At 36.5% G+C, this 62,674-nt stretch overlaps 5 protein-coding genes and 1 pseudogene across 5 annotated transcripts; 2 read left to right on the forward strand and 4 right to left on the reverse strand.

Annotated features, from left to right (window-relative positions):
- Nucleotides 1-827: 827 nt before the first annotated feature.
- Nucleotides 828-1,420, forward strand: LOC137747897 (uncharacterized). The gene is made up of 2 exons (XM_068488027.1): nt 828-833; nt 1,070-1,420. Exons 1-2 carry the CDS (start codon nt 828-830, stop codon nt 1,418-1,420), a joined length of 357 nt encoding a protein of 118 aa, XP_068344128.1.
- A 1,579-nt stretch (nt 1,421-2,999) lies between these two features.
- On the reverse strand, nt 3,000-5,342 carry LOC137748271 (receptor-like serine/threonine-protein kinase At2g45590). The gene has a single exon (XM_068488398.1). The coding sequence runs from the start codon at nt 5,115-5,117 to the stop codon at nt 3,105-3,107; it is 2,013 nt and encodes a 670-aa protein (XP_068344499.1). The 5' UTR covers nt 5,118-5,342; the 3' UTR covers nt 3,000-3,104.
- Nucleotides 5,343-9,880: 4,538 nt separating this feature from the next.
- LOC137747172 (calcium-dependent lipid-binding protein) lies at nt 9,881-16,537 on the reverse strand. Its single transcript, XM_068487215.1, has 12 exons — nt 16,190-16,537; nt 15,938-16,068; nt 14,746-14,847; nt 14,591-14,641; nt 14,383-14,503; nt 13,497-13,618; nt 13,226-13,324; nt 12,756-12,836; nt 12,578-12,663; nt 11,536-11,761; nt 10,828-10,992; nt 9,881-10,534 (listed from the first exon to the last, which is right to left on the reverse strand). The coding sequence occupies exons 2-12, from the start codon at nt 16,040-16,042 to the stop codon at nt 10,049-10,051; spliced, it is 1,644 nt and encodes a 547-aa protein (XP_068343316.1). The 5' UTR covers nt 16,043-16,068; nt 16,190-16,537; the 3' UTR covers nt 9,881-10,048.
- Nucleotides 16,538-31,177: 14,640 nt separating this feature from the next.
- On the reverse strand, nt 31,178-32,289 carry LOC137748455 (early nodulin-like protein 18). The gene is made up of 2 exons (XM_068488605.1): nt 31,893-32,289; nt 31,178-31,775 (listed from the first exon to the last, which is right to left on the reverse strand). The coding sequence occupies exons 1-2, from the start codon at nt 32,098-32,100 to the stop codon at nt 31,330-31,332; spliced, it is 654 nt and encodes a 217-aa protein (XP_068344706.1). The 5' UTR covers nt 32,101-32,289; the 3' UTR covers nt 31,178-31,329.
- Nucleotides 32,290-33,936: 1,647 nt separating this feature from the next.
- LOC137747899 (protein SLOW GREEN 1, chloroplastic-like) lies at nt 33,937-34,557 on the reverse strand. The gene has a single exon (XM_068488028.1). The coding sequence runs from the start codon at nt 34,555-34,557 to the stop codon at nt 33,937-33,939; it is 621 nt and encodes a 206-aa protein (XP_068344129.1).
- A 791-nt stretch (nt 34,558-35,348) lies between these two features.
- Nucleotides 35,349-42,758, forward strand: LOC137747900 (disease resistance protein RPM1-like; annotated as a pseudogene).
- Nucleotides 42,759-62,674: the final 19,916 nt, after the last annotated feature.

Below are 62,674 nucleotides of genomic sequence, written 5' to 3' on the forward strand. Positions count from 1 at the left end.
TATTGGACCAAGGAGATGAAACCCAAAGATGTCAACCACTAACCATATGTTTAAAGTTAAAAAGACCCAGACTGTAATTTTGCTCACCTCCCTAAATTAAAAGTGATGCTCACTCCATCATTGATTTCCGTTAAATTATTTTAAGGGAGATTTTATTTAAACTCATATAACTTATTTCTACACCCAACTTATTCTTGGCAACCATTTGATTTTTAACTAAACTATTAATGTCTCTTTAAAGCCAAATTTGATACCTAATATACCCCCATAAACCCAATTCAATATGTGGATTTATTTTTACATGGTTTTCCACAACACAAAAGCTAAATTTGATGAGTTTAGACCTAAGTTCTTTGCATGGTTTTCCACAACACAAAAGCTGATAATTCAATTGTTGAAAGGTGTCAACAAAGGGAATGAAAGGATCAAATGGATGGACAGAGAACCTTATGCATATTGGAAAGGGAACTCCTTTGTTGCTGATACAAGGAAAGACTTACTCAAAAATGCAATGTCTCAGAGACACAAGACTGGAATGCTAGCCTATTCATCCGGGTACCATTAAAGATAAAAACTAATTTCGTTTAAACAAATGGCATATGTTATCAACAACATTAACTTTTGATTGAAAACCCAATTAGCCAATAAATCTACAAACTAATTAGGTATAATTTCAGGATTGGATTCTTGAATCTCAACAAGGCTTCAAGCAATCAAATGTAGCAGACCAATGTAGACACATGTATTTCTTGTGGACATATAAATAAAATTCTCCTGTTTGGTAATTAAATTTCACTTTTAATCGTCATTCCATTTTATCATGATTTATGCAGGTACGAGATCTATATTAAGTTTGCTGTGGATTAGGGCAACAACCATAAACAAAAGGTGACTCCTCCTCCTAATTAACTTTCCATTTTGTTCGTAATTTATGGTATTGTCCTTTTTAAACTCCGAGCAAAGCTATTTGTGCCACATTTATACAGGTGTGGTCAACAATTTGATCCCCCTAGCATTACTCTGGAAGTTTATACTCTACGGTTTCTGTTACTTACGGATTTTGGAACAGGCACAAGCAATTGGAAAAGTAGCAAGCGACTTCATTCAGGAGGAGCTAAAGATGGACTATGCGTACGACTACATGTTTCATCTGTTAAATGAATATGCTAAACTCTTAAGATTTGAGCCACAAATACCCAAAGGCGCTACACATTTGTGCTCGGAGAGTATGGCTTGTCCTGCAGATGAGTCGCCCAAGAAGTCTATGACCGAATCATTGGTTAAGAGTCCATCAGCAACAGACCCTTGCACCATGCCTCCTCCCTATGAACCCCGAGCTCTTGCAAAGTTATACAGGAGGAATATTAATTCAATTACACAAGTGCAACAGTGGGAAGATAAATTTGATAACAGGGTTTAATTATAGTGTTTGGGTTTATTGATAAATTTGAGTTTTATTATTAATTTCATTTTGTACTTAATAGTAACTATGCAATATGATAAAATAGACAATTAACATTTAAAATTTTAAGTTGGGTGTAAAAAGAAGTTGAATGGGTTTAAATAAAAGTTCCCTTGGTTTAAATTTCGAAATTCATGCTTTAAATCAATTACACCAAACTAATCTAACGGCAACTAATGGGGCACAAAAGGGTAAAAAAATCCTAGAATTTTCACCAAAAACATTGGCAATTGACAACATATATATAAGCCAGGATCATTTTTTTCACTTTGTCTAAATTGGGTATGAAAGAAAGTTTTCACTTCTCAGTAGAATCTGAATTTACTCTCATTTTCCCTTTAGAAGTCACAGAGATGCCATAAAATTGGGTTCTATTCCTCACCGAAGCCGTCATGACAGAATGGAATAACATTCGATTCACAAGTGACAAAGACAATGCACTTAAAAGGTTTTGCTGATCTAAGTTCAAGCTCAAACAATGTTCGTATGTCATACGTATTCGAGTGGCACCGGTGACATTCTCGAGCGATTTACCATGGTAAATTAGGACAGAATGAAATTTAAAAAGTTCATTAGATCCAAAACTTAGAAACCACAAAATTAGTTTGATGTGTAGGAATTGAAGATTTCCAGCATCCTGTTCAGCTCAAAAAACAAACACTTGCTTCATTCCTATAAGCAATGCGTAGTAGTGATGGGGTGGCCAAAAAACACTTGCGTCATTTCTCAAAATGGTACAAAGCAAAGCCGACACACAAGTCTTCGAATGTTTTTTATCCCCACAGAAAATCCAATTCCCAGTGTTCGTCCTAAACCCTACCTGTACCGAGAAGTAAGCACACCCCCGGTACTCCACTATGGCATCCCAAAACGATGCCATGAGATTTAGCGTTCCCATAACATTGCCTTATTAGCCCGGGACGCCACAATGGTGTAACGGGTGTAACGGCAGCACAAGCAAGTCTCTCGTACATTCCACCTCCACAAAAAGCACTAGGCTTCTCATAGAACACTAAGAACAGTGAGAGAGAGAATTTAATTCTTCCAAACAGAATGTACCCCTGCCCTGCCTCAAACATACACATAAGCTCTCAAATAGGCCCTGCCCTGACCCAAACACGCACTCACCCACCCCAAGATTAAGTGGCACAGCTACAGTGGTTAACTGATGAGTTTGAAATGGGACCAAGATTTGGCACAAAATGCTCTGCTTCTTTTCAAAAGTAAGCAGACAACTCAAAAGAAGTCATGTTTCAAGGGCCCTATAAAGGTCCTAAAAGTCACAAAAAGCAAGCTCCTCATTCGAGTCCCAGGACGGGAGGAACTTTGCAGATTATCATGGCCTACAACTATTGCAAAAGTAAGAAAAGCAATGTTTCCATTTGCTTACTTTTTACTCTCAATCATGAAATTTCCTAGATGTCAACACCTTCAAGGAGCAAAACAATGAGTTGGGTTGCTTTCAGTGAAATTATGTGCAGGCAAAACTTAGTGACATCCAAACAACTGAGTAAAAAAAGGGCTGAGGTTATGAGAGTGATGCAACTTTTCTTTCCTTTTAAGCATGAATTTTTTACACAACAAGATAATTAGAAAGAGGGCCTACAAAAGTACACTCTACAGTTAACAAAATAGGATAAACTCACCGGGCCTTTTTCCGGGACTTGAACGGAAAATTGGAAGGCGGCGAAGGTGAAAATTCGAAGGGCAAATGCGGCGGCTCTGATTGGCCCAGAAGCATCCCCACAATCTCCCTCATGGTTGGCCGCTTGCCCGGTGTTCTCTGCAGACATAGCAATGCAATTGTGATGCATAGCAATGCCTCTTCCTTATCTAAAGAATGTATGGATTGGTCTACGAGATCCAAAAGCTTCCCATTTCGACCAAGCTGCCTAGCCCACGAAATCAGATTGGCCCTTTCGAATTCTGACATTGGGGAGGCCGTGACTTGCAGCGGCCTCCTACCAGAAATCAAGACCAAAACCAAGACTCCAAAGCTATAGACATCACATTTCTCGGAGAGCTGCCCACCACCGCCATATTCAGGGGCAACATAACAAACCGTGCCTCTCATGCTTGGTGTGCTACTAATACCACCACTTTTTGGTATATCACCACCGCAAGTACTGCCCCAATCTTGACTATTCCTCCTCCCACTTCTAACATCACCACCCATTCCATCCAACCACCAATCAATACTCCCTCTGCTGCTCTTGCTCTTGCTTTTCCTCTTCTTCTTCTCTTGCCCCAAATCCTCATCCTTTTGCCACCACAACTCTCCACCACCACTAGCCGCATCGAAAGCCCTCTTCTTCTTCTTCTTCTTCTTGGTGAGCTCGTCACAAAACTCCTCCTTCCACCACTCCCTCGGCTTCCGATTCTTCTCCTTCTTCTTCTTACCCCTCCCCTCATCCGATGACATCCACCAATCGAATCCCTTCTTCTTTGGCTCGGCATTGACACCACTTGTGCTCGGTGACGCAACCCATTCGCTCTTTGGCCTCTCCTTTTTTATTTCACTCCCAATCCATTCCATCACATAGTCCTTGACTCTCCCGGACTCAGACCCCAAGCCGCCTCCATTGTCCTGTTTCCACCACCAGTCCCTCCCTGAACTTCCTTTAACCCTCTTCCCCAAACCCAAATCCATCTCACTCTCAACACTCACCTTATCAAAACCCCCTTCCGGCGACGTCGCTGCAGCGTCGGAATCCCCAATCCTCACCAGAGAACACTCCGGCGACCGGCCCTCTTCAAGCCCGCCAGTCACAACACTCAAACTCACACTCTCCTCTTCCAAAATCGACCCATTATCATCCCCATCCCTCTTCTCCCTTCCCCTGCTCTCTTTCTCCTCCTCCTCTTGCCCTTCCTCCACCACCACAACTCCGCCGTGCTCCCCCTGCTCTTCCACCTCTGTTTTCAACCTCGCCAACCCAAAATCCCCAATCTTTGCATTGAAATCCGAGTCCAGCAGCACATTGCTGGGCTTGACATCGCCATGAATCACCGGCGGGTCACAAACATGGTGCAAATACTCGAGCCCACGAGCCACATCAAGCACAACACTGAACCTCTTCTTCCAAACCATAAGCTCCGGGCACTTCCGATCCAACAGCGCCTCCTGGAGGCTTCTATTAGGCATGAGCTCATACACCAGCAGCAGCTTCCGGCCGCGGCGGTCGGTGGAGAAGCCGAGAAGAGAGAGAATATGAGGATTGGTGAGGTTCAGAGCTATGGAGAGCTCATTGTGGAACTCCCGCTCGCCTTGGAGAGAGCCATTGGAGTCCATGAGCTTCACGGCGAGGGATTGGCCGGAGGGGAGTGAGGCTTTGTAGACCGAGCCGAATCCGCCATGGCCCAGCCGGTTCGACGCCGAGAACGAGCCGGTGGCTCGTCGGAGTAGAGTGTACGAGAACCGATGGTTGTTGTCCCTCTTCTTGCTGGGTGTGGCGGTGGGCGTGGTGGTGGCGCTGCTGTGGTGGTGATCGAAAGGGGTTGTGCGGTTGTAGGACAGCTTGCGGTAGAGGAAGACAAGGAAGACGACGAGGGAGACGAGAGTTAGCGTTAAGGATACGGTTATCAGTGGTACGAGGATACGGCGGTGGTGGTGGTGGTAGTTGGGTGGCGAAGATGGTGGAGGACGGGATGGCATGGTCGGTAAATAGGAGGGAAAAGAGGGGCGTTTATGATAGTTACAACATTTAGTTTTGTTTGAGAGAGTAATATGGAAATTGGACTTCCAACTATGGATATGGAATTATGTATTATCGGATAGTCCACTGAAAACGAAAGGCAAGGAAATTACCAACAATACGGCTGTGACCATATAAGCTGAAAATCCAGTGAGCTTAATCCTTATACACGTGTTTCTTCCCTATTCGCCCGTCATTTCTATTTCCAACTGCCCGAGGTAAAGATAGTGTCTGGTTGGGGACTATAATTTTACGCGCCACCTTTGGGCAGCCACGTGAGTGGGGGGTCCACTTGTAAGAGAACGGATCTAACGCACCAGGGGGGGCGCGTGTCCGGAAAGTGTGCTTTGCTCTTGAAGCTATTTTAATTTGGCATTTTCAGTCAAAACAATTTACGGGATTCCCATAACTTTGCATTTTCATCGTGAGATTTGAAATCAATAAAGTAGTACTTCAAATTATCCATTATCAATTATTTTTATTTTTTTATAAAGAATTATGTTAAATAAAGATAAAAAAAATATCTTCAACTTAATAAATAATATGCCAAAAAATGATAGCATTTTTGTCATTTTCTCCTTATTTAATGAAATTTTTTTACGATATAACTAAAAGTCTAAAATAATTTACAGTAAATAAATTCAGATATCAATGTTTTAATTTTTTATATGAAGTTTTATATTTTAGTTTTTAAGTATGGAATAAAATTCACTTCCCTCGTATTCTCATCTCCTTCCTTTCTCTCTTCTTACATATTGATTTTTCTCTTATTGCCTATATAAAAAAATTAATATAAAATATTAACGTGATTAAACCGTAACCGTTCAAATAGAAGAAAAAAAAATAAAGATAAATTAGAAGAGCCGATAATCCTCCTCATTTTAAGTATATCTGCTCTGCTGTTGCTATTTGTCTGTAGTCCAAAGGTACGCAGAGCGCGCATTTTACAAGAAGGAGACGTAAAAAGCGCAGGTGGTCCTGGATGGCTTTTCATAGCTTAGACTTTCTGTACAAAATAGTTCTGAGGGCTACAGCAGCTGCTACACAGCTATAAACAGAAGGTGCCTTTTCTTATAGAGATTTTTTTTTTTTTTTTAATGTATTTGTAATTGACGAGAATTAAAAAGTCAAAATATGGATTAATGCAAATATTGGTGTCAATGTTGGAAAACAAAGAAGTTGACTTAAATTTCAATGTGTGTTTTAAGTAATGTTTAAACACAAGTTACAAAATTGAAAATATATAATAAGAAAGTTGAGGAGTAGAAAGAGGTTTACTTGTATATTTTATCAATTCATTACGTCAAACAAAGAGTTATAAAATAGTTAAAATGTATCGTGACCGAAGAGTATTTGATACCCAACTATTATTATTAACATTTATTTTATCAAAAAGAGGTGCAATGTCTACATTCCAAAGCAATTAAGCTTTTTATTCTACTCTATGATAAACTCTTAGGCCCCACATGACCCAAGCACCATCATCATCCATAATTGTGTACAACTTACCCATTTGAGACTCGGTCTATTATTTTTGTTATATCTTGGATGTGATATTTTATTCTCCAACTCTTATACATAAGTGAATTTGAAGAAATTTTTTTTTTTTTTTTTAATTATGTATGGAGACGGATTGAAATAGTAAAGTTGATTGACTAAACAACATGTCTATTTATTAAATACAATTGATTCACTAAACAAGCTGGATATGATATCTTTGCATGAAGTTTTTTGACCTAGCCACCACGAAGAGTTTTGAATAGAAAATCTTAGGTCATCTTTAATGGAAAGAGCTAAGGGTTCAAAAGCTAAAAAATGACTTGATTTGTCCAAAAACTCATCTTCAATCGATAGTTGGGCTATAATTTTATAGAGCCCACTAGACCATTATTTGGCCAAATGGGCATTAGGCCATCTAAACCGAAGGGTCCGGAGGGCTGAAAATAACCCGAAAACCGTCTCCAACCGAGGGCTCGTGGGCCCCACGGAATTTGAAAGGGCCAAAGGGATGGCCACATACAACCAGCCAGCCAGCCTGGGGCTGGCTAGAAATTCAAAAAATCCTGTCGGATATAACCGACAGGAACGCTTAAACAAAATTTTGAATCCAACAGCTAGCTAACTAGCCATTGTATTCGAATTTTTTTTTTTGTTTTTTGGGCCAATTTTTTTTTTTAAATTCTTAAAAATTCTAATATTTTTTTTTCCTATAAATACCTAAACCATTCATTAAATTTAACTTCTAATTTTTTTGGTTTTTTGGGCCAATTACCATTGTAGTTTTTAAATATAAGTTGTATTTTTTAAATTTAAGTTGTTGTTGGATTTGAATTTAAGTTGTTGTAGTTTTTAAATTTAAATAATAAATTATGTTTGGCCCTAGGTTGGTTATGGTTTTTTGTGACAGGGCTAAAACGAGCCCTATGACCCTTTGGCCCTCAGTTGGAGACGGAGGCAAATATGGCAATGTACTGTTCATTAAAATATTAATATCTTAGAGGCCCAAATGGCTAAAACGAGCCATCTGGTCAGCCCTCGGTTGGGGGCCCATCTCGTAAATTGCAATAATTGATTAAATTCAATGGGAAGGTTGAAAACATCAAAGATAATTTAATCAAATTAACTAATAAATTTAATATATAAATTTAAAACTAATAAATTATTAGGGGGTTATGTTTAGCTTCTTCAGTTGGAGATGATATAAGTATAATCTAATATTATTTATTTAAAAATAATTTTTTACAATACTATAATTCTGAACGGAACTATATTTAATTATTTGTATAGAGATAGCTTTACTCGTCTTTAGTCAAGTATTATTTTATACAAAGGTTGGAAACATAGGTAAATATGGAGGGGTATTTAAGTAATTGGGTAGATAGAATTTGACTTTTGTAACATCGTAGAAGGAATCTGCCCCGGCGTCGTAGACTTTGGGGGGTTTACGCATTGCTTGCGACGAGTGAGCGTTACACTGGGATCATGTGAGTCCCACACTTTTCCATTTAATTTTTAAATTAACCATTATTTTATTTTTTTCTCAAAAAAAGTCGAACCCACGCTTGTCGGGGTGGTCTGAGTCTGTGACCCGTGAGAGAAAAGAGACAGCGATATTTCCCAGACACCCATCTCCGATCTGCTCCTTCCTGCAATGCTTGCTTGCGACGGATTTGGATTTTATCTTCATTATTTTATTTGCGGGGATTTTAAAGATCTTTTTGTCGTATTTATTATTGTACGGTTATAAATTATTTTATATAAAATTAAATATAAAGTTGTATTTAACGAAAATTGATCGCATGATGTATGATGAAAGAATAAAATATAAGAATTTCTAAAATTCTCACAAAGAGAATCCAACTCATCCGCTTGGGACGATGATCATGGTATAAATGATATTTCAAATAATTAAACAAAAAAATGGGGGGTCTTTGAGATTTTTGTTGCAGGGCAAATTGTGATATATAGTTATTTTACAGTTGAACGTGAATATATTCCTGCCTGCACCGTTTTTCAAGATATGTACAACGTGTCACGTGGCTGCATTTTGTGCGCCTTCTTCGTATTTTATTTGTCATCACTTGCAAATTTATTTAATGATATTTACAAGCCCAATCCTGTTCAATTAGATGTACAAAAGGTATGATTCCGGCACATTGTCACGATGTTATTTCGTGTTAATGTTTTAAATTATAATTTTATTAATACAAGACGTCACATGTCAACATAACAATACACTATAAATTGTTCTTACGGTGTAATCAAGTTATTATGGTAGTTTTGGAACTTAAAAGGTAGTTGGGTATAACACGTTGCCAAGTGTTAGTATTTTATGTAACTATGGTTGAAAAATTCACGGGTTTGGACCCTCTCCTGAGTTAATGGAGAGGATCCTCCTGATCAATCATCGTGAACCATTGAATTTTTATTCAACGGCTACAATCATTATAACTTTAAAAGAACCCCATGTTTATAGCCGTTGGATAAAAATCTAACAGTCCACGATGATTGATCAGGAAGATCATTTTCATTAGTTGGAGAGGATCCAAATCCAAAATTCACGAGGTCTACTCTGCGATTCACTTATTTTTCACTTATTGCAATTCATGGATCTGATCTGTACTGCCACTCAGTCTGCTGCCAATAGTGTGAAAGTCCCATGTGAATTCATGCAGTCACCTCGCATTTACTTATTTGCCCTTATCTGCCGCTGCCGCTGGTGGTGGTTAAAACTATAAATACAAGGGCTGCAGCCCTGTACCTATTTTCGTCCTTCCGGTCTACTCTGGGTATATCCGTATGTGACACCCACACACACACACTAGTCGTTTTTTCTCACTTAACACCGACATCATCGGCTCACCTTGCCTGACCTAAATTCACTCGTATATTTGCCATTACCGGCATACAGAGTGTATACATACGCCTTTACATCTCATTTGCTAACAAATCCCGCGCTCAATGTTTGGAGCCGTTGGGTTGCTAGATTTTAAACAGAATAATCCCCATTCATCAATCCAACGGCTCCAAACATCACTTTTCCCGTGCTCACAAGAGAATTTCAAAATCTGAAACTGATAAGTCTAGCAAAGTACCATGCAGACGAGACAACATAAAACCAATGTAGCAATTCATAAATTTGTACAAATACTTAAAAAAATTATTACGAATTCCAGCTACCGTAGAAGACGAGCAAGAACACAGGATGATACAGACGAAAGACGGGCGGGAATAAACCAATACCTATTGCCGTTATTATCCAATTATAACAAGGAAAAGAATGTAAGAAGAGACTGTTGAAAAGGAGCAAGCATGGCAAAGTATATCTCTATTCATTAAAACCTACCATTCACACAATATAGCAGCAACAAAGCAAGTGCAGGCAGGCACATTACCGCGGCTTTGCACCGCCATTTTCTTGGACACTATTCACTGGAGTTGTGGAGCCACTTCTTCTCCTGGAATGGCTGGATTGCCCAGTGATAGTCCTACCCATGAACTTCCCAGCTTTGCTCAGGCCACTGCCAACAGCCCCAAGCCCACTCCCAACCATTCCAACTCCGGAATTAACGCCACTTCCCACAAGCCCAGCTCCAGCTGTAACACCACTTCCCACAAGCCCGGCTCCAGCAGTGACACCACTTCCCACAAGCCCAGCTCCAGCAGTGACTCCACTTCCCACAAGCCCGGCTCCAGCGGTCACACCACTTCCCACCATTCCAACACCGGATCCAACCACTGAAGCTGCTCCATCAAGTGCATCCATTGTGCTGCCGATAACTCCTGCTTCTTTCAGTTTCTTTCTTTCTTCTAGGATCCTCTTCTCTTCTTCTAAAGCAATCAACTGCTCTTCCTTGTTAAATTCATGGTAAAAGACCTAAAGTATAACCCGACTTAGTTTAAAAAATTGGTAAGGGAAAAAATAGTAAAGATTCAGACCTCTAACAGCATCGTTAAAAAGAACATATAATCAGGCAAATTAAGTTAAGTATTTCAAGGCTTCCCAAAAGTATAAGTTTCACACAGTTGTCATAGGATAGAAAACGAGAAGTTGAATAAGACAAAATAATATACAAAAGGACCGTGTATATATATATGTATATATATATATAAGGCACATATTAAAACCGATAAAGTACGGAAACAATATTCGTGGCGTTGAACCCTTACCTTGATTGTAATGGTTCCTCTATCCTTCTTTTCCTTTATTTTTAGCATGTTAAGTGATGGCTGCAGTCTCAGTTCAATCTCTTTAGGAGTTTCTGCTTCCAGCTCAATCAAAGGTAATTTTGTTACTCCCAATCGCTTGTCTTGTCCAATGTCCTTATCAAAAACCTGTTTAAAGATTTGATTAATGTTAGTTTGCATTTAGATTTCCTCACTAAAAAAAACATAAATTTTAATGTTAGTTTGCATTTAGATTTCCTCACTATAAAAACATATTTTTAATTTTGAAGTTTGCTCATAAGGCACAACAGATCCATGATACCAACCGTCCTAAATAAAATGAGAAGTTCTGATTAGGAACCATGGCTTCAATAACTAACTTAAGTCCATGATACCGTCAACATATAGGGATGAAATGATTCAGAACTTTTATGTTTCAAGTACGCAAGTATTACATGTGTGGACTTAAGTCATAGTTCAAATCTAATTTAATATAGTGAAACTGCGACAAATTTCATACTTCCTAGTATCTATTGAGCATAGAGACATCTGCACGCAAGTTTCTTAACCAAACATCATCACTTACAAACATTTCAAAGACATTAAATAGACATGCAAGATTCCAAGTTAAGCATACATGTTTGGAAGAAAGCAAAGAAGCAAAAGCCAAGGCACAAGTGATAAAGAAAGGATGAGTGATTGGTAAATCACCTCAAGAATAAGTGATTGAGTCTCCTTGTCTTCTGCGATCAACTCGAAAGTTTGGTCCCAAACAGGATTCAGATTGTTATCAATAACCTTGGTCTTAACCTTGAACAGTGGACGAATGTAGACAACAACGTAAGGGTCCGATTTTCCAATCATTTCCATGTTCTTCAGATCATTTGCTTTCGCAACAGTCAAGGTGAGCTTTCCTTGAGGTTTAAGCTCCAGTTCACTGCATAACCCAAAAAAAGTGTTATAGATAACAACCCTTAAAACATAAAGGAATATATAAATCCCAACGTCCTAAAACAAGAATGGTCATCGAACCAGAGGGAAAGGAACAACGGTCAAACCATCAAACATGGTTAAACTTTGATGAAGTAATAGAATACAAATATGTATAATTCTATATATTATCATCTTTTAAACGTTAAATTTGATTATCAGATATAAGTATTATTACTTGATCTTTTATGCTTGTGTTTTTACATCAAGCGTAAATTCTTGGTACTAAATTTTGGTAGGCACTTCTCATCTTTTACTGCATACTGCTATGTGCTAAGGAACTTTATTAAAAGCACTTTTGGATAAGCATGTTTATTATAGGTTTAATCTACTTAAAAACTATTACTTTGTTTTTCACTGTTTCTGGATAAACTAAAAGGACAAATGCTTTAAAAAAAGAGAGACAAATGATAACTATAGAACAAATAAATCCTCGGTTCAAATCTATACAACCACAAATCAGAACCTTTTTAAAATGTAAGTGCATTTTAATTGGGTCAACCAATTGACCAACATATTGCTTTGATCACTGGTGCCAACTGTAAGAACAGTGTAATTCCTAGCACTCTTGTATCACTAAATTAACTACTGAACCAATCTCTCCTGTGCATTATATCTTGAAGTCAATAGGTGAAAAGGGAGAACAGATAACAAATGGACAATTCACCCATGAGTGTTGAACTGAATTTTATGAGTTTTCTGACACCAAGTCACACCACCAATTTCTAGCAGGGAAAGGAAGAAAATAACAATTCAAAATTACCTTGTATCAACAGGCACACCACCTATTGGAACAACAATCCTGTGTGGCCACTGGAGCATGTCTGTGACAATGGATTCCACGGTATCCTAACAAATGGTTTGCAAACAGTAAAATGAGTCTAGTAACTTACAAACAAATCAAGAAGATGATGACTTCACATCAAAATTACGAAACTTACATCAATCATATCTGAAATTCCAGGGAGTGCTGTTAAGCTTCCACCAACAGCCTTCAGAGTGTAATCAATTCTCGGCTTTGGCTGATCGGATGTAAACAAGAAGTAATCATTCAATAAACAATTTTGTACATACAAGTGTAGAAAAGTTTGTGATGTAATTCTACAACACCCCCATACTTCTACAAGATATGAGTCAGATGACAACTTGATGATAGACTACGCTCAGCAAATATAAATGATGCAAAACATGTACTCCAAACAAACTTAAAACTCCTAAAATCAAAACTTTGAGGCCATGTTAGATAATCACCAGGCTCCAAAAACTCCTACAATTAAGCTGTAAGGGAACGGACCAACAACTTATATCAAGCTAACGCCAACAAGGTTAACTAATAGTAATAACCACCCTGAGAAATGTATGGACTTCAAATCATCACCTATTTGCACGTAGTTAAACATTTAAAAAATACCTCTGCAAGTAGAGCAACAACAACCGCAGAAATACAAGGGATCTCTTCCGCAAGTTGGAAAATCACACGAACAACGGTAAAAACTTGAAGATCCTTCAACTGTAGCAATATATGCCACAAAAAAACCAGAATTAAGACTACATTGCAAGTTAAGATTTGATATGGAAAAGAAAATAGACCAACAAAAAATTCTTATAAAAGAAACAAACACTTATCAAAAACAAAGAAAAACTTTTCAAAAGTAGATCATCCAAATGGGTGATATATCAACCTGAATGGGGATGGAAGCAACAAGTGCAGCTTCAACACCTAATACGATGTTGGGATCGCCACCCCAACGAAAGTCAATGTCCATTGTAATTTGACCTTTTTTAAGACTTTGAACCCGAATACCTGCATAAATTGATTACAAGAAGGTTTGAAAGACATTTATAATTTCCAAATTAAAAAAAATAAAAAAATAAAAAGGTAAAGAAGCTTGCAAGTTATACGTAATCACCATGTAACAAGTTGACAACTAAATCAAATTCTTCACAATAAGAGATTAGGAACTAGTAACAAAATGCAAAGTTGAAATAAAGGCACTATTTAATAAAAAGGTTTGGGAAGTAGAAACGTCAAGCTCAACAGTTATCATTGGCAGCAACAACTGCAAGGGGACAAGACAGGCTACCGTCCCCACAACCAAAAGAGGATAAGTTCAAGTAAAACTTCCCACTCTTTGAAACCCTAACTCTCTAATGCCTCAGTACAGTCGTCAAATCCGAAAAACGTAGTCCACCGTGAAAACCATAGCAAAAAATAGAATGCAAGACATACCATAACAAAGCTACAGATTAAATCCACCATGAAAACCAGAGCACAGATATGATCTCAAAGTCATATATTCCAAATGATCCAGAAAACAACATCAATATCCTCCTTGAAAAAGCAATTATAAACCAAAGGCTATACTAATTAGAAAATTAAGTTGATATTGAAAAAAAAAAAAAACAAAACAAAACAAAAGAGAGAACCCTTTGACCTTAACGGGACTTCGACAGCCTGAGGCATATGGTAAAAATGCAATACCCATAAAGATTATTTTAACAGAATACCATCAAGTGGGATTAATATGCCAAAAAAAGAGGTGAGAGAGAACTGATCATAGATAATACCTTCGATTTTGGGTGCCACGGTACCAAGAGACAGTTTGCTGAACTTCAATGAAGTAATTCCTGGAGGTCGGTATTCTTCCAGTAGTGGTTCAACAGAATCTTTTATAATGATTTCTGCTGCCTGAATAAATAAATGCAACAACCACAAGGTTATTGCTTCAAATGCATTTCAGAATCATATGTACAACGAAAAAAAATAAAATCTTACATCTGCCACATACGGCCACAGTTTGCTCAATTGCTTATTCAACCATTTCACCTGAAGGGCAAACCAAGGTAATGCACTTAATTACAATTGACAGCGTATTAGCAAAACTGAGTACATTAATAAAAACAATAATATAATAAAAGTTCACAAAAAACCTGTTCAAATACAGGGAAAGATATCCATTCAGGAAAATTGTCCCCGCATATTTTCTTCAAGTCATCTCTGTTTAGCGATCCAAGGAGCTTTATGTCAACTGCCTGTGAAAGAATAGGTTATACTAAAGATTAAGACAAAAGATAATCCAATTCATACAAAATATATCAAGTATTATAACTCCCGGGGTGAAATAGAAACAATGAAGAACGATAGTGAGTGAATCCGAGTTTGTTACATTGCCACAAATGCTATGAATAAAAAAAAATATGAACGACCAAGTAAGCATAATCCAGCTAAGCATAACAAGATGACCCAAGACCTTTTCAAATATTCATGAAAATAGAAATTACAGTAAACTGACAATTGAGTTCCCATCAGATTATGCATCAGACAAAAAAAAAAAAATATATATATATATATATATATATATATATATATATCAACCGGTTTTGCGTGTGCATATATATAAGAAAATGTTATTTGTCTCCATATGCAACTGAGCTATATAAACTTCGCTCTGCCCCTTCATCAATCAGTAAAGAAAGATGAAGCCAAATGTTAAAGAAGCCACATTAAGTCAGCACACTTGCCTCCTCTTAAGGATGACAATCCAACTGAGTATGGTTCACTAGACACGTAATTAGTCAGTTGTCCACAAATCAGACTCCACCAGATTTATAATTTGTTTTCCTTCCGTTCCTTCACTAAAACTGCCTCCTATTACTCTGACAATATACTATTCATCACCAAAAGTCCTTCCATCTGCAGGTAAAGCCAAGTGAACATGCCTCCCAACTTTGTGTGATCGTCCTTAGATAAGGATAATCAACGTGTTGAAGCCTCAGAAAAGCAGTTTAACCTTGTCGGTTTCTCAATTGCCACCGAGCTTTCTCCATCTAATTCTCGTCATTTCAGTTTATGCTAGTCAGTTTCCTAATCTTATTTATTCTCCTAATTAGCAAAATCCTCTACGAAATTCTACCAAATTTCAACAAAGATTATAGTTCTTTCCCTATACGTATCTAACTCCCGAATTCCGACAATGTGAGAGCAAAAAATGTACAATGCAAATCCAACCGAAAATTCGAGACTGGCAACAAAAAGCATTTCAATTACCAAACAATTGAGCAACAACAAGAACAAACAGTAATAAACGTCAAAGAGAAATCAAAGGCAAAGCCGTAAGAGTACCTTAGCGACTCGTTTGGTGCTTCGATACCTCATCATATGACGCCATCCGGCCATCAATGCAATTCCGAACACCATCCCCATCAGAATCCCCGAAATCAGCCCCATTTCCCCGGAATCCAAACACAACCTCCCTGCAAACGATCAAAAGTCCAAAAATGAACCGACAAAATTCAAATGCGGAAGAATCGAAGCGCGCGCATGGGGGAGAGAGAGAGAGAGAGAGAGAGAGAGAGAGAGAGAGAGAAGCATTACCGGCGAAATCGAAGGTATGGGAAGGATCGAGAGAGCGAAGGAATTAGGGATCGGCGAGAGAGAGAGAGAGAGAGAGGATAAGACGACGTTGGTGGAAATACGAAACGAAGAAACCGAAGCTTTGAAATATAATCTTGTTGTTAATGTAATATTTAATTTGGATATTAATCTCTTTCTCCTCACTTGTCTAACAGTGTGGTGGGGTTCTTGCCTTAAATGTGCCTCTGGAGATATGCCTGTCTGAGGGTAGAGTGTTTTGGCTGTGGGTTTGCCTCCACAGGATCATGGCAACCACTAACCAGAGAGAGAGAGAGAGAGAGAGAGAGAGAAGACAGAAAATGAAAGCCAGGCGAGCATTCAATTCAAGCCTTTGTTGTTTGTAGGCCAATTGGAGAGCGGCCTTTTTTGCTTTTCAATTTTTATTGTTATCGCCTTATCGGTTACGTTTTTTAATTCAATTACGAATTTGTCACCTACGCTTTTAGTGATGCCATGATTCATGATTATTCAACGTTTCTAGGTTCATAGAGGTTATGAAATTTTTTATTGCTATAGTCAAATAGACAGACTCATCAGTTCGAAGTATCGAACACGAGACTTCCCATATTTTTGTTTATTGAAAAGCCACGTCATTATTACTAGGTCACTTGATGCAGTTATTTGACTTTGACCCTTTGATATTTATTTTCTAAGTTGGCTTGTTACAAAAAGTTGACACACTTGGCAAAGGGCACGATTCGATTCGGTTTGATTGGGTGGGTGGGTGTTTTTTGTTGGGACGGACTGACTTCAAATGGTCACAACTTTTGTTATTAAAGATATGTGACTGGGGTTCCAAAGTTGATAAGGTGTTTCGAAAATCAAATCGACATTGAAACAATTACTGAAATCGAAATTTATAGAAGCTAATTACTTCAATCATATTGGTGCATCAAGTCAATTACGATTGTTTTTTCTTCAAGTGAAATTAAGTTTTTTTTTTTTTTTGAACAAACGATATTATCCACACTAGCGGTAAAAGAGTGAGTTAAACTTCATAATGGGCTAACGAATAATGTGGTTCAAATTCGTCTTTAGCGATAATCGAACCTAAGACCTCTTCAAGTGAAACTAGGTTATTCTTGTTTTTTTTTTTTTTTTTTTTTGGAACAAACGATATTATTTACACTAAGTGGTGGGTGAGTGGGTGAGTGGGTTAAGCTTCACAATGAGCTAGTAAATAATGTGGTTTAAATTCATTTTTAGCAAGAATCGAACTTAAGATCTCTCACTTACAAGTGAAGATGAATACCACTAGACCGTAGTATTAAGTAGCAAACTAAACCGATAAATTTGTTTGGCTAGTTTCATACCCAGGCGGATCCTCTTTGTGAGGATCCTGAGGTTCCTACAATCACATCCGTTCATCGTACATCGTGCGATCAGAAATCATTATAATATTTTTTTATTTAAAATTGAATATAAACGATACCTGATAAAAACTGGTCGCACGATGTATGATGAACGGATATGATTGGAGAATCTCTGGAATCTCGCAAAGAGGATCTGATGAGGATCCTCATTCATTTCATACTGTCATGTATAAGTGATCATGCACTGGTCAAAGTATACTTGACTAGCGAGATGCCTTTCAAAAATTAGACACATGTTTTTTCCTCAACTTTTGTAACAAAAGTTAGAAACTAACACATTATCAAAATTTGCTGAGCAATCTGGTACGAAATAAATTTTTAGGAGCTATAGTGAAAAATCCTAAATATTTTAGAGGACATGTATAAAAATAACTCTCATTACGTAGCATTTGGTTTTTGAGATTTGGGCATTTTTTGTTTTTTATTACACGTTTTGTGTTGCTCTTACACCCTTATTTCTTTGGACATTCAATTTACTCTCACACATTCTTTTAATACCCAAAATAATTTACAATACTGTATAAGCCCCCTTTATAGTAATTATACGGGAATAAGATTATTGTTGTTCTTGGAATAATACAAAAATCAATTTTCTTTTTGTATTTTCTGGACAAACGCCTTGGCTGTTTGGGCCGATGCTAAATATTAATCTTCCCACAACCGTTTTCATATAACGGCCGTGACATTCTACTTTTACACCTTTCTTATTTTCTGTTTTTTTGTCTTCTTTTTGGACATCTTTTGGCTTTTTGTCATTTTGTACGTTTATATAATTAATTTTGTAAGTTTAAAAAATAATGCACACAGCTGAAATTAAAAAGTTAGAGCTTTGATATATTATATTTTTTAAAAATATTGTGAGCACGAAAAATAGTGTAAGAACATTTGATAAACTTTAATGTAAAAGTGATATAATTATATACAATATATAATGACAAAAATGAATATGGTATAAAGTTTTAATGTGTAACTATATAATTGTAATGTGTGAAATGCTGATCTAGTCCCTGAACACCTTAGTGAAAATTAAGTTCCTAAATTATTTTTTGGGAAAAATAAATTCCTAAATTCATTAAAAATTACTAATTTCATCCCTACTATTATATTAAAAGCTATTTTATCCAATTTTTCGTCAACTTAAATCACTTAACACACTTTTAAGTATAATACCGTCATTTTCTCGCCTAGAAACTCTTAACATTTCTTATAGGTTGCAAATCTAACGACTAATTTACCCTCCAAAGTTAATTCCATACATTATTTCTTTATGAAAAATTACCAATTTATGTGTATCACATGTAAGTAACGTGACTTAAATTGACACAAAATTGAATATAGTAGCTTTGAATATAATATTAGGGATGTAATTGGCAGATTTTTATAATTCAATGACTGATTTTTTTTGAAAAAAAAATAGGTAAGGGACCTAACTTTCACTCAGGTGATAATTCAAGGACTAAATTGGTAATTCACCCTAATTGTATATATTATATAAAGACAAAAATGGAGCTCTTGTATATTTGCTTTGTTGGTAGTGAGTTTTACCTTCTTTTTTTTACCAAAAAAGAAAGGAAAAAAAAAGGATACAGTAGTGAGAGTGTTGACGACCATGGTGGTGATGGTGGTGGTTGTGGTGTCAATGGTGGCCTTGTTGGTGATGGATGTAGTGGCAATAGTAGGGTTATGGTGGTGGTGCCAGGAAGGGGCTATGGCAGTTGAGATGCGAAGTAACATTGGTGGTAGAGGCGGCGACAACAATAATGATAAGGGTTATGGTGGTGATGGCGGTCGTGGCTATGGTGGTGACGGCAATTGTCGTGACGATTGTAGTGGTGCAATAATGGTAGTGGTACTGACAGTTACGGTGAAAAGTTGGTGTTTCTAGCGGCAAATGGGATAAAATGTGTGTTGAAGGATAAATAATGTCATTTTACAAACTAATGGGGGCTTTACAATGATTGAAAATTGATTAAAGGCTCTATTCGCTTTTTATAAAACCAATTTTTAAAAGCAACCTGCAAGTTACTTTTAAAAGTTGTTTTCTGGAGGTTATTGCTTTTAAAGGGTAGAACTTTTGAAGGAAAAAAAAAGCAATATCAAACGAGGATGATGAAATTTCTAATTGAGAAGAAAAATGAGTATGATACCACTCTATACTTCACGTGGGAGTATGGGACACAAAATTGCTTTAATTCTCAAGTCGCTGCTTAGTGTCATCTAAGCCCCGCCTAGGCGCTAGGCAGTTAATCACCACCACAATTAGTTTCTAAATGTTTCAAAAGTAAGAAATGACCCCTAAACCTATCTAGACGCTGCCTAAACCGCCTAGGCACCTGCCTAGGTCGCCAGTCTCATTTAGACAAAATATAGATAAATTCTGCTTTGGATTTTATTTGTAATTGACTTGTTGGATATTTGGGTGAACAATCATTATATTGTTGGTTCCCATGTTTTGAATATGTTATAGTACTTTTTAATTTAGTCATTCTACTTTGCAATTTATGTATCCCCAAATAATTATGTATATTTTCTAGGTATAGGTAGACATTTATTTATTATTATATAATAAACTTAATTAAAATAAAATAGAAAAGGCCAGGCCCTTGGCTGTCCCCCCACCCCGTGCGACTAGTTTGTACTACCACGTCATCCGTGATACTTCCTTTTGAAATTTGACATGTGGACTCATTTAACAGGATTTCTAATTTATTTTGAAAATTAAAATAAATTAAAGACTTTGAAAAATTAAAAAAACCCAGCGACCATCCCTCCGACGCCCTACGACGCAAGGGCGTGGCAGAGTTTCCAAGGTAGTAGTCAAGTGTCTTTACGTCTCCAGCATCACCATCATGTTCTACCCACCCAAGTGGTCACTCAGGTAGTTTGTACCGACGCGGGTACGAACATATCCTTCGCCGTTTGGATTATGCAGCACAACACTTCGACACCAGAGTACAGACACACCCTTCATCGTTTAGGTTAGGACCTTGAAACCCTCGAATCACATGCTAAAACATAAACAATTCTTCGAAATTTCAAAATGTGCTGCTGCTGCAAAAAAAACAACATAAAAGTAGCAAATAAATGAGGATCAATTAGGAGGGATTTTGTTAGGATCAGACAGAGTTAAAGCCGAATCGTTTATACATAAATAAGATCAGATTGGCAGAGAAAGAGGATCTGATTGGGTTTTTTTATTTTTTTTTATTTATCAAGTATTTTATTTATTTTTAATTCCTAAAATAAATTATAAATTTAGTTGTGTTAAATGGGTCCACATTTCTAATTTTAAAAGAAAGTATCACGAATGATGTGGTATTAAAGTACTGCCTAATTATTTCTCCACTTTTTAGGAACTTTTTTGAGTAAGATGATTAGTTAAAATTAGGATGTTGTGAAAGTTAAATGACTTAGGCTTCATTTGATGTTATAGATTGAGTACGATTTGGTCGTTTTACTAACTCTTAATTGACATGCTCGACCTTAATATCCTCTAAACACTAGGGTAGGTACGTGCTGGTCGACACCCGAAGGTGACGAAGCCATACTAAGATGCATGAGAAGTAACGAACATAAATGCAACTTATAAATTTAAATACAATGATTATACAATTGTGGAACGTGCTTAGAGCATACAACTAAACCAAGGCACAAGAAAGGAACACTATAAAATTGAATGAACAAAGGAATGGGTCCTACACTGAGAGGACTCAAAGATGCTGATGTGGGAGTGCCTTGACGTCGGGATTGTACGCCTCGATTTGAAGTCCTGAGGGGGTGCAAAACAAAACATGAGTGGACCAAGTTGATATATAAGTAGTACTAAAACAGTTATTCAACAACGTACTAACCCCCAAAGTTTATGAAAACTCAATAGCATAATATGTAATAAGTTTTCCGAAAACCTTAGCATGCCATAAAACCTTCAATAAAACATATATCATATATAGTGTGCTAAGTAGTGGTATTAGTATCGCCCGAAGGCATATAGAACTCTTCATTCGCTTGAAGGCATATAAAACACTTGATTCGCCCGTTGGCTTCTACAACACCCAACCAAAGCCATATATAAATATCAATCAACCGTAGGCTCCTACAACACCTAACCGAAGCCATATATAAGTACCAATCACGCGTAGGCATATAGTGACCACTAGATAAGCACAAAAATCAGTGAATATAATATTTCCAAAATACATATGCATAAATATCATTAGAGCTCAAAAGCTTAAACATCATATCATAAAATATATTCGTAGTATATAGTCATCAATCATATATACTACGAAGAACGTAAAATTGATAAAGCATGAATATCATAAAGCGTAAATCCAATTTACTCATAAATGTTTCATAAAATGTAACCATTAAATCATGCTTTTCATGTTTGCATTTCTAATAGTAAAATATGCATTTTAGAAGCCGTGCAAACTAGTGAAGATAGAAATAGCATAATAAATGCACCTAAGCACATAAAGGGTCCAAATAATAAAAATCTACCATAAGAATTGAATTTCAGGAAACGGACGTCATAAACAGATTCAGGATGTCAAAAAACATGAAAGGGGACCTCGAGTACCTCTACGCGCCGTCGTACTCGCCACGACGGGGCGGCGGCCTAGACGGTCGAGCGCCGCATCACGTGCCAATTTAGGTCTTCGGAAATTTGGTTGAAAAAGTCATCAGTGCTGCCGTGGGCGGCGGCGGAGCAAAATACCTTCAGTGGAGGTGCGTGTGCTCCATGCGCCGACCAAGATATGCATTCATGCCTGCGCATGTACCATCCACGCGCCGGCCAGGGTTTTGGGATCCAACTAGGTTTTGGCCGGTAACCACTTAGATTTGGGTCGAGGGTTTTGGGCTTAATTCTAGGCTACAAGGTTCGTCCTAGGGTCTTAGGGTCTTGGGATCCTGGGTTAGGTTATAAAGGTGGGCTTGGGTTGCATTGGTTGAGGGCCTGACTTTAGGTTCTAGGTTTATTATGTTGGGCTAGCTAATTAGGCCGGGTTCCATCGCCCAATGAGTTGGGCCAGCTCAGGTTTTTTGGATCTGGTTTGACCCATTTTCAGACCAGTTTTCACGAAGACGGAAGCCGGAGCTTCCCAAGCTCCGATTAACCTCGATTCTCAACCCTAACATACGATTTACCCACCAAAATGAAGACAACCAAGTGTAGATTAGGATCATACCTTTGGTTTCCCTAGTAATGGCCAGAGTTGGCTGGAAATCAGCTCGAAGGCCGTCGAACTTCGTCGTGAGCAGAGAGAGCGTGCGAGAGATGTTTGAGGGTTAGTTCCAGTTTAGGTCTCGGGGAGAGAGGCAGGACGAACAGGTGTGATGGTGGTGTGGCTCGCCAATGAGGTGGGCGATGATGGTGGTGCAATGGTGCACCAAGAGAGGTAAGAGCTAAGAGAGAAAGCTTGAGGGAGTCGTGATAAAGAAAGAAAGTAAGGGAGAGAATGAGAGAGAGAGATGAAATGTTTGGGTCCGGGGAACAAAACCAAAGGTGGGCCCCACTTGGGCACACCAAACAAAACCCAAAAGAAAAAATTTAAAATATCTATCAACCCCACTGAAATTACCAAACTACCTCTTCTTTCCAAAATCTGTAAGTAAAAATCAAGATGGGTTGTTACAATCTAGCCCCGTTAAGAAAATATTGTCCCGAAATTTGAAATAACTTGCTATACTCGAAAATAGAAAGAAGAATATATATATAAAGAAGAAATCAAGTCAGAGTGGTTACACAAAAGGGAAAATGCCACACCGTCGCGATCGGGTTGCAATGATTCTTCTTTCATGCCTCCAGGCTTACACCTTATTCCCCCATAAGTGTGAAAGTAAAAATATACTTTATAAAAATATAAAGTCGAAAATATATAGTAACGTAAGGTCAAAACTCAAAAGTATGTACATATAATACGATAACGTCAAAATAGATATGTAATAACAAAGAAGTCGAAAAATTGTACTGAAATTAGCATTGTAAGTGGAAAATACTCAACCAACATTTGTAACATCAAAAATACAAATATATAAGGTAAGTTAAAATACTTCCGCTGAAAATCAAGACCGAAAGTGAAAGTAGGTCTCGTCAAAGCATTCATAACGTCAAGTATATCGAGAAAAGATGTGTGTTTTTGGGTCAAGCCCCAACGATAACCAAATAGTAACATCCAGCGCAGATGGGTCTACCTGCCCACTTGCTTAACGAACCCAACGAATAAGCTATTGATATTACGGTCAGCTGCCCTCAATATCGACCACACATTTGTTGTCTCGATAAACAAACCTCTCAAGGGTGTAAAACAAAAGATTGAAAACTCACAACCAACGTCACGAAAAGTAGGGATATGAGCATGAGTGCGACGATGTTCCAAACACCAAAAATTTTGTTCCCAACATTCAATCTATGAAGATTTCTACAAGGAAAATGTGTCACAAGATTTTCAAGCAAGACGGTAACCGTTGGCTCAAGGTCAAAGATAGGGTTGTTCACAATGTGCGGTTCCAACCGTCAAGATAAACACGCGTCACTTGATCCTGCTGCATCAGCGTGCAGCCAAACATTTAATAATACATCACCGCATAAATTGAAAAGTGTAAGAACTACGATCAAAGAAGACAATACTTTGCTGTCAGAAACTTCATTCACCGTTAGCATCGCAACAAAATTGACTGGTTTCTTAGCTAGAAAGGAAATAGGGCTAAGCTTAAAGAATAGTTAAGAACTGCTGAAAGAAAGTGATAAGACTAGGATATTCGTATTTCACAACACCTTGTGAGGATTTTCAATTTCCAATGGTTGCAACCCCTTTTGGAAATTGCTGAGAATAATGTTTGCTACCAAAGAGTTTCCCAAGAAAGGTATAAAATATAAACGACGTCAACGCTTGAAGGATTTGGTGTGAAGCTGACAGTTGATGGTTAGGGAACTTGACTTTGTTATTGGAGCAAGCAAAAAGGTTATCGACATAACAATCGTCGAGAATTGCTCTAAGAATCCACACGAATTTCCTCAACAGGAACGAGTCTAAGAACATTGATTCGATCCCACTAACTACCACTTACTAAACTTTGTAACAACTAACGTTTACTCGCTTTTTCCAACACACATTTTGAATGTTTCGAGTAATTACCACAAAGATATGACTCTGCCTGCCACTCATAGGGAACGCATGTCGTAAAGTAACATCACCGTTTCAGATCTCTGAATTCAAACCACTAAGATTTTTCCGTTTCCCAACACTCCTATGTAAATTTGACTCTGCCCGCAATTCCTAGAGAACGCATGTCGCAGAGTAACATCACCATAACGAATCTTCAGTTGGTCTTAACCAGACTTTCCTTTATTAGAGATTTCTAATTCATGTCACTTCAAAGTAAAAATCGACTCTGCCCACAATTCCTAGGGAACGCATGTCGCAGAGTATTGGTCCGATGTTGAAAGTCGTCTAATAATCCATTTCGTCACCGATGAGGCACAATCCCAACACGAATTTCTTATTTTTCAATAGGATGTGACTATTCATGCAGAATGAGGGTTGCACCACTATGCCGAATGACAACAAATCCGGAAATCGTGACATCCAAATGATGTCATAATCGACACACCACTACAATAACAGAAGATCCTAAGTATGCTCTGAACAAACCACGCTCTAATACCAAATTGACATGTCCAACCCTGATATCCTCCAAACACCAGGGTAGGCACGTGCTGGCTGACACCCAAAGGTGACGAAGCCATACTAAGATGCATAAGAAGTAACGAACATAAATAAAACTTATAAATTTAAGTACAATGATTATGCATTTGTGGAACATGCTCAAGCATGCAACTAAACCAAGACACTAGACAGGAACAATATAAAATTGAATAAACAAAGGAATGGGTCCTACACCAAAAGGACTCAAAGATGCCAATGTGGGAGTGCCTTGACGTTAAGATTGTACGCCTCAATTCTAAGTCCTGATGGGGGCGCAAAACAAAACATGAGTGGACCAAATTGATAAATAAGTAATACTAAAACAGTTATTCAACAACGTACTAACCCCTAAAGTTTTTGAAAACATAATAGCATAATATGTAATAGGTTTTCCGAAAACCCTAGCATGCCATAAAACCTTCAATAAAACATATATCATATATAGTGTGCTAAGTAGTGGTATCATTATCACCCGAAGGCATATAGAACACTTCATTCACCCGTAGGCTCCTCCATCACCGAACCGAAGCCATATATAAATATCAATCACCCGTAGGCTCCTACAACACCCGACCGAAGCCATATATAAGTATCAATCACTCGTAGGCATAGTGAGCACTAGATAAGCACAAAAATTAGTGAATATAATCTTTCCAAATTACATATGCATAGATATCATCAGAGCTTAATAGCTCAAACATCATATCATAAAACATATTCGTAGTATATAGTCATCAATCATATATACTATGAAGAACGTAAAATCGATAAAGCATGAATATCATAAAATGTAAATCCAATTTACTCATAAACGTTTTATAAAATGTAACCACTAAATCATGTTTTTCAGGTATGCATTTCTAATAGTAAAATATGCATTTTATAAAGGGTCCACTCACATATGCTTCACCGTCGAAGAGCCGTGCAAACTAGCGAAGATGAAAACGCCACAATAAATGCACCTAAGCACATAAATGGTCTAAATAATAAAACTCTACCATAACGATTGAATTTTGGGAAACGGACGTCATAAGCTGATTCAGGACGTTGAAAAAAAAAGGGAACCTTGGGTACCCCCACATGCCGCCGCACGAGCCGATTTGGGTCGCCGGAAAAGTCGATTGCGCCGTCGTGGGCGGCTGCTAAACATAATACCTCTGATGGAGCTGTATGTGCTCCACGCGCCGGCCAAGAGATGCGCTCACATGCACCCACGCGCAGGCCTATATGCCACCTACACCCTGGGCAGGGGGTTTGGGATTCGATTGGGTTTGGGCTGGTTCCTACTTGGATTTGGGCCGAGGGTTTTAGGCTTAATTCTGGGCTACAAGGTAAGGCCTGGGGTCTTGGGTCAGGTTATAAAGGTGGGCCTAGGTTGCGTGACCCAAAGGCTTGACTTTGGGTTGTAGGTTTATTGGGTTGAGCTGGCCAATTGGGTTAGGTTCCAAGGCCTAACGAGTTGGCCTGGCTCAGGTTTTGTGGATCAAGTTTGACCCGTTTTCAGACCAGTTCTCATGGAGACGAAAGCCAGAGCTTCCCAAGCTCCGGTCATCCTCGATTCTTAACCCTAACATACGATCTACCCACCAAAATGAAGAAAACCAAGTGTAGATTAGGATTATACCTTTGGTTCTAGTAGTGGTCGGAGTTGGCTGAAAATCGGCTCGAAGGTCGTCGGACCTTATCGTGAGCAAAGAAAACGTGCAAGAGACGTCCGAGGGTTAAGTCCAATTCAGGTCTCGATAAGAGAAGTATGACGAATTGGTGTGATGGTGGTGTGGCTCGCCGGTGATATGGGTGATGATGGTGGTGCAACGGTGAACCAAGAAGGGTGAAAGCTAAGAGAGAGCTCGGGGGAGTTGAGAGAAAAAGAGAAAGTGATGGAAAGAAGGAGAGAGAGAGAGAGAGAGAGATGAAGTGTTTGGGCCGAGGGAACAAAACCAAGGGTGGGCCCCACTTAGTCACACCAAACAAGACCCAAAAACAACAATTAATATCTATCAACCCCACCAAAAATTACCAAACTACCCATTCATTCCAAAATTCGTAAATAAAAATCGGGACGGGTTGTCACATTGCTAGTTATTATTTCAGGAAAAGATAAGTCGTGCTTTGTTATAATTTTGGGAAATACCCAAAAGTATGACAATTTCTTAATCTTGGGACAGAAATATGACATTTCGAATATGCACATCATGCACACGCCATGCATAACAATCATATATAAATATGATTTTTCCTACACTTTGAAATGACCAATTGTTCTCTCATGTAAATTGGTTATCCAGAAATTTCAGACCTTATTTCTTATTTTGTAGAGAGAGAAAATCTCTTTCACCCAATTTTAGTTCGAAGAACTCTAACCCACCCATCTTCTTCATCCAAGAGGTCTCTCTCTAACCCACCTATCTTCTTCATCCAAGCTCTCTTTCTCTCTTTCTCTCTTTCTCTCTCTCTATCTCTATCTCTTTCCACCCAAGTAATCGATTTCACAACACGTAAATCCACAATTTTGAGCTTACAAAATTCGTTCGAGTTCGATTTGAAGCCTCCAGTCAACAACAAGTACTTTGAATTCGAGCAAAAGCCCCAAATTCTAAAGCAAACAAATCCAAAACCACCACCTCGACCTTGGATCCAGTTCATGAGCTCGGACCAGACGGCTGCGAAGTTAACTACAATTCAGAAAGTGATTTCAAACGAAGAGAAGAAGAAACACCGCCGGGGAGTTTGACAAAGGTCGTTGGATTTAAGAAGGGTGATGAAATCGGTGACGTCGAGTTGGTTTCTTAATTTTGATTTTTACCTTTTCATTTGTAAGTTTTGTGAACTAGGTTTGCTTACTTTTGCTTTTTGATTGATGGATTTTTGGAGTTGAAGTGATTGGTTTGGTGTTTCTTGGAGGAGACCCAAATCCTTCAATTTTGATTTTTTATTTGTTATCATTTCTTCGATTTATATGTGGGTTTTCATTTCTTCTATCTTCTCCCTCCCTTTGCTTCTCTCTCGATCCACATTTACAAGCACTAAAATAGGGTTTGGCTTTGGCTACAATAAATGAAAAAAACGTATTAAAGGTCAGTTGCCTTTTGGAAAAGAGATAAATTTGAGTGAAAATGAGAAATCAGAGTGGAAAGAAGGAAGAGAGAAGGATACGAATGAAATTGTTTTGTGTACTTGTTCGCTCCCTTTGTATTAAGCACGCTTATACACTGCATGTACAAGACATGTACACGACATGCACATGTTATGCTCACAGATCGGAGCTTAACCCAAAAACCCATAGCTCACAGCTCTCTTTTCGAAATTAGAAAAATGATGCAATCAGATAAATGACCATAATCAAAGATTCATTAGTTTGAATTTGGTATCAAATTTGATTGTGTTCAAATATTTCAAGGATTTGAAAATTGTTGTCTGAATGGGCACAAAAGAACCCAACTAAATCAAAGGAAATTGTTTCACGAACTCGTTCACTTTTTTTCATATTTGCAGGGCCTGCCTCTGAATCAAAGGAAAAAGTAGTAAACTACGTTAATGTGAGGAGTATCAAATGTGTAAATATGCACCATATACAGTATATGCACACCACATGCACATGATATGCACATAACGAGAGAAACTTTAATGGCAACATATTGGTATAATGGATGCAATTAAAATATAATTATTATGTATTTAAGGTTACAGTGACAATTTGAAAAGGCTTGTTACGTATATCAACCACCACTTAACCGTGCACATGGAAAACATGATACTCGTTGTCGTTATTTCATGGACACGCATGACCCTTAATGTCCTCTAAGCCTTTTCTTAATTTTGTTTTTCGCTAAGGCCAACTAGGTTGTGGTCATACTCACTAAATTCTAGGGCACAACATACGTGCATCATAACTATTGAACATTCTCGCTTCTCATATTAAGATGTAGCCACACAAACCATATGCACACAACATGCACATTACATAAAAATTTCATAAATTTCTTCAATTGAACACTTGAACCATAAATTGTTTTATCCTAGTTTTGTAGCACATCAAAACTTAAAATTTATTCCACAAACCATACACCTTAACATGAAACATAAATCCTAATTTAACTTCTAAGTATTAATTCATCTTACAAACAACTCATTTATTCCATAAATCATTGATGAAGGAACTTGGGACTAAACACCCTACCTTACTATGCCTGCTGAAACTTCAGTCATCAAAAAAAAAAAAATGGAACTTTCTGGCCAAAACAGAAATTATGGTACTCTTCTCACCTCTCTCTCTCGCATCCCTTTATCAGTTGGGCCAACTTTTGTTGGCATTTTAAAAGTGATTATTTCTACAACACAACCATGTCAAACTAAGCCTAAACATGTTGTGGCCATATTTTCTAGTTTCCATAGAAATTGCTTGGAGGAGTTGTTGAATTACTACAACTTGACATTCTGACTTTTTTTTTTTTTTTTTTTTTTTTTTAGATCAAGGGTAACATACATTACCAATAACAAACTTTACAACACAAAGGACCAAAATTTACAACAAAAAGGCCCAAAAAGAAACACAAACAAACAATAGTGGCCCAACCAAAAGTTGAGACCGAAACAAAAGAAAACTCAAACAAGCCAGTTCTGTTGCATCCTCCGCCATAACTACCGCTGCAACCACCAAAACAGCAGTTGTGCATGTCGATCCACACAAAATTCTTGCCCCTCATTAAGCCTCGCATAATCGATACCAGCATCCAATCCTAGGCTTCGTCATTGATTTCAAGGACCATCTTGATCGTGTGGGTCAATTTTAAAGACCATTTGTGATAAAAAAAATAATAATAAAAAAATAAAAAAAAACTCGTGGGACCCATTTATGTACCACATCAGCACATAACAAAATTTGTGACAAAATGTGACCAAAAGACAACAGTGATTTGAGACACCTATTTTCAAAGACTATATTGATTGATTTTTAATTTCAGAGACCATTTTAATGGGGGGTCAATTTCAGATATCATTTGTGATAAATTCCCTTATATATATGCCCTTCTAACTTTGTAGGATTGCTTAGGCCATCTTCAATGGAGATGGCTAAGGGTCCAAAAAAAAAAAAAAGGCCTGATTTGTCAAAAAACTCATCTCCAACTGATGACTAGGCTATACTTCTATGGAGCACACTAGACTATTATTTGGCCGAAGAGGCATTAGGCTAGCCAAATGTAGCTATTCTCTTAGCCACTTTTATGGGGCCCAGCTTCTTAATTGCAAATTTAAACTTAACGGTTTGATTTGAAAGCATCTAACGGAAGTTTAATTAAATTAACCAATAAATTTAAAATATAAAGTTAAAACTAATAAATTATCGAGGGTTTATGTTTAGCTGAGGTTGGGGATGATCTATGAATATGGCATAATACTGTTCATTTAAAAAAAAAATTTTGTAGGGCTTCAGGGCTATGTTTTGCCCTTTTGGTTAGATATGATCTTAAGAGCACTTCCAATGTAGAAAGGCCTTCTGGGCAATAGGCAACTCAATCCTCTTAAACAAACAATAACTGCCTGTAATAAACAATAACTGTCCAAGTGAATCTCTATCCCTAAACTGAATAAGCAAGGCAATTCGTATTACTGCTTGAGAATTCGCAGTACGCACCCTTTTTTTGTGAGGGATCATAAAATTGCTTGAGAATTGGTTAAATTACTACATGCCCTCTTTGTAAGACGGTTGAAATAATGTCATGTATTTTACATAAGCGACACAAATTATTATTATTATTATTATTATTTTTGTCAAAAAGCGATACAAATTATTTACACAATGCAATTTGTAATTCTCATCATTTTCTAATTTGTATTTATCCAATATTGCTACAATGCAATTTCAATTCTATAAATTCCATGAATTGACGATATTTGTTCTAAATATTAGAAATTCTCCATCTAAACACCGCGTAAAATTTATTTTCAGAAAACAGAATCTCCTCACAAAACTACCCATACAACAGCAATCAAAATACCGATCTTATCCTCGCCCCTCTCACAGCCTAACAAGAAGCAGCAAAGCAAGAAACCCAAATAACCCCTCGCGCACGTTAGCACCGTTTCTCAATGCCCCATTCCCCTTCGGCGGAGTTTCCGCGACAGTACCAGGCGGCGTCTGAGCCGACTCGGAACCAGGCGGCGGGGCAGTGTACGGCGGAGGTGGAGGCTGACTGAGAACCGGCGGCAATCCGAGCCCTTGATTCACTTGGATGTCGAATGCCATGCCACGCTGGCACTGTACGCCGTCTCCGGCGCCGGAGAAGTAGTACGTGAGACCCTTAAGGGTCAACGGCACGGCTATAACCTGCGAATCTCCGAACGCGTTGCTTCCGCCGCCGTACTCGAACGTGTCGTCGTCCAACGCGTCGTCCATTGAGCAGCTACGGTATGTCGTTTGGTTGTAGGTTTCGATCACCGTCTGGTTTGTGCTAGTATTGAAGACTACAATAAATAAATAAATAAAAATTAACAAAAATAATTTTAAAAATACAAAATGTGATAGGCTAAATTAGCACTAGTTATGTCTAACTGTGATTAGAGGTTAATTAATTAGCTTACTGAGGTAGTCTCCGAGGTTGAAGGTCTGAGTGGCGGCCCAAGAGGAGTAATTCGTGAAGGAGGAGTTGCTGGTGGAGTTGAAGAACCAGCCGGTGGCTCCACCCACGGTGTGATTGACGTATTTGGTTGCCGTAGGTGTGGCGGCGGCGGCAGCGGTGGCAGTGATGGCGATGAGAAGCAGAATGGCCGTCGGATTAGCGGATCTCATGGCTCTGGTTGGGCACTCCGATCTGAATGAGAACTTTCAAGCTGGAGCAGCTGAGGTGAGGATTTGAACTACTTTGTAATTTTGCTGGTGTTTATGGTATAAAATAAAATTAAAAAAATTTGAAAAATGGGGTTTGAAAAGTGGGGTTCGTGCAATTAAAAAAATGGAAAAATGAGAGTTACTCGTTAGGCGGTCACATGCAAAGTGTGGTGTATGGAAGCAGAGTGGAGGGGTTAGAGGGTGTGGGCCATGTGAGGTGTGGGGTCCCTAGATGCCTACTCTTTTTGTCCTAGTTCTATGAATTTTGTGGGGAGAATTGGTCGTCTCATTGGCCAATTCTTTGAGGTCGGCACGACTGGAAGGATTTATACGGCACGGATTTATTGTTATAGTAGCGTTTTGTGTGAATAAAATGAAGATATGTGAAAGTTTTTGTTCGTATGTCTTTAATTTATTGACATGAGGTGCTACTGTGGCGATAAACCTGTGTCATGTAAGTTGTTTTCCAGTACGAGGGAAGGAAATCAAACTAAGACTTCTTTAACCCGTACTTGAATGACTGTGTGTGTCTGATCTGCGTAACATTAGCAGCATTCATCATTAGCACGTGAGGGTTTTAATTCACATGAGATTTTCTATGCATTACGTCCTTGAACAATAAGGTTTTAAATTTTAATCACAAACCTTAATCACTCCATTAATGGCTGATTGGCTGATGTCTAACAATTGTATTTGTTGGTCTACAATCCATGTGTAAAAAGGTTGAGATTTCCTGCAAAGATTGGCTGCATATTTTCTAACTTCTAATTGATCATAATACTTAGTGAGAAGGAGAAAACTTAGCATCGAGTTCTCCAAGTCACCGTTTGAAGAATTTTGTGTGATCTTTCCATGAATTTTTTACAGGCTTTGCATTTCGCAGGGAGCACAAAACGTTGCTGAGTCTGGCATGCAAACACGCCAAGCTCCCTATGGTCTTGTTCTTACCAGGTCGGATCTCACTGTACTTTGAAATTGCAAATTAGAAAAGAATACTTCTTGGCAGCAGCATAGGATACATAATATTGAACAATTCTTTGTTTTCCAATGAATTCTTTGAGCAATTGGAAAATGTATTTGAACAAAATGGATTTCTGGAGCAAACTGAGCTTTGACCAGGTTCCAGATTTCCTCAGAAGGCTTGCGAGTTGCGACTAGTACAAGATTGAACATCTGAAATTTAGCACGCTGCTCGCTTGGTAACCCTTTCGTTTTTAGTTTTTATTTTTGCTAAAGTTACAAGGAAAGTAAAGACTAAACAACGAAATGGCCTCCAAAACAAGTCCTAAAAGGTTGGTAGGTCTTACTCGTCAACAAGTCATGAATTAATTAATAATTACTGAAAATGAAGCAGGTCAGGTCTGTGCAATTTGATGGATGGATTACACAATATAATATAGAGCTTGCTTAGTCAATGAAATTTGCAAGCTGGTGGAAGCCAGAAAAGTCAACTTTGTCTTCTGAGTTGAGCCTTGAGATTGCTGGTATGATGTAGGGCCTGTTTGGGATTGAGGTGCTTAAAAAAAAAGCTACTATGAAAAAAAGCTATGAAAATTTTTGGTGTTTGGTAAACTTTGAAAAGCAGCTTTGTTTCAAAGTTGAGGGTGAAAAAAAGCCCAAAACCAAGAGATGACAAGAAGCTGCAATTTGCAGCTTCCAAAAGCAGCTTATTTTCACCCACACACGGGTGAACAGTGTCCACGTTTAATGAAATATACCATAACCCAAAACTGCCCTCGGCTTTCCCTTCACCGACGCTCTCGCCTTTCCCTTCTCCAGAACTCTCTCGCACGCTCTTCACCTCAGAGCTCTCTTACATAACCCGAACCTCAGGCTCTCTCTCGTTCTCTCGTTCTCTCGTTCCATCATGAACTTCCACTCGGTATTGGACGGCTGTGCCTCGACCAAGCGCTGCAGGATCTTGAGCGCCTCGTTGTCCTCGCCGTTTTCGAGCTTCTGCTGCAGAAGCGATTTCAGGGCACCGATGGCTTCCGAATTCGAACCCAGGAAGTCGGACAATGGCGATGAGGATTGGTTGTTCTCGTTATCTGTGACCTGAGTCGGCCCTTCTTCGGTCAATGTCGGCGGAGGTTCGGCTATGGCGAGCAAAGTCGATGATTTGGTGGTGAACACGGCGGCGGTGACTCCGATGAGAATGGCGGTTTTGGCGTAATGTTTAAGAGTTTGAAGAATCGGGCTTGGGTTGTTGTGGGTGTTACCTGGGAGGAGGGGTCGGTGGTGGTGGGCGGCGGAGGAGGCTGTGACTTTGAGGGCAGGGACATTGTGGGAATTGTGGGAATGGGGAGGGTCAAAACGGAGAAGGGAAGGTTGGGTTGGTTTACTGGGAATGAGTTTGTATTGGAAGAGAGATGAGGATGGAGAGAAGGAGGAGGAAGCGAGAGTGGAGGAGGAGTTCATGGTTGAGCCGGCGGGTGCGGAGTGGTGGAGATGACAAGGTTTGGGAGGTTTTGTTTGGGGTTTCTGTGGTAGGTGGGGGAGGAGTCAGAATGCGACTTTTACTCTTAGTGACGGTTGGTGTGGTTAATCTTGGATGTGTTACTTTTTAATTATTTTTGAATAACGTGTTGAAATTTTTTTTTTTTATAGTTCAAAATTTAGGTCTCGTTCTTTTTTTGTTTGATTATAAATTACACCGTCGATTTTACAACAATATCTTCTATTTATTTAATTGTATGATTATCTGCCAAATTGATGATGGCGGACTCATTTCGGGGTTGCATGGAAGCCACATTTAGCACTGACTGAGACTACTTTCAAGTACATTAACAATATTGTACTAATGAATCCTAGCTATTCACTCTAAAATATTTCTATTAAAGTAGTTTGTCATACTAATTAATATTTAAGATAAAGTTTATAAATATTTTTCTTCTAAAAATAAAATATATTTAGTAATTCACTTTTATTTGTTAAGAAAATTAAATTAATATCACATCTAGTAATATACCATTTTTGGTCATTTCACACAGTCACAGCTGTTTTACAAAAAAAGTTTACCAAACACTATGATACTGTTTTTTGTTTCCAAAAGCACTTTTACAAAAAAGTTTACCAAACACTTTGCTGGCTTTATTTCACAGCCGCTTATTCTCACAGCACAGCCGCTTATTCTCACAGAAGCTTTTTTTCAAAGCACAGTAATACCAAACCAGCCCGTAATACTGCTGGCCAAAAAAGCAGAGGACAGAATGGCAGAAGCAATTGTATGCTTTGTGATTGATAAGTTAATCTCACTCCTACTCACCACAGAAGCCAAACTTGCAAGAGACTCGCGCTCTGAAGTAGGCTTCATCAGAGATGAGCTCGAGAGCATCCGATCATTCCTTAAGGATGCAGATGCTAAGGCAGCAACAAAAGATGACGAGATGGCCAATGACAGTATCAAAACTTGGGTCAAACAAGTACGGGAAGCAGCTTATTGCATAGAAGATATTGTTGATGAATACTTGCTTTGCGTCACGCGGCATGATCAAGACCATGGATTCTTTTATTTTATCCCCACGGTGATTTGGTTTCTGAAGAAAATGAGAACGAAAGATGACATTGTCTCAAAAATTGATGGGATGAAAACATTGGTTGGTGAAATCAAGGCTAGAAGTGAAAGATATGGATTTAGTTCTGTTGACTTTGGAGAAAAGACTCTTCCATGGCACGACCCTAGAGTGGCTTCCCTTTTCATTGAGGAAGCTGAAGTTGTGGGGGTTGAATCGGCCAGAGATGAGCTAATTGGTCGGTTGGTAAATGAAGCGTCGAGGTGCGAAGTAATCTCGGTGGTTGGCATGGGAGGACTCGGGAAGACCACTCTTGCCAAGAAAGTTTATGACAATCAGAAGGTGGTGGCACATTACGATTGTCACGCTTGGATCACAGTGTCTCAGTCTTACAAGGTGGAGGATCTTTTGAGGAGGATGATAATGCAATTCTACAAGGCGAGGAAGGAGTTTACCCCCCATGGGATTGACACAATGGATGAGGAGGCTCTAATTCGCAAATTGAGAGAATATTTGGAGCAAAAGAGGTATGTGGTTGTTTTCGATGATGTATGGAAAGTAGACTTTTGGGGGGCTATAGAACATGCTTTACCAGATAATAAAGGTGGAAGAATAATGATCACTAGTAGGAATAAAGATGTTGCTGATTTTTGCAAAAGGTCTTGTTTTGTTCATGTCCATCCCTAGAAACTTCTGCCTCCAAACAAGGCATGGGAATTGTTTTGCAAAAAGGCGTTTCAGTTCGAATTGGAGGGAAATTGTCCTCCGGATTTGGAGGAGTTGTCTCTTAATATTGTTAAGAAATGTAAAGGACTACCTTTGGAAATTGTTTCCATAGATGGTCTGCTGTCGACCTGAGTTAAAGGTTTGTATGAATCGCAGAGATTATATAATAGCCTCAGTTCCGAATTGGAAAGCAATCCCCATCTTAAAAGCCTCACAAGAATCCTATACCTCAGCTATCATCATCTACCGTATTACCTCAAATCTTGTGTCTTATACTTTGGCATCTTTCCTGAGGACTATTCGGTTAGTTGCATGAGATTGATTCGGTTGTGGACTGCTGAAGGGTTTGTAAAATCGAGGAAGGGAAAGACATTGGAAGAGGTTGGAGAGGAATACTTGACAGAGCTAATTCATAGAAACCTGGTTCAAGTGTCGAAAGTTTACATTGATGGAAAAGCTAGAAGCTGTCGTGTTCATGATCTTTTGCCCATGTTTATTTTTGCCAATTGAATTGAATGAATCAAAGGAAAATCAAAGAAATAAAAATGAACTTAAGTGCAGTGAACGAGAGAAATAATGGTGTGTGAAAATCATTTCCTTAATAATGATAGTGCAACAATACTCAAAGTCTATTTACGAGTATATCTTTGGGAAATTTATATTAAATATGAGTTAAAAGTTAAAAATTTAGCTAGTGAGTTGGACATGCCTGAAAGAGGTGAAATGTATATATTTGAGCAAAATGAATTTAAGGTTTCCCATTTCCTCGGAATGGTTGTGATTCGTTAGTCCAAGATTGGACATGGACATTTGATACTTACCAAGCTAAAAACATGAGTTGTATGTTTTAAAAAACATGAAAATGTTGCAGGCGACGTCGATAAACACAATGTCAATAAACTCCAACTGTATTTGTATTTTCATATTATCATGTTGTCACCCAAGTATTATTTAATCTATAGTATATGCATGTATTCAAGTTATTTCCGAACTGTTTTCCATCTAAGAGTCCCATTTGCATTCGAATCTGGTTAAATTAATAAACATGTTTTCATTAGGAACAAACTGTGTTCGAGGAAATGGTTAAAAGGGCCCTAAACTCCCTCCTTCTTGAACTTCAAGATTATGAACTAAAAGTCTTTGTTCACAAGGCAAGAAAAAGAACTTAATGTAGACTTAACCCATCTATGACAATCCTTTGATAACAAGAAGTTTAAGTAACTTGGGGCGCAAGTAATCGACTTAAATCACATCTATTCAACCTCTGTACTGAGATAACAGTGGCACACCAAGATCCTTGTTAATTTTGATTGTGAGTCTCAAGGCCTATAGCTAAGGCCCCACAAATGCACATTTCAAGCTAACTACAAACTATCATTGTAGCACACCAAACAACAAGAGCCAGCTCGACAACCAACCAAAGTGCCACACCCCTGGGAAGCTGTGCAAGGAGAATCTTGCCCGAACAGAAATTCTACTAGATCATAGTACCAAGTGAGATGATCAATTGTATGTTTTTAAAACATAAAAAATGTTGCAGCCATCGTCGACAAACATGATGCCAATAAACTCCAACTGTATATGTATTTTCATATTATCATGTACGACGTTGTCCCCCAAGTATTGTTTGATCTGTAGTATTTGTATTATGTGTGTACAGATATATGCTTGTGCAACAGCCAGCCCTACATATACAAGTGATCGTTCATTTCTTCGACCAAACAGACAAGAATTCGAAATAGCTTAACATGGCACGAGTTGCTTATCTTCTCGTGGTTGCGCTTCTCGTTCTTCCTAGCACGGTTTTCGCGACACAGTATGTCGTCGGAGATGACCAAGGCTGGAATTCTGGAGTTGATTACTACGCTTGGGTTGAAGGAAAAACATTCCATGTTGGAGATTCATTAGGTGATCACTTAGCACTCTCACATTGCTTCCTCTATATTTTGATGAAAATCTCACTTTTTCCTCTTGAACTTGCAACTGCATGACTTCGTCCCCCGTGCTTTTATTTTGTTTCTTAAGTTACTCTATTCTGTTCAACTGGTCAGAAAAATTGTTAATTTCGTTGTTGTGGAACAACGACAAGAAAATGCCAAGTATCGAGTAGTACGTTAGTTTCCTAACCAATGCATTTATTCATTGAAAGTTGCTTTTTTGTTTTGTAGTTTTCAATTACAATGCAGGTGAGCACAATGTGATTGTAGTTGGTTCTAATGGGTACGATCAATGTCTTGCATCTCCAAACAGCGGTGCCTATTACAGTGGTAACGACGTACTAACGTTTGTCGCTGCCGGGGACTTCTACTTCATCTGTGAATATCACTGCGATTACAGCGACCAGAAGGTTAAGGTCACCGTAAACTAGACTGATTTCACTCATGCCTGCCTTCATTTTCTTCACCAGCTTCAGCTTAATAAAGAGATCACATGTAGTTTATTTTTCTTCAGTAAAACATGTATTAAGGAAGAGACATAATTCCTCTTTTTGTGACTGCGTTTATCATAGTTTTCCGTTGCAAAAGAATATGTAGTTGGAGATGGAGAATATGACTTTCTATGCTGGTGATATATTACGTGATCATTACTTATAAGGTATGACTTATTTGTTCGTCTTCAAAGTTTTGTTGATTCTTTTTTAATCTTTCAATTTTTTTTTTTAATAGTTATGACACACGCTGATGATTTTGACAATGAGAAAAGATTTTCACACACGCTTTTCTATCATCATAGGGATGACAGTTTAACCGTTAAAGTCGATAACTAAGGATAACCATCCAAACAAAACAGATTTGGGTGTGAAAATTCTAGTATATTTTGGATAATGTGGAAAAACCTTGAATATTATTCTGTTCTCATTTTGGATATGATTATAAAAGTTCCCGTATCCATCCCCAAATTTGACCGAGTAATATAAATAATGCATAATATATTATATACATATATGTGTATTTATTATTCACCGAACCCATTGTGAGTTGCATTTTGTGAGAAAGTAAAGTTTTGAATCAAAATCAATGAAAATTCAATGGTGCTTATGGGAGATATAAAAAAATTAGCCAACATCATCAATGTTTTAAATTCAATGTTTAATTTTTTATCTCCACAAGATCCGTTCATTGAATAATTTTATACATCAAACATTTAATACCGAAATTAATATCTACTAAGTTATAATGCGTCAACTAAAGAAATATATTTTTTGTATTGACGAAGATGGATATAACCGTTAATCGACGAGAATCTGTTATCCAATGGTTAATTTGAGGTATGAATATGGTTAATTTATGTGGTTATGTGGATGAATATAGCGTTTCGGTCCCCAAACAAAATCGTTGCCACTTAATTGTTAAATTTCATCTCTTGATTCTTCCGTTGAATTATTCAATCTAAATGCCAAAAATAGAGAAGAGCTTGTAGTAGAAAAAAAATGAAGGGTGGAAGTCATTTCCGTTGAGTCCTTGACCTTTTGTGCCTGTTACACGCTGCATTGACACAAAAATTTTCTTCCAAGCTCTTGTTTGGTAACCTTGTTGTTCTTAGTTTTGAGTTTTCATTTTTTTTTGTTATAGATAGAGAGAAAATATGTGAGTTTTCATTTTTTTTTTTTTTGTTTTTTTTGTTTTTTTGTTTTTTGTTTTTGTTGGTTATAGATAGATAGAAAATATGTGAGAGTATAAGAAGGGTATAAGAAGAAAGTGGAGATAAAAGAAAACTCATGGAACAAAAATAACTCAAAATTGCTATAAGTTTTCATTTGGGAAGTAATTCCTCTCTTTTTTTTTTTTTTTTGGCGTTCTACACTTACCTACTTAATTATGCCTACTGTTTTTTTTTAATTTTATTTGTTCAATCCAATGGTTAATAAAATGGGCGTTTTGAAATAGGCGTCTCATTTTTTAATTTCGTTGATTAAACATCTATTCCTTTTAAGAATTTGATTAAATATTTTTTTTCAACTTTATTAGAAGTACGTTTGATTATATTGGTACATTTGGTTATATATAATATTGGTATATTTAATTTTGTGGTACATTTGAATTTCTGGTACATTTAGAATCTAAACTTACCAAAGGTCGGTCCGTATATTTTCAAATATACCATAAGTTTTAAATACATTTTTTTAGATAACAATACATATTAATGAATTAATGAAGTTTTCTTATGAAAATATTCATGACTTTTTTTAATGAAGGAAGAGACTAATTAAATATAATAACAGAAATAAAAAAATTAATCTTTTTGAGTAATATTGAGGAATTAGTTATATTAATATTTTTAATAAAGCCATGAATTTAAAATTTCCTAGATTGTAGGAAATTAGTTGTTAACTAGGTTAAGTGGATATATATTAAATAAATAAATAAAAAGGCTGAGTTGGCAATTGATCAAAGCATCTTAATCAATTTTTGTAAAGCAACATATGTTTAATCGAAACAAGTTAGAAAAAATGTAAAGGCTTCTTATTACTCCTTAATAAAAATGGAGTGCTAGAGCTATAAAAGAGAGTGCATAATTCACTCATCTTTTCATTTTATGTATCATCCTTTCCCCGCTCCTCTCATCACTCTTCATTCTCCATGCTTGATATATTTCCGATGATTTTTGTGCCTATTTTAGCTTCTTACACATTAAACTTTATTTTTAAGCATCAAATTAAATAAATCAAACGAAAACAACAAATATGATTAACATAAGTGTGTGAAAGGCTAAAAAGCGCATGTTATTATCATTTCTCGTTACCCTCCTTATCTAACAATACATACTCATTACCCCTCTCAAAAAGGGTGCCCATGATAGTGGAAATGACAAAATAACCTTGAAGATTCCTAATAACAAGCTCAAAGTCCCTATCTTGTCAGAAGATTTGAAAATTCTATATGGACAGAAAAAAGTCTTTTCAGAAAGCTTAGGTCAGATTTTGGGCTTTGTTGGGATTCTATTGAAAGACTTGGGCTAGGTTAGAAGTCCAAAATGATATTCATCTTTGGTCAATTTACCAAACTCGAAGTTCCAATATTGTCTCTTAGTCATGGAGAAAATTTATTTTCTCCCTGGACTCGTTTAGTTATGAATGGAATTACGGACAAAAATATGTCATCCCCACATTAGTAATATCTGATAATATATATATGGGAGATTCAAAATGACTATTTTGTTGATGTCACATTGTGATGCGACAGATTTGTAACTCACATTATTAAAGTTTAAATTTCCGTTGTATATGATGTGATTAAAGTTATAAGTCTATCCGTTGTCATATGTATGAATCTTCCAACACAATATCACTTGAATAAATAAAAATACAAGTAAAACTACCGATACTACTTGTGATAACATTTCACATGTTCTTAGTGTTACAGTGTAACAAGGTGGAGGATTTTTTGAGGATGATGATAATGCAAAAGAGGTATGTGGATGTTTTGGACGATGTATGGAAAGTAGACGTTTTTTTTTTTTTGGGGGGGGGGGGGGGGGGGGGCGGGGGGCGGGCGGGGGCTATAGAACATGCTTTACCAGAAAATAAAGGTGGAAGAATAATGATCACTAGTAGGATTAAAGATGTTGCTGATTTTTGCAAAGGTCTTGTTTTGTTCATGTTCATTGCTTGCAACTTCTGCCTCCAAACAAGGGATGGATCGGTTGTGGACTATTCGATTAGTTGCATAAGATTCATTCGGTTGTGGATCGCTGAAGGATTGTAAAATCGAAGAAGGGCAAGACATTAATGGAAGAGGAGGTTGGAGAAGAATAATTGGCTGACCTAATGATGGAAAAGCTAGAAGCTGTCGTGTTCATGATCTTTTGCATGAAGTCCTCCGAAGAAAGAGTTCCGGTTCGAGCTTCTATCCCGTGTTATCAGAAGATGAGTCAACTTTTGAACCTGTAACTCAACGTCTCTCGATAGACAGCAGTCCCTCTGAAGCCTTGAGAAGCATTACACAGTCTCATATCCGTTTCGTATTTACTTTCAACCAAGCAGAATGGCCCAAGTCTTTTCTCAACACATGGAGTGGAAACTCAAAACTTGTGAAAGTGTTGGATTTCACAGATGCTCCAATCAGTCATCTTCCGAAATACATGGGGTATTTGTATCTCTTGAAGTACTTAAGCCTAAGGAATACGAAAGTGAAGTTGCTTCCGGAGTTCATTGGCAATCTGCAAAACTTAGAAAACCTGGGATCTGAAACAGTATCTGGTGTATGAAATACCAGCCGAGATTAAAAGGCTCGTTAAGTTGAGACATCTTTTTGGGATACTGCTATGACTGCAACATAGAGTTTAGCCTTAAATCTGAACAAGGAGTGAAGATAGATGATGGTATTGGATGCGTTCAAGCTTTGCAGAAAGTTAAGGCAAATCATGGAGGGATCAACCTAATCAAAGCGCTTGGCAAGCTAAGGCAGCTGAGTAAGGCCTAAAAGCTTCAAAAATGAAGATGGAAGGGCCATATGCGATTCGATAGAAAAGATGAGCCGCCTCGAATCTCTAGAATTAAGTACAATAAGTGAAGATGAAGTCCTGGATCTGCAATCCATTTCAAGTCCACCAGAATTTATTCGAATTCTCTACCTGAAGGGCGTCTAGAGAAGTTGTCAAGTTGAATTCCAAAGTTTCAACACCTAGTCAAGCTAAATATTTTGTGGTCAAGGTTGAGAGACTCCCCACTAAAAGCCCTTCAAAACCTACCTAATGTGTTCGAGCTTGGACTCTCGTACAAGGCATATGGCGGCGTGGAGCTGCATTTCGAGTGAGGCTTTACGAAACTGGAGGTGCTACAACTCAGGGACTTGGAGGGGCTAAATTCATTGGTTATAGACAATGGGGCTATGCCTCTTCTCAGAGAGCTACAAATAGGACCTTCCCCACGACCGAAGAAGATGCCCTCTAGCATCCACCATCTCCCAAATCTAACAACTCTTCGCTTTGTGAATTGAAAATTTATAGTACAATTTACTGCTTAAAGAGCATCTCATGTGGGGTAGGGAGGCTTGCCAAAACTTGGTTATATGACATAAAAATTAGTTACAGTTTACTGCTTTAATAAATGATTTTCACACACACACTATTTTTCTCCCCCAACACACCCATGTTTATTTTTGCCAATTGAATTGAATGAATCAAGGGAAAATCAAAGAAATAAAAATGAACTTAAGTGCAGTGAACGAGAGAAATAATGGTGTGTGAAAATCATTTCCTTAATAATGATAGTGCAACAATACTCAAAGTCTATTTACGAGTATGTCTTTGGGAAATTTATATTAAATATGAGTTAAAAGTTAAAAATTTAGCTAGTGAGTTGGACATGCCTGAAGGAGGTGGAATGTATATATTTGGGCAAAATGAATTTAAGGTTTCCCATTTCCTCGGAACGGTTGTGATTCGTTAGTCCAAGATTGGACATGGACATCTGATACTTACCAAGCTAAAAACATGAGTTGTATGTTTTAAAAAACATGAAAATGTTGCAGGCGACGTCGATAAATACAATGTCAATAAACTCCAACTGTATATGTATTTTCATATTATCATGTTGTCACCCAAGTATTATTAATCTATAGTATATGCATCATGTGTGTACAGACATACGCTTGTGCCAAGTAGCCACAGCCAGCCCTATATATACAAGTGATCGTTCAGTTCTTCGACCGGACAGACACGAATTCGAAATAGCTTGACATGGCACGAGTCACTTATCTTCTCGTGATCGCGCTTCTCATTCTTCCTAGCGTGGTGTTCGCGACATAGTATGTCGTCGGAGATGACGAAGGCTGGAATTCAGGAGTTGATTACTATGCTTGGGTTGAGGGAAAAACATTCTATGTTGGAGATTCATTAGGTGATCTTAGCACTTTCACATTGCTTCTCTATACTTTGATGAAAATCTCACTTTTTCCTCTAAACTTGTAATGCATGAATTTGCCGCCCGTACTTTTACTTTGTTTCTTAAGTTACTCTATTTCATTAAATTGGTCAGAAAAATCGTTAACTTCATAGTTGTGGAACAATGAAAAGAAAATGCCTAGTATCGAATAATACGTTAGTCTCCTAACCGTTGCATTTATTCGTTGAATGTTGATTTTTTGTTTTCCAGCTTTCAATTACAATGCAGGTGCCCACAATGTGGTTGTAGTTGATGCTAACGGGTATGATCAATGTCTTGCGTCTCCAAACAACGGTGCCTATAACAGCGGCCACGACGTACTGACGTTTAACGTTGCCGGGGACTACTATTTCATATGTGAATGGCACTGCAATCACACCGACCAGAAGCTTAAGGTCACCGTAAACTAGATTGATTCACTCATATATGCCGGCATCTTCTTCACCAGCTTTAGCTTATTAACGGAGACCCCTTGTACTTTGTTCTTCTCCTCCTTTTTTATTTTTTCAATAAACTTAAAGATGTTGGTAAATTGATGTATAACATGACCACCCAATGCCCTGACCAAAAGAACAGAAGGATTACCGACGAGCGAGAAAAACTTAAATAATGATTGGTAATAATTATTTATAGATCACCCAATGCCCTGACCAAAAGAACAGAAGGTTGTATAGATGACGTAATAAACTCAAACTGCGGGATTCATAATGGATTTGAATCCAAACGTATAGATCAAAATGTGTGGCAAAGGTATTTATACATCTTTACTTAAATAATTATTGGTAATATTGCGATGGTGTGACCAAACCACTAGCAAACCTATGAAGCCTCACTATCGTTATATTTCAGATGGTGCTATCTACATATTTCTTTTTTATCTCTCACACATTCCTGTTAATTTTTATCATTTGATCTTTTTCAATTCATTTGATTCGACTGCTGAAAATTGAGAAAGGTGTGTAGAAAAGGTAAAAATATGTGAGTGAATAGCACTGCTCTATAATTAAGATGATAATCATGATTAAACCTGACAATATAGTCAAGTGATTTCTTCCAAGGAGCAAACATATATTATGGCAAGAGACATCATTGCTCTTTTTGTGACTGCGTTTATCATTGTTTTCCATGGCAATATATTGGGTGATATTTTAGGTGATCATTACTTATAACTTATGTGTTGGTCTTCAAATTTTTGTGGATTTTTTTTTCTTTCAATTTTTTTGAATGTTATACCGCTGGTTTTATTTTGATGATTTTGACGGTGGAAAAAGACTTTCACACATGTTTTTCCACCTTGTGCACATAATTGTTAACTTTTATCGTTTGATTCTTTATTGAATTATTCAATTCAATTCCAAATGCCAAAAATAAAGAAATTTTTTTCATGAAGAAAATGAAGTGTGAAAATCATTTTTTGTTCTAGATGGAGAGAAAACAAGCGAGAGTATAAGGAGAGATGAAAGAAAACTCATGGAACAATTAACTCAAAATTGCTATTAGTTTTCATTTGGAAAGTAATTTTCGCACTTTTTTGGGCATTCTACACTTATTTGCTTAATTATGCTTATTGATTATTTTTTTATTTGTTCAATCCAATGGTTTAGCCAACCCCACTTAGCCCTGGTTTGGGATTGAGGTGATTTAAAAAAAAAAGTGGATATGAAAAAAAGTTGGGGGGGTTTTGGTGTTTGGTAAACTCTCAAAATCAACTTTATTTCAAAGTTTGGGATGTAAATAAGCCCAAAACCTAAAGCTGCAAATAGTAGCTTCCAAAAACCAGATTATTTTCAAAACACGGGTGAACAATAAGATCTTTAATGAATTTTTCAATAACCCCAAAATTGCCCTGCTTTCCTTTCACTTTCAGCACACCTCTCACATTCCGCTCTCACAAAACCCGAACCAGAAAACTTCCAATCCCAGTGATCTCTCTCATTCTCCAGAAAACTTCCAAAAGTCCCTAGGGTCATCAAAATGAGGATCATGTTCAAATTTCAAAATGACGATCACATTCAGAAACCCACTAAAAAAAGGAAAAGTATTGGGAATATGAATCTCACCGTTCTACCATCAATGGTGTGCGTATCCTGAAGAACCCTATCGAGAACAGTAAGATCTACAAAAACCACAAACCCAAAACCCCTGGGGTGGTCGGAGATCTTATCCCTCATGACCACCATCTGCAAAACATTGTCGTAGTTGCTGAAGTACTCTTTAAGCTTATCTTTTGAGGTCTCCCATGAAATCCCACCGATAAAAAGCTTCCCCTGATCGGAATCCATGTGCGTTTTCATTACCTCTCCTTCTCACTGCGTGTGAGAGTGAAAGCTTCGATCTTTATTAAATTTTGGAAGTAGGTTTTTGGATTTTGGGGGTTTGGGATTTGGGAGAAGAATGAAGGAAGGGTTTATGGCCGACTAGAAAGAGAATAGAGACAGATTAGGGGGTCGAGTGCGTATGTATGCTTCGAGATTGGGGGGAAGTTTGGGATTTGGGGAATGGAAGTATGTGTTTGGACGGGTGAGATTTGCTGGATTGGTTGGTCGGGAATCACTTTGATGTTTTGTACGGCTTGGATTTGATGTAAGTCGAAATCCACTAGAGGGTTAGCTCTCTGTCAGGTGAGGTGCATAGAGATGACATATGGTCTCCTTCTTTACCTTGTTGAGCTAAAAATGTCCCCAAAAATGTCCCAGCAATAACTACATACGGAGGTATTATGAACGTGATCGTCATTTTGATGTCCTTAGGAACTTTTGTGAAGAGAGCGATAATAGTGATGATGATGATGAAGAATATCAAAATTATCAAGTTGAAGGATCACATGAGATAAAAGCATTAAGAAATAGAATAGTGGCAAGTTTGATGAATGCATTTAATTAGACTACTTTCAAGTACATTAACAATATTGTACTAATGAATTCTAGCTATTCAGTCTAAAATATTTCAATTGAAGTAGTTTGTTATACTAATTAATATTTAAGATAAAGTTTATAAATATTTTTCTTTTACAAATAAAGTATATTTAGTAATTCACCTTTATTGGTTAAGAAAATTAAATTAATGGCACATCTAGTATTATACCCTTTTTGGTCATTTCACACAATCACAGTTGTTTTACATAAAAGTTTACCAAACACTATAATACTGTTTTTTTTTTTTTTTCAAAAGCATTTTAACAAAAAAGTTTACCATACACTCTGCTGCTTATTCTCACAGCACAGCAAAAACAGTTTTTTTTCAAAGCACAGCAATACCAAACCAACCCTTAATGGGAAAAGGATTTGTTATTGTTGTTCAATCCAATGGTTAATAAAAAAGGAGTGCTAGAGGTGACAAGGAGAGTGAAAAATTGACTCATCTTTTCATTTTGAAAAGTGCTATTCACACACCCATTTTTACTTCCTACACATTCTTGTTAATTTTTGCCGTTGATTTTTTTTTCAATTCATTTGATCCGATAGCCAAAAATTGAGAAGGGTGTATGAAAAGTAAAAATGGGTGTGTAGATAGCACTACCCCTCATTTTATATATCATCCTTCCCCCTACTCCTCTCATCAACCTTCATTCTTCTTTGATATATTTCTCTATGGAGTTGATTTTACACTTATTTTAGCTTTTTACACACCACACTTTAATTTAGCCATCAACTTAAATAAATGAAACGAAAACAACAAATATGATTAAATATGAGTATTTGAGAGGCTAAAAAAGACATGTGATTATCATTTCTCATTACCCCCTCTATATCTAACAAAACGTACTAATTAAACTAAAAATTAAAAACAAATAGGTTACAAACGAGTTTTAAATTTTTTGTTTTCACAGGTATGAATCTTTACTAAGTGAGTATACTGTGTTTTTTCTTTGCTGATTAGTTCATTACTTTGATTTATTAAAGACTTAGTTGTGGGAGCATGTATAATTACTCCTTCATTTTGTTGTGTTTCCTAGTGTTCAATTACCACAATGTTATAGTAATGAACTAGAAAAATGACTCGCCCACTACTGCCTGTTCTGATTTCATAATGCATTTTCAATTAGAGTAATCTAGAAAATGTACATCTTAGTTCAACCAATTCCAAAAAAAAAAAAAAAAAAAAAAAAACAAACACAGGCAAACATAGATAATTCAACATAATTTGAAAACCAAAGAAACCGACGACCAAGGTTAATTGATATAGCAGAATTGGTATTTTAGCTTGCATTTAGATTAAATTTACTTTACATCAACAACCCATACATAATCAAAAGGGCATATTTTGAAGTTTGAGGCAACAAAAGATGTAACCATAAAATATCTTGTTTTTACATAATGAAGGCAAGTAGCATGCAGTTCACAAATATTTTTTATGTGCATGCAATGTGACAAAATTCATGTCCTGCAAGCTATGTTAGTGTCATAGCGATCGCAAAAAGATTATAAAAACACATTCTTAAAGTGTCTACAATATGTAAATTTGGAAGTGGAATGCCAAAAAACTATACACATTATATTTGCACCAAGCCATCATTAAATCCTTGAGAGATCATTTCTTCTGAGAATCAATAACGGGTAGAGGCACATATCTCCAACACTAAAATAGAAATAGGAGACCATATCTCACTAATGGGTAGAGGCACATATAGTATTTAAGCAACTGGCTAAACAATAACGGGTTGAAGTCGCGTAATATAAAAGAAAAATTAACCTTTGAGTTTTTGCAAGTTCTAATTTAGTGAAAAATGCCCTTTTCACACCTTTGTTTGAGGAAAATGATTGGATTTCTTCAGTGCATGGTTCCAAAGGTATAAAAGAAACGGGATTGCATCAACAACAACTTGCTTCCCAACATTCACAGCATGCGTGCATGGTTTAGCCGAGCCAATAGTTGTGCTAGGTGGTGGCTCGTTCTCAAGTAATCCATAAACTACAAAGACTGTCTTGCCAAATTCCTTGTTTTAATTTTCAAATCAAAGTTGGAATGTTTTTGTGGTGCCAACCAATCTTTTAAGGTGTAGCAGCAACACAAAAGAATCATCATGCCCTTCTTCTATGACGAGATAGTGGCAAGATACGGCCAAATTGTTTTTAATATGTCTTCCTATCATCATAAGGTTGAACTAGTTTGTGTTGTCTTCCACAATAAAATTGATCTTGAATCTAAGTAATAGATGATAAAATTGTTAAAATTATAGATGTAGTATGAAGAAATATAAACAATGTAAAAAATTTGGATGCAAGTGTTACCATGGTTCATGCAATTTTTTTAGCAACCCGTGTTCAAAGCTTTCAAAGGTTGCAAATGTCTTCTTCACAAACTTGTGGCAAGATGGTCACAATTTGTATCATCACCCCTAGCTTAGATCGTAACTAACAATGGTCACCTAGCACATGAATTCTAAGCAAAAGAGATGAAGCACCAAAAAAAGCACAAGAGACGAATTAATCACAATAAAACTCTAAGCAAAACAGATGAAGCACAAAAAAAAGCTGAACAAAATTGGTGACTACTTGTTTTTGTAACCAAAATGCAAAAATAAAAAACAAATCAAACATATTAGGTTTAGAACAAAATTCAAAAGAGAAAACATTCTCTAAAAATGATAAACCACTTAAAGACATCAATATCATCGGAAATCAAGTAGAGACGATGATATGCATTTACCATGTTTTTGTGTTTAGCCAAAAGAGAAAAACTAAGAGTGGTTGCAAAATACAATTCGCAAAAGAAGAAACTTTTTTTTTTAACTGCACAAGGATAGTGCATTAACCTTATTTAGTGCAGGATTGAGGAGTAACTCTTCAATAGTCTTCAACTCAGAATTAGCAGTAATAGGGGGTTTTGCATACATTTCAGCTGAGCTGGGTAGCATCTCAACATGCAATTTTAGGTATTGAAACCCGGTTCTTACATTTTTGCAGCAAGAAGATAGTTCGTAAAATAATAAACGATAAAGAAGAGTTGTTGATTTAACTTTATTTATACTATGTAAGTTGTGGGATGTCGGGGTTGAAAAAGCACATTATTGAGTCCGTGCTTCCCAAAAAAAGTTATCCCGTAAGATAAAGATTAGTAAAATGTAGTTTACAGTGGGTGCATTTAAAGTTTAAACTATGGCGAGGAACAACCTTGGCATTGCTTCACTTTGAGGCAATCAAAACAATAACACAGGTGGCGCCAACGATTTTATTGTCATCTTGAAAACCTGTTGCACTTTATGCCCACAGGTTGACCCTTATTTGCTCTCCTATGGAATAAGAAAATGCAATAAGTATTTTCAACATCAAGTTTATATGGTCATGCATGTATAAATTTATAGCAACAATTTAACAGAAACATTACCAACTCGCTATTTTGTGTTTGTAAGTTTCGTTTTTTCGAAATCCTAATATTCTGCATAGTCACCTCCTTAGTTGGTTGTAAGGTCATTAAACAACCAAAAGAAATCTATAAAGAATATAGTAAAAAGAATGATGGTAAATTCAATTATATTAAAACTGCTAATAATGAATTTAAAGGTTTACCAGTATTTTGAAAACGTTATGGTTTACTTGTGAGCTCCACATCTCTGTTCACTTTTTTGTGAAGCTGATCAAATTCAACCAGATTAAATTATTGCATCGGGATGAGTTAGTTGGTTCTCTCAACAGGGACTATGGTCATTCTTCTGTTCACCTTAATCATTGCAGCATGAGGGACAATTTTGCTTGAGATTCTATTGTTGACGACACGAAACTTATTAATTTCATAAGTACACACGATATTAAGCTCTCATAAAAGAATTGGATGTCCAAAGGGTTTATAGTTACGTGGATTATATTTCCCTTGTAGTGTATAAAAACTAAACAATATGAATCATGAAAGAAAGTTTATACTGTTTAATAAGTAGGCATAAAGTTTCGATTTTGTAAGCTATTCATCGATAAACACAGAGTCCAAACTTGCAGCTTAGGGATTAGCCCCGATAGTCTTCGTGATCCAAATCTTGCACTCTAATTTTAAGTTTGCTTTTTGGCCAGTACAACATCAAAAACCAAATCGGTTGAGCTCCCATCAATATACAGAGAATCAAAATTTATAAGCAAATAATAAATGAAAACCGCAATACTATTTTCATGAAACCTAAGATAGATTAACATTTAGAAAAATAAAGGGTGAGAAAAAGAACTAAAATTGTTAAAAACAAATAAACAGACGTTCATATAAATGACTTAAAAAATCTTTATAAAATATGTATTTTGTGTATCTGTATGGCACATCAACATTGTGAGCAATCATAATTTGAGACCTTTTATTTAGGTAACTTGGGACAACACAACGTCTGGCTATCCATGAGAAAAAACTGGCTGTAAGAAATAAACCCATAATTTTCAAGATTGTCCTTGACTTTTATTGATTGTCATTGCATAGCTAACCCTTAGAGGAAATTGTCGCCTTCACAAAGTTTATGGATATTTATTTTGAGATGACTACGTAATAATTCTTAGGATGTAAATTGTCTTACCAATGTTGCTACTTGTAATGATCATTGTTTATACAACTCTATTGGTTAGTTGCATCACAACCAAGCTTGTTTCATTACTTAGGCCACAACTTTGATTTAAATTTTTACGCAATATTAGCAGCATACCAACTATCAAGTTGGTTAAAAAATGCAATCAGATAAGAATATCAATATTCTCGACATTCTTCGTCGAAGAAGGCACATAACCAAAGCTAAAATAGGTACGATTTTCACTGAACACCATACCCGACAAAAAATCATTTATCTCAATCACGGTATTATTTTGCAGCATCACAATGACTCTTTCAAATATGATACATCATGGAAACTTTCTTTGAAATCCGTGTGCATCGCTAAAATGATGAGGTCATCATCAAAATTAATGAGAAAGTCCTTTGGTATTTGAACCTAAGAACTTTCTTCATCACCTGAACAAATAAATTCAGCAATTTGATTGTTCTCAAGTTGCAAAATCCAACTTGCAAAATGAGCCAATTCGAATTTCTCCCAATCATTCAAACTTGTTTTTGAAAGCCTCATACTTTCTTTAAAGAAAAAAAGAAGTTAAATAAGGCCAAAGATAAAAACTCGTCAATGAAACTTTAATAATTTCCGCCCTGCTTCTGTTCAGAACAATAGAGAAAATTTGCCTAAAATCACCTCCGAATAGAATTAGCTTTCCTCTAAATGGCAAATCATCTAAACTTGGTTTTGATCCTTTAAGAATATCTCGGGAAGACCTATTCAGTGTTTCAAAACATCATTTATAGTTTATTGGTCCCTCATCCCAAAAAATAAGAGATGCATCACTAATTAATTTTGCAAGATGAGATCTTTTATTTTTTATATTTTTTTTCACAAACTGAATAATCAGTAACATTAATAGAAAATTTAAACCTAGAGTGTGCAGTCTTTCCACCAAGAAGCAATTTCTGATGAAGTGATCCCTAAAACAATACTATTTTGTGATCTAATTTTAGCTTAGCCATGATGGTGGTCCAAAAAAAAGTCATACATGTTCCATCAAAATAGTGCACAAAAAACAAAGCAGCCTTTTTGTTATTCACTGCTTGCATAACACTATTGTAAACAATTTTTTACTTTTTACTCAACAGTATGACCATGAGCGAATGTTGCTCCTTGAGCAATTCAATGTCATAATTTAACTTTTTTCTAAAGTTTTTGTTTTTAAGTCTGTCCATGAACTCTCTGTTTAGCTTATGGGAGATGATGCTTTGACAAACAATTTTTCTAACTCATACAAAAGGGAATTTCTAACTTCCTCTTCACACTTAAAGATGTCATGTAACTCAAAAGCATTAGGTGTTCTACTTCTAATTTCATCAGACATGGTTTTTTGATGGGTTTCAAATAGAGCAGGTAGGTCAACGACACTGCAAAAAGGAACTAATGTAACAAATGACTGTTTTAATTAGAATGATGAGACAATGAGGACAGCTTCTAAAATTGCATTGTTCCACTCCTTATCATCCCCTAATGAACCAAGCATGTTGCATGCAACCTAAAATGTGGGTTGAAGAACACCATTAATTGTTTTTAAATGGTCAAAGCCCAATGTGCCTGTTTGGTAATTGAGTAACATTTTCATAGTACAATTCACCTAGGCATCTACCCATCTTCCTAAGCCTCCACCTTTTATCATTGCTATTCTAAACATATTTGGAAGGGATTTCAACATAACACAATTCAGATGCATTAAGATTTTGAGCATTCATTTCAAACCATTTTGTTAACAATGTGTTTTCAAGATTAGGTTGGTTAAGGACATGACTTATGTTATCATCCTCTTGAAAAATAATATTTTAGTCGGAAGGAAGGTGCACACACAATCTTTTCAATAGTGAGTTCTCTAACATGAATATGAAATTGTAACATTCTCCAAACCGCTTCATAAGTACACAAATATCTACAATTAAAATAAACAACTTCATCAAACTTTTGGTCCTCAAAAATAGCCTAGCCTTATCTATGCCTTTGGTTATGTATTTGAAAAGATATTTAATGAGCATTATTGATATAGTGACTCAATATTTATATGAGCTTGATACTTCAATAACAACTCACGAATTTAAAAATAACAAACACATTATCAAGCTTAACTCCATTCTTTGGAACATAATATATTTTTTGTTTCCCTACGTCTATACGTAACAAAACCATCAGGGTCAAAAGTGATTTCATATGCAAAAACTTTTGAAAATTCTTTCACACATTTTTTTTTTCTTTCATGCAAGTTTATTCTTTATTTGCAAGATTGCACTAACCATGGATCATGAATTGTGTAACAACATCATATCCAGACTAGGTTGAATTCCTAATCAAGAATCTCAGCTGAAATAATTGAATCCACATCAAAAGGAGAATGACACTTATACTTCTTACTGGCCTAAAACCAAAATGCGACAATGGGTAAGCCTTTTTTTTTTTGGCACTTCATTGTGTAAATTACTGTTGTAAAATAAACAACACACAAACATCAAATGAGAATGTTTCATCTTTATGTGTTGAAAACAAAACAAACTTGGGCAGAGAATTCGACAAAGTTAGCTCACTAACCAGATTCAACCTTGCCAAAAGGTTTTCTAGATTTTATATAGATAATCATATGATTAAGTTTTGCTTTAAAAATTCTTGAAATTATATTCAGTTTGTACTCAACCCTACATCCAGGTCGGTAACCTATATCTTCAACAATGTTTAGGCTATTTGACATTGCAAGTAAAGGTGATGAACAAATCAGGTATGTCCAAAGTCTGATCCACTTACACTTCCTTTTCTTAGCATCTCACAAATTCCCATAAGACACTCAATTCTTAGGGAACTTTGATTCACTCTAATGAATTCAAGTCTAACTTCTTCAAGCGTGGCATATGCATCGATTAAATAGGGTTGGAACAATCTGCCACCTTTTAATAGGGTGCTATCATGACCTTCCTTATCTTGGATTCAGTAACCTAGAAATGCTCTCATAGATACCCCTTTAGTTTTTTATTTTTTTCCAAATTTAGATTCCAGGGCAAACCTTTCTTATAGTTTTCACCAAATAGGGAAAAAAAGGATACTAGAGAGCCCATATTTATGATATAACCTTGCTAATCTTTGTAGCCCAGTCGTCCTATGCTCTATAGCAATATCTCTCTTAGTGTGAAATTGGTTGATGTCCCCTACTATTAACCTTTTAATCCTATACACGTTGGCAGATTATACTGCGCATCATGATTGTTTTGGGCATCGAGCAAACGTAGACTCAACAAATCTGCTAACCCTTCATTAACCCTATCCTTTGCCACCCTAAATAATTGAACTAACTCGTTACACTCATCTAACATTTTAATAAAACCATCAACTATCTGCGCGTCGGGTTTTGGAGAAGTTTTTGAATGAGAAAAACAACTCAACCGATTGTTAATCTCATTTTGAGTCCTGGTTTGGTATTGAGGTGCTTCTGAAAAAAATGGGTATAAAAAAAAGCTGGGAGCTTTTTTATGTTTAGTAAACATTCAATTTGAGTTTTTTTTTTTCATAGTTTTGGGTGAAAAAAGCCAAAAATATAAAGCTGCGAAACCAGCTTTGAAAAGCCGACTTTTTTTGCTTGCTCAGCTTCTCGCAAGAGGCATTGAGGCCTTTAATGAAAATTTCCAATACCCAACATGGCCTTTAGCAATTAAATAAACTATACATTATAATCATCGACTTCATCGCCGACCCCGCCATGTCTCTCTTCCATCTTCTCTGACTATGAGCTTCTTCTGATTTTTGGGATAGGAGCAGCTGGAGGTTCGTCGGATTTTTGGGTTTTGTCAAAATTTGGAGCCTCTTTGTCGGATTTATAGGCTTTGTCAAAATTTGGACATGCTAAAAGCCCCAAAACAAGGGCGGCGAGTGGAAGACGACCAAGTGGTGGTAGTTGTGGGCAATAATGTTGATGACGAAGCCTCTAACACGGAGGGAACTCTCCCATGACTTCTCCCAAATCTCCATCGAGAGAGTAGGGATTGTGTTCGAGGGATTGCGATTGGTGTTGTTGCGGTGGTGGTCTTCAATAAGAGAGTAGAATTTGTCGGTGACCTAACTTTCCTTAGGATATGGCAGAGAGATAGAGAGAGAGAGACAGAGAGAAAAGGATGAGAGAGGAAGTAGGCAGCGGAAGAGGAAAGAAAATATAGGTTTTGCAAAAGAAGAGAATCAAACCTTGGAGAAGAAAGTAGCATAAAAAATTATGATTCCACAATAAAAGAAAAGATAAAGAGTAATAGTTGTATAGTAAATAGATATTATAAATGTTGGATTATATGTTGAATGTTGGATTATGATTTCCTGTTAAACGTTGGATTATGATTTCTTGTTAAACATTGGATTATATGTTTAAGGTAAAGTTTATAAATATTTTTCTTTTAAAAATATAATATATTTAGTAATTCACCTTTATTTGTTAAGAAAATTAAATTTATGGCACATCTAGTATTATACCCTTTTTGGTCATTTCAAACAGTTACAGCTGTTTTACATAAAAGTTTACCAAATACTATAATATTGTTTTTTGTTTTTCAAAAGCACTTTTACAAAAAAAATTTACCAAACACGCTGCTACTTTATTTCACAGCTGCTTATTCTCACAGCACAGGAGAAATAATATTTTTTTCAAAGCACAACAATATCAAACCAGCCCTGAGTGTCCTAAGTGTACAACTGCGCAAATTTAGGACTCTCGCCTTCAAGAGACAAAACAAAACCCATTGAATGATGCATTTCACCATTGATCTTAAAAACATAAGAACCTCGGCTCTTGTTGATTGATGCATTAACTTAAGCTCTCATTGAGGTTAACGTCATCATAGAATTATACAACTTAACCTTTGTTTTAAAATCAAACTTTCTCGAGAATTTGTGGGATCTACCAAAAGATCTAAAAACGCAAGGGTGTGTTTAACAAGTGGGAACTTAACTTTTACACTCATACAACATGCACCAAAGTGCGGCCTACCAATTGAAAAAGTGCTTTTTTTTTCAAGCATTCTGCAGACCAAAACAAAGCGCCACAATATTAACACTTGTAATTTCTAAGACTAAAATCAACATAGTCTGGATCGACACCTATGGAAAAAATACATTAAAAAAATCATCTATCAAAGAAGTAGGGGAAAGTTAACTTTTTAAATGAGGGGAAAATATGGAGAGAATTAGATTCAAACATGACATACTCATTTTTATTTATTTATTTTATTTTTTGATAATTGGCTTGACCAATTATAGGTGGAGTCTTAACAAGGTCATTACTTTGACCATGACTTAAGATGCAATGCAAAGTGGCAACATCTGCAAGAAACACATACACAGAAAATTGATGAGAAGTATTGATAGCAGTTGATGATGAGTTAAAGATATGGTCAATCAATGCATGTTGGTTTAAAACAAATGTAGAGTTTTGGACAGGATTGCTTGCGTTGTTATGAAATAGTTTGAAACAGTGCTGAACTTGTGGTCATAAGAAGTCGAGACATCTTGCAAAACCAAATCATCCAAATTAAGAACACCGGTAAAGTTCGGCAAACCGTCATGCATAATTTTATTAACTCGCCTATATATCTTGGCTTTTCTAGGCATAGCACTACATAAACGAACAAAAACCGATTAGTCAGAATGCCTCACTGACCGATGAAACCAGAACATAAAAAAAGCCCACTCTAACACTATGTAATTAGTAAAGAAGCATGAGATAAGGGAATCCATCACAAATGCATGAAAAATAGAAGCATGGAATCCTAATCCAAATGAGATTAAATTTTAGTTTTAAAATTGTTTCACATGTAAAAGGCGAGAAATCTTACCAGGCTGAAGCTGTAAAAGGAATCGCAAGTAAGCGTAAACAAGTATTTGTGAAAACCTGGATAACAGAAAGAGGACCAACACAAAGAAAACTTAAAATGTAAACATACACACAACCACAATGAAATAAAAAAGAGAAGAACAAGCCTAACAAAACAACAAATTACCAGTTACCAGAAAGATAACCTTTCATTGTTAGGCGTATTTTTGTAATTTTAACTAATTAAAACATAAATTTTAAGACGAGTTGTTACAGCACTACCCATCTTTCCTCCTCGACGACATCCCGGAAAGCCTAGGTCCTAGAACCACTATGACTCGATTATCTCCTCTTCGACATCATCGTCTTTGCAACTACTATCACCCTATCATCGCCGTTGAGAACACTGCCCGACCATCATCCTGCTAAAATTTAGGTAATTTTGAATTAGGGTTTTGTTATTTATGTTAATTTCTGGTTTAGGGATTTTAGGGCTTTGAAATTAGAATTTGTAGATTGATGTATTCCGAGTTCTAAATTCCTAGGTTCTAGAATACAAGAGTTGAACTTGAAGATTAACCCTTGTGGCCTTCCCCAATAGTTTTCGGTATCTTAAACTTCAGGTATATTCTAGAAACTGCCATCTGTTTTTGGTTAATTGTGATTAAATTTCCTTCAAAATCGTGGTGCTTATTTTTGTTACATTAAATGTCTTTTCTAGATTGATTTTAAGCATTTCTTTGTTTCGGATTTTGAATTGATGTATTATACAATTTCCAATCATCAGTACCATGTTTTCACTTTGATCTCTTTTTGTTACTTTTATATTGATAGTGTTTGGAAAAAAAAATGAAATTTGAATCCATATCATTTGATGTGCTTGGCCCGTGAAAGATTTAGGCTTGCACTTATTGCTTGGTTTTCGAAATTTTCAAACATTTCTAGTACTCATCCCACTTCTTTATTTTATTTCACATTGACTTTTGTAATTGATTATAATGGTGTAATATACACCTAGTTTTCATTCATTATTGTTGTAGGCTAAACTTGATCTCAATTTAGTATATGTTAGATGCTTTTTGTGTGTTACATTTTTCTATCTTATAAGTCATATGCAGGGAATTGCATTGCAATGTAAGTTTTTATTAAATGGTTAGTCTTAGTTATTGAAGATTGTTTATTCATATTTAAAATCAAATTAGAATCTTATCAATATTTATGATTAGTTAATTTAGTTTCTATGTTATCAACAATTATCTTCTCTTTATTTGACTAATGAATACTTTCATTATCTTTTATGCATTGGTGTGCATTTTTCTCTTTTTATTTGATTAATGTGCATATGTGTCCATTTTTCTCTCTTTATTTGATTAATGAATACTTACATTATTTAAATTATACAGATTTTTATATAATGTCTCAAAGTACCCCTAGTAATATAGCATCTTCTACAGACACAACACCATGTCGTCCACAACCAACACAACCCTTACAATTAAAATCATCGATACCTCCTCCAAAACCCTCATCCTCCAAAAAAAAAAGAAAAAAAAACACCACCTATTCCAAAGACAAAACAACCAACTATAATAGCTTCACTAGAAAAATCTTTTTCTCAGAGATCTTGGGTTTGGGATCATGCCATTAAATGTACCGTTACTGAACTACAAGTAGTAGGAAGTGATAGAAAGAAATAGATGGTGGAGGTACAAGTATTAGGCTAAGTGTAACCATTGTAACACCTTTTTTGTATGTGATTCTAGTAGGGGTGGAATTGTACTTATATTAAACACATCAATAGACATTGCAAGATGTATAAATCAACTGATGAGTTGCAAAAGGTTCCAAGCAGTTCTGGACATTTTGGGTGTGATGACGTTAAAATCATAATTGTTACTAAAGGATGGAGCCAAAAAGAAGTGTGGAAGGCATTATTGAGTTTATTGTGATTGACAATGTACCTTTTAGTATTGTGGAGAATGAGGCGTTTAGGTAAATGATGTGCAAAGTCCAGCCTAGATTGCATGTTTCATCTTGAAGAACTATTGTGAGAGAATTTTTCAATATGTATGATACCATGAAAGATCAGTTAAAAATGAGATACACAAACGCAAAGTTAGCTTGGCTATTGATACATGGACAAGTGTGCAGAATTTGAATTACATGATGCTACCGCTCATTTTGTGGATGATGAATGAAATATGCACAAAAGGATTCTAAACTTTTGTTTGATTCCAAATCATGAAAGCAAAGAAATAAGGAAGTTGATTGAGTGGGAGATTGAGAAGGTGATGTATATCTTAGTTGATAATGTATCGGCTAATAAGGTGGCAATTGGGTATGTTGCTTGTAAAATGCAGAAATGGCCTAATAGTAAACTTATGGCATTTATGCATGTGAGGTGCTTAACTCATATTATCAACTTTGTAGTGAAAGATGGGTTAAAAAGATTAGATACAAGTGGATGCTCTTAGAAATACTGTGAAGTTTGTGAAATCAAGCCCCCAAAAATTTGGTTATTTCAAGAAATGTGCGGATAATGAGAAGTTAGATGGTAGAAGTCTAGTTGTTATGGATATGCCTAGTAGGTGGAATAACATATACATGATGTTAGAATCTTGCTTAAAGTTTGAAAAGGCATTCGAAAGGATGTCCAAAGATATGAAGCCAAAATATACTTAGACCAGTTTCGGGGAAAATGTGGTGCTTAATAATGAAGGAGAAGAAGTGGAAAGTAAAGGTAAGGTCGGACCATCTGAGGAGGAAGATTGGGATGATGCACAAGTGTTTGTGAATTTTTTGAATGTCTTCTACCTTGTGACTTTGAAAGTCAATGCAAGTATCTCATCATCTAATACAGCTGTTCATGATGTCATTGCTATGGAGAACGAGATTGAAAATCTTCTTTATTTGAATATATGCAAATTAGAGGAACTATGCAGTGGTGATATGTGATATGACAATGAGCATAAGAACCACATACCGAAAGATTTGGTTCAATTGAGTCCCTTAATCAAATATTTGCAATTACCCTTATCTTAGACTTAAATTTCAAATTGAGGCACTTCATGAACTTGTGTAAAAAGCAATTAGAGTTTTCTAAAGAAGAGATTCAACAGAAAAGTAATGAAGTGAAGACACAGTTGAAGGCAATGTGTAATGAATATTTTCAACAAGCTTTTGATTCACAAACACAACAAAAAGGTAAATAAAATTTAGTTGTTGACACTATTTCTTCAAGGGTAAAACAATTACCTTCTAGTGTACCAATAGAAAATCTAATGATATTTAGTCAAATGATGGATGATTGGGAGAAGGAATTAAAAGACACCGAACGTCTTACGGTTGCACATGAGGTGGATATGTATCTCCTTGACACACTGGAGAAAGTACCATATGGTCAAACATTTGACATTTTGAAATGGTGAAAGTTGAAGGGGAGGCGCATATATCCCACATTTGTTTTGATAGTGAAAGATATGGAGGCATATCAATGACTCCATTGTTTCAAGAAGAAGAGTGCATTTAGTGCAGAAAAGAGAGTAATTGATTTCTTTAGATCATCTCTCATTCTTGAAACAATAGAGTCATTGATATGTCTCCAAAACTAGATAAGAAGTGAAGAAATTAGCAACATTGAGTATGACTCAAGTCCGGCCGAGCTTGAATTTTATCAATAGTGAAAACGGTAATTATTTTGTTTTGTATAGTTTGGTTTATATTAATTGTTTAGTCTTCTATTCATTTACAATAAACATGCTTCTTTTATTCTTTGTTGTAGGACATAAAAAAAAAAAAAAAAACAAATGCTATATCTACAAGTTTAACCCGTTCAAGTATTCTTGAAATTGAAGCTCCTCAAACAACTCGAAGAAATAAAGAAATTGTGGTAATATTTTAAACTCAAATGATTACATTTTAAATTTCAATGATTCAACGAGGATAATATGATATTAGATATTAAAAATGTTATGTTTATATTCTATTTTTCCTTGTAGATTTAATGATGAATGATGCTGGATGTGATTTCGGATGTTAATTTGAAAGTTATTATGAATGTCATGTTTATGTTATTTAGGATGTTAATTTTATTTTGTATTTCGGAGTTTGGATGTCTCGAACTCTCGAATGTTATTTTGTATGCTGATTTGACATATGGATGTCTCAGATGCTATTTTGAATGTCTCAGGTTTAATGTATGGAACGATATTGAACAACGTAACATTGCTATTTTGGATGTAATGTTAATCTATAGACTTGGATGTTGGACTTTGTAATGTTTGGATGTGTTGTTGTGCAAACTGTAAAATTGTGTTGCTGTGCAACACAATGACAATTTGTGCAGTTGTGCTGCTGTAAAAAAATAAAAATAAAAATATGTTTTTTTTTCAAAAAAAGAAAAAGAAAAAAAGAGGGCTCGTGGACCCGGCCCGTTTCAAACAGGTTGGGTTAGGTCTGGTTCTTATAATCTAATTTGCTATACTCACCCCAGACTATCTCGTTTCTTTTAAAACCGGGTACAATCTGGTCCCTTCAAATTTAGGCCCCGCCTAGCCCAGCCCATGCTCACCCCTACCTCCTTCTATCTCTGTCTCTCCCCTCTCTTTCTCACTCACTCTGCAAAGGCATGGCTTAGCCTTACTGTCCGCATGAGGGTTCCTTCTGTCAACCCTATTCGGTCTAGAAGCCCAATGACTAAATTGCCATCATAACTTTCAATCGCAGTCGCATGATCCAACCATAGATGTATATTTTTGTCAAACACATTATGGACAGCCCAAAGGCACGAGAGCTGTTTCCATGCCCAAATAATTAACTCAAAATCAAGGCCTAATTTATACCACATTTTTTTACCATCTTAGGTGGCACATGAGCTGGACAAGCTACATCATTTTATTTTAATCTTTTTATTAATTAAAATACTTAAATAATCTTAGGTGACAGAAGAAGATTCCTCAGATACTACAATCATCATTTAATTAACAATCTTTTTATTAATTATTGATTAACATTTTGAAATTAAATACTAATTAATTTAAATGATGTGACTGTCCAAATCAGATACCACTTAAGACCATCTCCAAAGAAGATGCTAA

The sequence above is a fragment of the Pyrus communis genome, chromosome 10 (genome assembly GCF_963583255.1).
Source record: "Pyrus communis chromosome 10, drPyrComm1.1, whole genome shotgun sequence".
In the NCBI taxonomy this organism is placed as follows: Eukaryota; Viridiplantae; Streptophyta; class Magnoliopsida; order Rosales; family Rosaceae; genus Pyrus; species Pyrus communis.

Bases quoted from the DNA above. Each gene is read 5' to 3' on its own strand.
- LOC137747899 (XM_068488028.1), bottom strand. From the start codon at position 34,557: ATGAACTCCTCCTCCACTCTCGCTTCCTCCTCCTTCTCTCCATCCTCA.
- LOC137748271 (XM_068488398.1), bottom strand. From the start codon at position 5,117: ATGCCATCCCGTCCTCCACCATCTTCGCCACCCAACTACCACCACCAC.
- LOC137748455 (XM_068488605.1), bottom strand. From the start codon at position 32,100: ATGAGATCCGCTAATCCGACGGCCATTCTGCTTCTCATCGCCATCACT. The intron at 31,776-31,892 runs GTAAGCTAATTA...TATTTATTGTAG, and splicing joins CAACCTCGGAGACTACCTCA to TCTTCAATACTAGCACAAAC.
- LOC137747172 (XM_068487215.1), bottom strand. From the start codon at position 16,042: ATGGGGCTGATTTCGGGGATTCTGATGGGGATGGTGTTCGGAATTGCA. The intron at 12,664-12,755 runs GTAAGTTTCGTA...ACCATTTGTTAG, and splicing joins GAATTTCAGATATGATTGAT to GATACCGTGGAATCCATTGT. The intron at 10,993-11,535 runs GTGATTTACCAA...ATCTTTAAACAG, and splicing joins CTCAATCACTTATTCTTGAG to GTTTTTGATAAGGACATTGG.